The sequence below is a fragment of the Triturus cristatus genome, chromosome 2_2 (assembly GCF_964204655.1).
Source record: "Triturus cristatus chromosome 2_2, aTriCri1.1, whole genome shotgun sequence".
NCBI lineage: Eukaryota > Metazoa > Chordata > Amphibia > Caudata > Salamandridae > Triturus > Triturus cristatus.
In genome coordinates this window covers 819,940,323-820,012,411 of record NC_140582.1, presented here as the reverse complement: position 1 = coordinate 820,012,411, position 72,089 = coordinate 819,940,323, and positions in this window count along the sequence as shown.

Genomic DNA, 72,089 nt, shown 5'->3' with positions numbered 1-72,089 from the left:
GTACAATGCCCACTTGATCGTAGGTGCTGCAAGCACAATATTGACCAGACTGATTGGAAATCTTGCATTTAATGTGATACTTTAAACAAGTATAACTTGGAAAGTACTAATCAGATTTTTATCGTTTTGGTTTTGATTTACTGATAATACAAAAGCTATTTTTCATAAACCTGTGTGAAGTTTTTTTGTGGTGTATTTATTGTGTTACTGTGTGTATGTTGCACAAATACTTTACACATTGCCTCTTTAGATAAGCCTACCTGCTCTGAGCAAAGCTACCAGAGGGTGAGCACAGGTTATTTGATTTGTGTATATAGGTAATCCTGACTAAAGTCCTGTGTTCTGCCTGGCTTGGGTATATACCTTAGCCAAACAGAAATACCATTTCGAACATCCTCCTACAGGATGTGGACAGCAGGATTCGGAACAATATTTATTGGTGCAGTTGCTACAGGAAACCCCAAGGTCTTAGCCGATACAGCCAGTGACACAGGTGCGGAAACAGTCACAACAGAAGCAGTAACTCCTGGAGCTATAACCTTAGGGACTGCTTCCACAGGTGCAGTTGCAACAAAACTTACTGAAAGTGGTCTCTCAATCTGAATATATTAGGGTCAGCAGGAGCTGTAGCCACGGTAGCACTAGGGGTTGTAACACCCTCTGTACTTGTTGTGGGAGCCACATATAGAGGTGAACGTGAGGACAACAAAGCATTTAAAATGTCATCTCCCGGATCGCTATCAGTGCCAGTTTTTCTTGCAGACGTTTCATCATTATTTCCATGCTTCAGATTCCTTTCAAGTTTCTTTGCTGCTATTGCTGGATACATTCTAGCTCCCTCAACTACGCATTTACTCCACCTCTGATGTCCTTCATCCCATTGAGCTTCTGCGTAATTTTGCACTGCTCCCTTTGCTCTATTTTAACACCTTTCTTTCTTTTTGGCATGAGCTGCTCACTCCCAAGCAGTTAATGCTGTGTGAGTCTAGGTGGTGGCTTCATTCCATATAATGTTTCCCTTAATGTTCAGTAATTTTTAAATCAAAAGTAACATATTGTGGAAATCTGAATGGTTCTTAATTCTCAGTGATCGTGAGCTATTGACACAGTCAAAAACATGTATGGAGCCCTACATTCTTTGCCATATAATGATGTACTATACATTCTGGTTAAGCCTCTTCACCCTCCTGAATAGGGACTCACACATCACCTCTCATCAGATCTCTAAGAGCTTTAAAGCATTTCATGATTGCAAAAATTCAACAGCAAATGAGTAAATAGCAATTCAATAAAGTTCAATGTTTTTGTTCACTTTATAATTCCATGTACGTCAATATTTTCCTCCAATCCTTACACAGTCCTCTTTTTGAAAACTTATTGCAGTTTAATTCTTGATGACTCATCAAGCAATATCAGTGTGGAACTTCACTCTAATTGACCTATCTCAGCCTGGCACACTCTGACCTAATTCTCATTTACAATTTTCTCATACACAAATTTCTATAAATTTAAGCAAGCACAATAAACAAATAACTCTTGTCTGCTCCGCTAAAGAATTCAAAGACATTCATTCACACAAGAAACAAATTGGAAATAAACCTTTAATACCTTCAGACTTTCTCACGCACACTCACCCAGATGAAATCTCAACGGCCGGAAATCACCCTGACTGATATAGTTACCCCTTTGTGCAATAGATTCAACTAAAACCATGGCGGGGCCACCCGAGTTATGGCATGCTCCGCAGTGCTGTCTGCTAGTGCAGGCGGAGTACACTCTGGATCGGAGCAAGTGCTGCCATCGGCCCTGAAGACCTGGTGAGCCATTATGGTGGCCTGCCCACACTTGAGCACAACACTGGTGCTATAAGCAGTGGCCCTGCTGACTTGTGCTGCATTGGGGTGTACCCCAAAGCCCTCCTTTCGCCCAGCCTGTTTGAAGCCCCTTGTGCAGGTCCTTAAGATGAGATAATTACTGGGCCAGCACAGCACTGTACTGCATCGGAGTGCTCTTATTCCCTACATCAGTGGATGAGGCCGCCATATCACTAAGGGGGAGTGTGTCTGGCGGACTCTTGAGGGAGCAGGACTACTATTGCCTTCTGCACATGGCTTTTGAGGCCAAAAGACCTGGTCTTGTTGCTCACTCCGGGGTCCCTGTTAGTTCTAGAACCCTTGTTTTCAGCTGCACTGCAGATTGGATCATGTGGGACGGTTGGTGTACCGAGTGACGCCACTGGAGGACTTAGCTTGTGGACGACTCCCTTTCCATGAGATGGTGGCATACCCTCCCCCCCCCCATGTTTTAGAGGATTGACACTGTGAGTGAAGTGAGGGACACAGTTCGGGAGTCCCTTGGTGCTACATAGACTTCGGTGCCTGTGGCCTGGTTCTCCTAACCAGAGCCGGTGCGGAGTCTACTGGGACCAATGAAAAGGCTCTTGTTGAATTGGGTTTTGCTACTAGGGTACTGAAGTGGAAAAGTGGTTGTACAAGCTGGAGTACAGAGTTAAGGACGCTGAGGGGAGGGCCCATAGAAATAACATATGTCTGGAGGTACGGCTGGAAAGCATTGAGCAACATCCCAAAATAAAATGATGGACAGAGTGTTGAAACTTTTCAAACACTCCACTAATCCATTGTTATTTTTCTAGCCAAGTCACCCCAGTTTCGACTCAGCCATATGCAAATCAGTCTTGACCCTGCTCCCCATGGGAACAGCCAGTCAGAAATGCTAGGCCAGGGGTCCCCCATGGGCTGAAGCATATATTATGCAAACCCATGGGAGACCACTCAATTTGAACTACAGGCCTGCCATTGCAGAGGGTGTATGCTGGTGCTAACACCCCTTACGAAAGATATAGGTTTTCCTATATCTAAGGTCACTGCACTTAAACCCCATAAGTCACCCCTAGAGCAGGCCTTTCAATCCTAAAGGCAGAGTGCTCATTCTAAGTGTGAGGGTGCCCCTGCATAAGCAGGACACCTCTACAACCTACGGAGTCCATCCTTTCGGGTTGTGAGACAGCCAAATAACATATAGAAGGACACTGTGTCATTAGACGATGACCATCTCGAAACTCGCTGTAACGAATCCTATCATGTTTGGTACCAAACATGTTGGAATCATACCGCCACACTGTAAACAGTGTCGGAGGTATGATTCCGTGCACTGTGAAGCTTCTCCGGGAGGCCCTCAGTGCTCCTGGTACCAGTCTTCTAGACCTGGACAGCACAACAGGGCTGCTGCCGACCAGAGACACGATTCTGCCCTCCTGCTGCTGAGCCAATCTCGAGCAGGAGAAGGCAGAATGTTATGATCTCGTGCGTGCTCTTGTGTTCCATGTTGGAACAGATGCACGCTACGAATGTTGCGGGATTGAAAGAATGCGGGTGGTGGGGCGGCAGTTGGTTGGACGTACTGGGTGAGGCAACATCTTGGTCTGTTGGTGGTGCAATTGGAATAAAGCTACGATTCCAGATTCACTCTTGGGCCCCTGTGTCTTCTTAACACTGGCGACGATCGACGTCAGGAGCACCACCAACGTTACAAGAACCCACGGATTTTAATTTTGAAAGATTTGCCTGTTTTCGCAACTCCAATGGGTATGAGAACAGACTTTTGATTCAACATCCCATTGATGACTTCAAGCAGACCAAAAGACTATTGTGGGATGTGAATAGACTTGTGGCTTTACCTTCAAAGTTAGTCTTTACTCGTGACTTTGTGCATTGTGCAGACGGCGGAAAAAAAAAGAAGAAGAATTTGAGAGCTCGCATTGTATTACGGAGCAGTGGCTTGTCGGAGGTATTGCGCTGCAGCTTACAGTGATTTATTGTAACATACGATCACTCTTACCTTTGACTTCACGGCGCTCGAGCTGACTTTTTCCCTGCATGCGCAGCACTCGAATCTTCGGTGACTCGTCCTTCGCCTCTACGCATCACGCGTCACAAGGTCTCTGTGCGTGACGTGACGTGCTCCCGTTTCTGCTTGTTGTAACCTTGGTTACAGGGAAAGCTTATCACGGTGTGCAAAAAGGGTCACAAGTCTGGTTTGAAATGCCGTTTCTTCGTGTGGAATGGTGATCTTAACGTCTAACGTGGTTGCTTCTCACGGAGATTGTGTTTAAGGCATTTTTAGTCAGTTTATTTTTTCTCATTGTTTTCTTCCTGTGTCTACTCTAAGATGTCATCGACCTCAATGAGCCAGCCACCTGCATTTCTGTGTGAAAAAGGTGAGCCACTACTTCCTTGGAAGCGGTGGAAAAATCTTTTTGACTCTTATTTGGTGGCAATTGGGGGGGAAAGATTCTCGGCCATTCGGAAACAAGCAATCCTTCTACATAATTTGGGAGTGGAAGGGCGGAATATTTATGACAGCATTGATGAACTGCCAGTGGGGGATGGATCTGGTGAACCGTCTGATGTTTTTGAAATGTCAATGAAGATGCTCGAGAACTACTTTGGGCCACGCATTAATGTCGTTCTGGAACGTCATAAGTTTTTTATGAGAGTTCAAGAACCAAAGGAGAAGGTGGGGAACTATGTAGCATCCTTGAAAACTTTAGCCAGAACTTGTGATTTTGGGGATTTGACGGAATCACTGATCCGTGATCAATTAGTCAGGTGTACAAACAGTAACAGAGTCCAAGAAAAGCTCCTCTCAAAGAACCCATCTCTTTGTGAAGCTATTGCAATTGTGGAAGGCATGGAAAATACTTCGGGTTGGGTAAAAGAGATGAAAGAGCATAAGACCTCCACGGACTGTACTCCTACCCCCAGCAGCATTCATGAAGTTACAACCTTGGTTCAACAGCCGGTTGTTGGAGACAATGTTGGCAAAGTCTCCCAAGTTCCTAAAGCTAAATTTCAAATTGATCGTAACAAGATCAAATGTTATCGTTGTGGGAGTTCAAATCACTCTGCCAATTTTCAGAATTGTTATGCAAAATCTGCAACTTGCTTAAAATGTGGTATGAAAGGCCATTACGCCAGGGTTGGCAAGGTCAATTGTATTGAAAATGATGAACTTGTCGCATCCAGTCCTAGGATGGTTGTTTCTAACGTTAGGAGTGATGGTATTGTGGATGCTGATCCCATATTTATGCCTGAGTGTGATGTTGTGATTGGGGGGCAAAGTTTTGTTGTATTAGCTGATTCGGGATCTCCCTTCACAATGATTGGGGAGGAAATTTGGTACAAAACCTTTCCTGACATTACATTACTTGACCCCGATATCAATCCTGTTAGCTACGGGGGGGTCACGTATAAATGTTTTTGGTTACACAATTATGGGCATATTTTTCAAGGGTCGTGAGACTATTGGTAAAATCTATGTGGCACAGAGGGGGGATAATCTGTTGGGTTGGAGGCATCAGAGGGATTTGGGTATTATACTGAATCCTAATGCTCTTAAAGCAGCTGATCAGGTCATGCTTATTGACTGCATTCCTAATTCCAACAAGTTTTTTGAAGAATTTCCCCAAGTCTTTACAGATGAGTTGGGTCTTTTGAAAGGTTTTGAACATCGTATTATCCTGAAGCACAATGCAATACCATGTGTGCATAAGGTTCGGAAGTACCGAACATGATGATGGCTCCTCTAAAGAAAGAATTAGACAGGCTAGTGGGTTTGGAAGTTATTGAGGAAATTGAATCATCAGAATGGTTGGCCCCGGTAGTTTTGGCTCCCAAGGATTCTGGGAAGAGCATTCGTATGTGTGTGGACCTCAGAAGTCTGAACAAATGGATTTGGGAGGACCGCCAACCGTTACCCAACATTAACCAGTCCTTGTCTATGCTGAGTGGTGCAAAGGTTTTTTCTGTCCTTGACTTGTCATCGGCATATCATCAGGTACCTCTTCATGCTGATTCTAAGCATCTCACATCCTTTGTAACACCATTAGGTGCATTCAGATTCGTCAGGATGCCCTTTGGGTTGGCATCGGCTGCGGCCTGTTTTCAACGAATTAGGAAATTGGTTATTGGAGATATGTCAAATGTCATCTTTTTCCAGGATGACATACTGGTTTATGGAAAAGATGACTCACAACATGACACTATTTTAAGAGGGGTTTTATTGAAACTAGCGAGTAAGGGCCTCACAGTCAACAAACTGAAGTGTAGAATTGGAGTGTCTTCAGTCACATATTTGGGACATGTAATTTCAGGGGAGGGCATCCAACCTAAATTACAATTAGCTAGGAGCATTGTGGAGGCTCCAACTCCTGTGGATAAGGAGCAGGTTAGATCCTTTTTGGGTTTGGCAGAATTTTATGCTAAGTTTGTTAAAGGTTTTGCATCTGTTGTTGAGCCTATAAGGAATTTACTTAAGAAAGGCACTCAATTTGAGTGGAATGAAGCCTATGAAATTGCTTTTGGAATTGTTAAACGTTCCATCAGTCAGTTACCCAGTTTGGGTCACTTTGATACCAACAAAAGAACTATCCTTACCACTGATGCGAGTTTGGCTGGGTTGGGTGCAGTACTGTCCCAAGTGGAGAATGGTGTAGACAAAGTCGTTGCTTTTGCTTCTCGGGCCTTGAGAAAAGCTGAGCAGCAATACTCGTGCATTGAGAGGGAGGCGCTTGCAATAGTTTGGGCAATTAAGCATTTCAAATTTTACCTTTGGGGTATTCCTTTTATTGTAAGATCAGATCATCGTCCTCTTGTGCAAGTTTTCTCGTTCATGGAGAGTGACAGATTGACTCCTAGATTGAAGCGTTGGAGTGAGGGGTTGGAGGAATTCAATTTCCAAGTACAGTATCTACCTGGGTCTTCGAATGTGACTGCTGATTGTCTGTCGAGATTGCCAATTCAAGAACATGAAGATCATGTGGATGTGGAACAGGTGTGTATTTCTTGGGTTAGGGAATCTTCTATTTCTCAGGAAGAATGGAGCCAGGCTATTTCTGAAGATCCTTAGTTTCCTTGTATTAAGGATTTCATCATCAAAGGCTGGCCGGTTAATTGCAAGGATGTGGATTCTGAGCTTAGTCCTTTTTGGTCTGTTAAGGATGAGTTAACTGTTGCACATGGAGGGTTGTTGAGAGGTAGTAGGTTTATTCCTCCTTTATCCTTGAGACCAAAATTGATAAACTTAGCCCATGAGGGGCATCTTGGTAGGAGTCTCACTAAGGCACGGCTTAGGGAGAGATATTGGTGGCCACTAATGGATCATCAGGTGGAGATTGTGGTCAAAGATTGTCATTTATGTGCGTCAAATGATAAGTCTAAAGTAGTCAACAGTGCTCCTTTGTCTCCGGTGGAAGTTCCTAAGCAGCCGTGGACAAAGTTAGGTTTAGACTTAATGGGACCTTTTCATTTACTGGCGCCGTCTGAGAGATTTGTTATTCTTCTGGTTGATTATACTTCCAAATGGGTGTCTACAAGGTGTGTGAGTAACGTCAACACAAAAGTTATTGTGGAATTTCTCAAAGACGAATTTGCTGGGGAGGGTGTTCCGAAGTATCTAATCACAGACAATGGTGTGCAATTTGTCTCTTCTGAGATGGGGGAATTTTTGAATGATCTTGGTATTGTTCATCTGAAAACAGCTCTTTATTCTCCTCAGGCAAATGGTCTGGCTGAGCGCATGAATCGTGTTGTCAAGGGTTGTGTGCAAACAGCATTGGATATGAGGATTCCCCTTAAGGATGTGTTGCGTGATACATGGTGGGCTCATCGTACCACGGTGAACCAGGTTATATGTAACTCTCCTTTTTTTCTTCTGAGGGGCAGACATGCAAGGTCAAAGTTGAATCCGACTTGGTTTCCTTTGCAAGATCAAATTCCTTTGGATGGGAAGAAGGTGGAATCCAGGGTCCGTTCTTATCAAACGGTATATAAAAAAAGGTTTGATAATAAGAATGCTGTTAAGTCTAAGTTGTGGTGTGTGGGGGAGTGGGTTTTGGTCAAGAAACCCAGGTTTTCGAGAAAGGGTATTTCGGAGTTTATGGGTCCATTCATGATTTCTTCTATTCATAAGAATGTGGTCACAATGCAAGGTGGTTGTAAGTGGAATATGTCGAGGCTGGTGAAATACACGGGCCTGATCTTTCTTTGGAGTCTGGTTCCTGTGATGTTTCAGTTTCTGATCAAACCAGTTTCTCTGCTTCTTCAAGTGGGGATAACTCTCCCAGTACTTCAGTTGCTCCTGATCCTGGTCAGGTGCGTTCCAGGGACCTTTCTAGGAGATTGCGTCGCACTCCTGCAAAGTTCAATGATTTTTATTTGAATACCTGTTAATGGTTTTGTGTCTTATTTTGTTTATTTCATTTTGTCATCATTTGTTCTTTCTATTGTTATGTAAAGGGGATGTGTTATGATCTCGTGCGTGCTCTTGTGTTCCATGTTGGAACAGATGCACGCTACGAATGTTGCGGGATTGAAAGAATGCGGGTGGTGGGGCGGCAGTTGGTTGGACGTACTGGGTGAGGCAACATCTTGGTCTGTTGGTGGTGCAATTGGAATAAAGCTACGATTCCAGATTCACTCTTGGGCCCCTGTGCCTTCTTAACACAGAACAATAGGTATCCTGTCACAGGGAGGTGTGACCACCTCCCAGAAAGGGTTTAGTGTATTGGGGCCGGGTGGGAGCGCTTGCCAGCGCCACTCAATCTGCTTGAAGGGCACACTTGCTGCCCTCCTTGCATAGTCCAGTTCAAACCAGCTCAGGGAGCAGTTGGCTCCTGCTCTGGTGTGAAACTGGACAAAGGACATGGGAGTATCCTCCCCACTTATTGACCCCTCCCCTGGGAAGGAACCCTGAATTGTCCTAACTGTTTCCTTAGAGTACTTAAGGACTTACCTGAGAGTGGGTCTCTAGATTCGTCGTGGAACAGGATTAATGTCAGACACCACTTCTTCAACCATCTGGGCACTCTGGACTTCGCTCTGGGCATCAAGGCTGCAACTGGGAAGACTCCTACTGCTCCTGATTTCGTCGCCCTGCTCGTCTGCTGCAACGTCTGTGCCTGTACACCATACAGGAACCTTCCAAGGCCTGTGGGCATCCAAGACAGCTGAAGGAATCTCCCTGGAAGTGAAGGAGTCACTTCCCTGCATCTGCAGGCACCGCCACTAAGCTGACCGGTCTGCTGATACTGGGCTCCTAAGGACTCTAAAAGGCTCAGCAACACAAGTAGTATTTCTTCACGTCCCTTGAGGCCTGCCCTATCCTCTCACCGAGTTTGAGGCCAATATCCCTCGTGGGAACCACAGGAACCGAACCCCTGTGAACCACGTTGACTTGCAGTTGCAAAGGCTTGTTGGCTCCAAGACGCCCCAACCTCAAGCATCTCCAGTGACCAAGATCTTCGTCCTCACCGCATCACCTGTACTGTGGGCCTGCATCTCTGGTGAGCTGCTCGAGGACCTCTTACGACTCCAGTGCCTCCGGCCCGTGGGTCCTCTTGAGGGTCAGCTTTTAATTCAATAGGCTCCCCTCATTGCTCGGGCCTGTCCTGACTTACCTGCTTGCGGTGAGTCACCTGGACCTTGCTGGTCCCGACACTGCACCTTCTTCGTTTTCCACGTTGTTTGCATTTGCCAAGGCTTGTTGGTGCTCCCAACGGACACCGACCCCTCAACTATCGAAATCCGACGTGGGACAGCTAGTGAACGGCTCCTGCTCTTCCACAGCATCGCCTGATCCTCACAGTTGCAACTCCAAGGTCACCGTAATTTCTCCTGCAGCACTAAACATCGGTGGGCATTTGTCCTCCGTGCCTCCTGGTCACTCCTGAGTGGCATAGACTCTGTCCCCTCTATTTGCAGGTACTTCTCAACTTGAATCCACCTTTGAGTTCCACCGGACACTTACCTTGTCCAGCAGCGGCATCTTCCTGAAGTACTCAATTGAGTTTGACGGCAGTTTCCAACGTCACTTCACACCTATGCACCCGGCTTCCCTGGTGCAGGTATCCTGGTTCCTAAGGTATCCATAGGTGGAGTGACTCTCCAACCTTCTGTCTTCCACGGGGTTTCTTCAGGGTCCACTGGGAAGGGTCCTTATTCTTTAAAATTGCAACCGCGACTTACTCATTAACTTGCATTGGGGCACCTGGTTACTTACCTCGAGTCGTGGTTCGCATACCACTATTTTAGCATATGGTTTGGTCTCCCCATGCTGACCACTGTGTATTAAGTGCTACTTACCTGTTTCTATTGAAAAGTATTGTGCGCATGGTGTATATCTCTGGCTAGGAGATATCTGAATGTGGTAGTGAGTGTCTTATAATGAATACATATTTTTATAAATACACTATGTGGTTCTTTTTCACTTAATCTATACCTATGAGATTATGTTCTAGAGAAACAAGCTGATTTACACTCCTGGACTAAGCTTCAAGACTGCTCTCCACGGCTACCATGTAGAGAGTTTTCTCCGGTTGTATAAGATCACCATAAGGGTTGTCTGGATTGGTGCAGGGTGCCCACTTACATAAGTATGCATCATATACCAAGCCAGCTTCTCACCGGTGCTATTTCCAGACTTCTGCAGAAGCAACAAGCATCCTTCATAGAGGTTAAAAAGTGCCTTAGGCAGACGGAGGTCTAACATGTCATGCTGTTCCTGGGGAAACTCTGTCACCACTGCAGGTGCAAATTTCTTCACAGGACTGCAGGATTGGAATAATCTGCAGTCTCCAGATGCTGAGTTCTCGGCCCCCCCAATCGAGAACACGGCAATTGACTCAGAGGTGCATTCCCTCCAAGGCCCAGCGACAACGGAACCAACACCGCATGGTAGCAGCAGCTGCCACTATAGCCGGTTCTTGGGGCAAGCCTGGCCGATTGCACCCTCAGACCTAAGGTGTCCTGTATCTACAGACCCTGTGTCAGACTATGCGATGGAGTCAGAGCCGGAGCCGGAGCCAGATCAGGAACTTTCACAGGTTACTCCAAGGTCGGCTGATGACATTATTTAACACTAACTGACCATAATCGCCTGTGAGAAATCCCAGGTGAAGCACGAGGGGGAAGAGCAATTCCTAACTTTGTTAGGAATCCGAGAACGGGAAATAAGCAGCCGATGGGAGAAAGGAAGGAAGAACTTTCGTTGCTTCTCACAGGAAGAACGGGGCGTGGCAGCTCCCCAAACCAATCACCAAGCCCTAGAGAAGGAAAAAGGCTGGCCACCAATCCTGCTGAGGGAGAGGATCGGGGCGTGGACTGGAGAAAGAGGAAGACGTAGAAACCGAACCAGAGGACGCGGAGATGGGGAAAAGCCGGCACTGTGGCCGAGAGACGCCGGAGAAAAGCATCCCGAAGGCAAGGGACCCAGCGAAGACCCAGAAGCCTGGTTCGAGGAGTGGTGGATACCCTCGGAGAGCACAAATCCTCCCGCTGCAGCTCTGGTACGGAGTGTGTTTCCGTCTCCCTTTTCTTTCCTTCAGCGTAGCCTCCGAGCGGTCCCCCTCATAAGAAGAGCAGAAGACGAGCAGCATTCGCCTAAACAGAAGAGAATAAAGAAAAGTAAACAGCCCTGTTGAAGAGGGTAAAACTGAGAAACCTAACACTTGATCCTTTTGTTCAATAAATTTGTTCATCATTAAAAAAACTTGCACAGTCTCCTCGCTTCTGTTTCTACCCATCCCTCGCACATAGCCCTATGTGCCTCCACATGGGACTCTGGTTTCATATGGTTCCTACAAATCAAGAAGGACTGTGTGTCCAGACAACATAATCATCAGAATACGGGGATTAAGACCACATATCAGAGTATTTTGACCCAATTCCCAGCTAGCTCACAGCGTGCCATCTGAACCCTAATCTTCCAGGATACCAGATGGTATCCGCAATCTCGGAACATGACCCAAGGAAATCGTGGAAACAGATCTATCCTTTCATCCATACTCAGGCATGCTCAAGGAAGATACAAAAATGATACAAATTGGCTTTTCAAACGTTTATTGAAACAATTGTATTCTTGTGTAAAAAGTGTGAGCTGCAATTATTAGTAGGATTAAACAAAGCATTATAACCAGTACTACAAGAATGGTGAAAAAGATAAACAGTTCAACCATTATAACATTACAGTTTGATTATGATTATATTTATACTTATACTCCTACCTAATACTACCTACACTATTGAGTGCAAAGTGGGAGTACCATCTGCCAGATCTGTCAGAAGGCCCCAACCCCCCATAACTTATAGGATGCCGATTTGGTGTAGATCTGGCTACTGCCGTTTGCAGGACGGAGGTTACAGTCAGCCGGGCTGCACCTCAATCACAGGCTAATACACAGAAGTGCTTGTCTACAGAATTTGGCTCAGAGGAGGTTTATGTAATAAAAGCAATGTTCCAATCACACTGTGCCGGTGACTTTTTGGCTTGAGACTCAGAGCTGTCTCAGCCAGACAACCAAATGCAAGGGCATTACATTCAGTGTTCCTTAGCCTTGGACAGAGTATTTGAACAACAGGATAAAATGGTTATCAAGAAATGTGCTGCAAGCAAAATAATGTCGAAATATGTTATCATGCAAGTGCAAAGCATGTAAACAGTCACAGTTTAAGAAAAGATGTCAAGTTTAAACGTGTAGCTAAAATGGAGACTTGCACACGGTCCTTGTTGAACCTTACAACACCCACTCCTTGGCCAGAGGGAGACTCTTGCTTCAAACTAAAACCTAAAAGCCAATCGAAAAAAAGTCAAACTTAATATATGAGCCTAAGGATTATAAAATGAATATAAAATGTACTATTAATAATATAAAAAGTAAATTAAAGCCATAATACATTAAAAATGCCAATTACAAATATACAATTGTTAAAAACAAATAAAAATGAATTAAAACAAAAATAAGGAGCCAAATTAAACTTTAGTAGGCTCACAAAATGTTTTCCATTTTCAGAGAGTCAATAAGATGCATGAAGGAACCTGCAAACTCAGAAGGTGTTTCCACAGTGGCCCGCACTGCAAGTTCCAAAGAACAAACATGGTTCAATCCAGCCCAATCAGCAGCCGCTGATGGTGTGCCAGCTGGCAGTGCAACCACAGAAGGGGATCCAGGAACCAAGAATCCAGGAGCCAAAGCACCCAGGAATGGCTGATAATAAGCATCCTGGAGCAACGGTAGTCTCACAGGACAGCAATGAAGATGAGCCTTTACCAGATACACCTGCAGATCCATATCTGAAGATTGAACCAGTTGCATTGCAAGACACAAATCCAGTGCACATTCAAAGATGCACAATAGACAGGCTGTAGACAGTGTAACCAGTTAAGTCTAAAGGACAAAGACGAGTTGTCATTTAGTTCCTGAAGTAAAGACACTCCAAAGTACTGTATCATGCATTCATGACACAACAGGACGTGTGGTAATTCCTTCACCATTTGGCCTTGAGGTGGAACATCCATTGCGGAGCAACAAAAATAGGAAAAAAATTCCAACAATCAGGACAAACACTAATGGTATGCCTCCAAATACACTGTAAACCAAAACATTTATAAATGACAAAATCACTCCAAATACAGTCTGAAATGTGCTGACAAAGCCAGACCCAACCGCTTAAAAAAAGTGTACCACTCCCGCAGTATTTGAAGTATTAAATATGGGGTGCACAACTTCACCAAAATGTAGTGGCTGTGTGTGCAAGTGAATAAACACTTTAATACAAGAGGTCAGGACCATCACCACATATGGTTCTTCCGGTTTCAGCCCCCAACAACCTTGGTCGTTCAGAATCAAATAACTTTCATTTGAAAACATCTGAATACTGGCCAAACCAAGACACGGACACCTTAACATGTCAAATAAACCATGGACGCATTGCACAGACCATGAAGCGTTACCTCTTTACAGACTAATGAAGGGCCAAATGAAGTTTCACATTTGTTTCTGCTGAGAAAGATCTCAGTTTCTCTGTTTTTACACCAGTAATCGAAAAGCAAAACCCAGGATTTATGAACAAATCTCTTCCCTAACACCTCATATTTGCCTATTTGAAAGTGTTTCAAACAAGCTGTGAAATGAAACGTCAAAATTGGTAGTGAGATAAATCCATGAATCAGTCATACGGCTGATGGTGTCTCACCTACTGAAAAGAGCAATTTTCCTCAATGCTCTTTTCTTAACATTGTGTAAATTGTGTCTTTTTTGCCATTGTTTTTAGTATGCGTGTTAAATAATAAGGCAAAGTCAAATCAGTCGCATTAAGGTATTTCCATGCCATGCGATTTGATTTTAAAATCTGCAATGTCCAACTCAATTGCATAATCGATCTCAGCTGACTTTGATCATGCTAGAGAAGAGACGTCATTCTGTATATTGAATATAGATGATACAATATTATTTAGAGAATAAATATGAGTTGACAATGTGGTCATGTCATTATGCCCTGTCAATTTCTCTTAAAAGTACAGCAGCTTCCTGCTGCAAAACTTTCCAAATTCCATTATATATGACGTATAGAAAACGTTTAGAATGTGGCGATCTAAGACCCAACAAAACATCCTGTAAATCGATGACATTAGAAAGGAAAGATAAAATGATCTTTAGGTTGAATGATGTAACCATTACTGGCATAACTTCCCTACTGTGTAGTCAGTAACCACTCTTGAGTGTTGTGTCTGCACATAGCAGGGGTCGGGTCTGCTTGCTTTAAACCCTGTTGTGATGTTTAAAAAATGTGCACAACAACCATTAGTGCTTATTGACCACACTTACCACCCACCTGAATCTGAATGTGAAGAAATATATGTATCATTCTGTATCATGTTGTTAAGCGTTTCTTCTGTGACATTTGCACAATGTTGCCAATTTTCAAAATGTGCAAAATAGGGAAAGTTGGATGTGTTCATATCTTTAATTTTAGCCAAACCCAGGCAGGTGGTTTGCTGTACTGTCTTGTTTAGGAAAATCATTTGTCTAGGTATTAGACAAGCTCTAAACAAAGCCTTATTGCCCGAGTGGTGTTCCCCATAATGATTTTAACTCAGCGTTTTATTTCTAAAATTCACAGCCTTGTATGGACAGCTGGGAAATAAATGAGTCTGAATAGATTAATTTTGTTTGGGTCAGCATATTTGTTTTTGCAGGGGAAGGGGTAAGTTCATAATAGGAGAAACAAGTAGGTCTGAGGGGTTGATACCAGAAAAATATGCAAACTTCTGCATGTATGTTTTTGAACTATCCACTGGTGGTGTTGGGCAATGTTTCTAGGAAGTGTAATTGAAACCTGCATGTGGAGTACTGGTTCTGTGTGCATTATGATGATAACAAAGCAGTTCACCATCGTTATCAGAATTGGAATATAAATCCTCAGTAACGAATACTGTAGAACATTCTTGTTTAGAAAGCCTGCTTTTCCCATTGGTATCATCACAGACATCAGAAATACTACCAGGAGTGATAACATCATCTCAGGAGACTTTAATTACATAAGGAATTTGCAATGTTTCTGTAGGACCAAAAAGATCAAATGGGACCTTATCCCAAACAATTCCATCCGGGACAGGAAATACAGAAATGTTCACAAGGGACAGGTCTCTTTATGCTTAAAAAAAAAAATGTATTGACATTTCAAACAAACAATGCCATGACAATTCAACAAGCCAGTTTCATATTGAACAGTCGAGAATCAAATACGTATGAAGCCACTTCCATACATGATATGAATGATAGGTTGCATCATACCCACCTTTCCCAAACCGCTGACATAATATAACTTTAACATCTTAGTATTCTCACATTTTATCAGAAGTAATACAAAGAGAAAAGTGTCTTACACGGCGTTACCTGAGAGGGTCAATTCCAAATTTACACACCATTTGTTCGCCCAGCATGACGTCTCCTGCACTGTATATCAGGGAATAAATGTGAGGTGCTAATGTATCACAAATGCAATGGTGACTACGATGCAACTTCGTCCGTTACCTCAGCTGCTGTTTGTGAGATAGCTTTCCAAGTCAAGAATGGGTCCCAAATGTTTCGGGGTCTAGAGGCGAGTGGCATCAATTCCCAAAATGTACTCGGTTGGGTATGTCTGTATGTGATGTCTCTAACCCGCTCTTTGATGGAGGGCACCCGCCGCCTACCCCAGTAAACAGCGACCTGGTGCTTTGCAAACAGAAGGAGAAGGGCATGCAGCCTGCGCAACTTAGGCGGAGTGTCCTTTACATACCCCAACAGACCCAGCGCAGGAGACGGAGCCAACGCCACCCCCAGTATATCATTCACTGACTCAAAGATCTTCACCCATAAATCAGCTATCCTGGGGCACTGCCACGCCACATGGAGAAATGTAGCTGGAGCATGGCCACATCTCCAACAATCACTCTCTGCTCGAAGGCCCATACGGTGGAGGCTCACGGGAGTCCTATAATATCTACGCAAATATTTAGAGTGAATCAATCTTAACTTATAGTTCGGGGAAAGCTCCGAGAGCTGCTCACAACAATATTCCCATTGCTCTACGGTCAATTGCGTGTCTAGCTCATCATTCCAATGTTTAAAAGAATTTGGCATTACGATCGGGGCAGTGTCTTGCATGCGTGTGTATAGGCGGGTAACCAGTTTCTGCGAAGAGGGGAATTTCAGCAAATATTCCAATGCAGGCAGGGTTGGCGGCGCCCTCGGGAAGTCCTCCCATAAAGAACGACACGCCGTGCATATTCTATGATATAAAAAGATCTCGGTAAATGGAACTACCTGTCCCTCAAGCGTGGCTGGGGGAGGTCGAAATTCATCCCCGGGGTATAAATCCTCAAACGTCTGGAGGTTTCATTTTCTGAGCTAGTGTCTTACTCATGCTGTCCCGTATACAAGGCATCATTGGATTCTGTGATAGAGGAACGGATGGGGCATAAAGCAGCGAGATCCCTGCCCTCTTGCGCAGCTTGTCCCACGCCCAGCACAGAGTCCCAGCTGAGTCTATGTCGCCGCGAGGGCGGCTTGGTTTTTGATACAGCGCTACCTTATGGCGGGATGGGGGCCATTATGTCAGTTTCGACCGCTACGTCCGGCTGGAAGGGGGTCGGGTGCACCCAATAATGCCGAAACTGGGCTTGCGCACACAGTGCATAAAGCTGCATGTCAGGGGCCCCCAAGCCACCCTGCCTCAGTGGACGAGTTAGGAGATCCCAAGAAGCTCCGACTTGCTTGCCATCCCACACCAGCGTGAAGAGGTGGGATTTAAGTGTATTCAAAAAATGCCTGGTGAGTGGAATCAGTATATTGACAAATATAAATTTTTGGGATGGATGACCATTTTGGCTAGTGCTATCCTGCCAGCTAATGACAGCGGCAACCGAGCCCATATTTTTACTTTGTCCTCCAGCAACATCATCGTTCGGCCGTAGTTTAGTCGCCACACCTCCTGCGTATCTCGACTGATCCAGATTCCTAGATACTTAACCTCCACAGCCTCCCAGCGTAAGGGGAATTCTGAGGTTATTTGAGGGGTACTATCCTTCAACGGGAATATCACAGATTTGGCCCAATTAATAAAGACACCCGAAAGCCCGCCAAAGCGGATAAATTCCCTCAGCAACGGTTCCAGATTGTCTTCGAGGTTTATGATGTATAGTGTAACGTCGTCAGCATATAAGGATATGAGCAGATTACAGGAACTAAAACCAATACCTCTCGCAGTATGGTGTTGCCTGATACGAGCCGCTAGGGGCTCCATTGCAATTGCGAAAAGTAGAGGGGATAATGGACATCTCTGTCTAGTCCCACGCGAGATCGGAAAGGGGTCTGAGAGCAAACCATTCACCCGTACACGCGCCATGGGAGAGGTGTACAGTAGCCGGATGCAGTTTATAAAAAGCGGATTGAATCCCATGCGCCTTATATTGGAGAATAGGTAGGACCACTCAAGTGTATCAAAAGCTTTGGTGGCATCCAAAAACACCACCGCAGCCTTTTCGTCTGGGTGGAAGTAATGTAGCACTGAAAACATTGTTCGCAAATTGTGAGATGTCGATCTCCCCCGAATGAATCCCGACTGATCCGGAAGTGCTATCATTGGCAGGAGTGGCTGCAACCTGTTAGCAAGCAGTTTCGCGAAGATTTTGACATCCACATTTATCATAGAAAGCGGACGGTAGGAGTCCAGCTCCTTCTCCGATTTCCCAGGAGTGTAAGGATCGTCGCCTCTCTCATGGACTGAGGCAGTAGCCCCACTTCCAGTGCTTCCCCATAGACCTCCAGCAAGCGAGGCGCCAGCTCCTCGACATAGGTCTTATAGAAGGATGTGGTCAGGCCGGCAGGGCCTGGAGCCTTACCTAGGAGCAGGCGTTTAATAACCTGTGCTACATCTTCCACTGTGAAAGGGAGGTCCATATATTTCCTATGGGAATCGCTAAACCAGACCAGTGCCAGTGTGTCAAGGAACGCATTAAGCTCTTCTGTACATGTCCCCTGAGAATGTCGTATATAGCCGAGTATAGAATGCAGAGAATTCGCCAGACACCCCCATGTGACCTCTAACCATGTCTCCCTGCGAGTTTTGTATCTCATGAACAAACGTCGCTGTTTTAGATGGTCGAATCATGCCAGCCAGTGTGCGACCCGGCCTATCCCCTTCACCGTATCTGCGAGTTTCAGCATATTTGCTGTGCCTCTTCCGCATAATCCAATAGAAGAGCTTTTAAGTTCCGCGCCATGTGGGGGTCATTCGTTGAGTAAAAAACACCCTCTAGTGCCTTAATCTGGGCCTCCAGGGAGGCAATCGTGCTACGAATTGCCTTTAGCACCCCCACTTGTCTCACGATGCATTGGCCTCTAATCACCAGCTTAAAAGCCTCCCAGAGTGATGCTTCAGCATCTACCGACCCCTCATTGTAAGCAAAATAATCAGTTATATCTCCCAGTATCTCTTCCTTGAAGGCTTCATCTAGCATAGCATGTGGTGGGAGCCGCCAGGAAAACGCTTGGGGGAGTGTCCCCGGGAGTGTCATTTGTAGCAGGCTTGGGGCGTGGTCTGACAATGTGCGCGGCAAGTGCGATATGGCGACAGTCCAAGCTGCAGCACCTCTGGAGACTAGCCAGAAGTCCAGGCGGGACCACGCACAGTGATGATCTGATATACATGTACCCTCCCTCACCAGGGGGTGTCTACTGCGCCATATGTCTACTAGGTTCCTGTCCCTGACTATGGACCGCAGAGCGGCGCTCGCAGCCGGGTGTAAGGTGCGAGCCACACCCTTCCTATCTGTGGCATCATCTAAGATGGCATTGAAATCCCCACCCCACAGCACGGTGTCACATCCTGTCGCCTTCATTTTGGACCATATATCATGAAAAAAATCAGGAGAGTCAGCATTAGGACCATATATCGCTGCAATCACCAGGGGGAGCCCCCCCAACACTCCACATATGATAACAAACCTCCCCTAAGGATCCCTGTGTTCCTCCCTCTCGCACCAATCCACCCCCTGTCGAATCAGCACAGCTACTCCTCTGGCGTAATTAGAGTAAATGGACGTGTACGTGTGCCCCCGCCTGCGATGTCGCAACCTCTGAGACGGTGTGGCATTTAAGTGTGTTTCCTGCAGCAAACAAATGTCAATGTCATGCCTGGTTAAATAAGTGTGAACAAGCCTGGACTTACGACAATCATTCAGCCCTCTAATGTTCCACGTTAACAGGTTCAGTGGTTGTGCGTGTGAGTATCAAGACAGAGACCCACAGCGAGGATCAGGTATTCAGCAAGCTTAACCATCAAAGCATGAAGTGTGTACAGTGGCCCACATCTCGTAGTCATACTGGCATCAAACAAACAATCTCCACCCCCCACCCCAACCAGGTTGAAGAATAACCCCCCCTAACAAACGAACACATATCCATATCCGGAAACTGTAAGGGAATTTTCCCATGGGGGCATAGTGGCGTCAGCAATCACCCCTGAATGAACAGGGTGGCCGGGAGCTCTGCAGTGTACGCTACTAACCCTCCCCGACATCCTAAAACAAAGCTACTAAGAAAGAAGGAACATCATAATAACCCACAATTGCATCTAAAAGGATTACCACATAGTTCGGCGTCATGTTAAATAGTCACTTAGCCCAGCAAAGATTGTGCACCGGATCAGTCATTATCACTAAGGTGGCCAGACACGGACGCTGCCGGTCCACGGCGCTCTCTACCCTCCCTCCCTCCCTCCAATATGCTTGGCAAACTTGAGTGCAGATTTTGCATCAGTAAAGTAGTGCACAGTACCATCATATGAAACCTTTAATTTCGCTGGGTAGAGCAAGGAGTAAGGGATCTTCGCCTGAAGGAGTATATGCTTGGCCTGTAGGAATTCGTGTCTCAAATCCAGTTGGCCGCACACTGCTCATAACACCAGCATGTTGCCCCAAGGAACTCTGGTAGATGTAGTGGCGACGGCGAGTACGCCTATGCCACAGTGTTGAAAAAAAGTATGTGTCGCATTAGCCATCCCTGGACACGTGTTTCGAGGTAGTTGCCTCTCGTCAGCAGGGAGTAGGTAAGTGTAAAGGGGTGCCGCGTGGACTGCCAATAACGTAAAAACAGGTAGAGTACCTCTCATGGCGCGCAGGTGCTGGTCCAGAGCTCGTCAGCCCAAATGGCTCAAGGGAGCCTTTATATAACAAATCCAGTTGGCCGCACCCTGCTCGTCACACCAGCATGTTGCCCCAAGGAACTCTGGTAGATGTAGTGGTGACGGCGAGTACGCCTATGCCACAGTGTTGAAAGAAAGTATGTGTCGCATTAGCCATCCCTGGACACGTGTTTCGAGGTAGTTGCCTCTCGTCAGCAGGGAGTAGGTAAGTGTAAAGTAGTGCAGTGTGGACTGCCAATAACGTAAAAACAGGTAGAGTACCTCTCATGGCGCGCAGGTGCTGGTCCAGAGCTCGTCAGCCCAAATGGCTCAAGGGAGCCTTTATATAAATCCAGTGTCTCGCTGCCTGCACAGCCGGGGTAAAGTCCGGATAAAACTATATATTGTTACCTTGGTAGGATAGTTGGCCTTTTTCCCTCGCCATTCTCAATATATTATCCCGGTCCTGATAGTTCAGCAATTTGACCAGTATTGGTCTAGGCGGCGCGCCCACCGGGGGCTTTTGGCCCAGGGATCTGTGCGCCCTTTCCACCACGAAGACAGGGGACAGCTGAGGGTCAAACAGAGCATGCAGAAGGTCCGTCACATAGTTTTCCATCTTGGTAATTGCAGTGGTCTCCGGAATCCCGGTAATGCGTAGGTTATTTCTACGTGACCTCGCTTCTAAATCATCATTTTTGGCGCGAATAACTCCCAAAAGTTTATCCTTATTCAACAATTATTCTTTGGTTTCCACTTGGAATTCGTGGAATTCGTTTTGCAGGTTTTCCAAAGCATCTAGTCGAGTGTCATGGACATTAACCTGAGCTTTTACCGAGTCCAGCTGCGTGGTCAGGGTATCTAGTTTAGAATCAATGGTTCGCAGGCTAGAGCGCATTTCTAACATGAGGGTGCGCAGATCGTCTCCCCGATCTTCAGAGTGCATCTCCTGTTGTTCTTCTGTCTGCGTTACAGAGGGCGACTCAGTTTGGCGCGTGGACGTCTTATCAAAATTCAGCTTCGGTTGTTTGGCATCTTGTTTGCCCATCATGAGTCAAGCTGACAGCGTCCAGTAGTGACCAAAACAGATCTAGAGACCCAGGCCTCAAGTATGTCTTCAGGCTTCCCTGCCACCGATCCTCCCACTGCAGTCAGCCCAACACGAGGCACGCGGCGTAGTCCGCCCCAGTCCAGGCTCACACCAACTCCCCAATCGCGCATCGTGCCTGTACCCACTTGATCACCTGCGGTAGATTATGGCACCAGCGATGACCAGGTATGGCAGAATAGGCTGGACAGCAGGCCGCGGCACCGCCCCGCCCAGATCCCACCAGGGAGCAGAGTGAACATCCCAGATAGGTAATCCCAGCACAGGCAGCAGCGCTCAGAGTCAGCCCGGGGCTCCACGCAGGGGAGTGCAGATTCACCACAGCATCCACAGGGATCTCACCCACAGGGCTCTTCAATGTCTATATGCCTAGGCCCCTCGCTTACACCAGCAGCATCCAATCTTCTGCAGCACAATAAATGGGCAGTAGGGCAAACGCATATCCGCCGCCACCGGGACTACGGCACAACAGTACCACAAAGCAGTGTCCAGGGTCCGCATGTCGTAAGAGTGCACTTCCTGTCGTCCCACAGCTGCCGCAAAGCTTCTCCATGCAGCGGGCACTCCTCCTCGCAACAACGCAATCGGGTGCCACTTCAGAGCCACAGCTTCCGCAATATGTGCCTCGCCCCCATATAGCACTCCGCAGGATACCACAGCAAGCAGGGGGGGGGGGTCGAGTAGTTCTTCACCTACGCGCCTGCAGCTACTCCCTCTACGATCGCGGATTTCCAAGATGGCGCCAGCAGGCCCTCTCGTTAGCGCCAGAGCTCCCCCTCACCACAATCAGAGCTGTCCACCAGTAATAAGTAGGGCCAGATATCACAGGCTGTATGTGCTTCTCCGCCGCATATCTGCGTCTCAGCTATCGTCGGCAACCAGTTCCGTCTGTCCAAGGCCTCCACATCTCCACCGTCAAAGCAGGCCCGTATCTCCACCGCAGCCCCGGGCTCGATTTTCAAGACCGCCGACCTCCGCAGTCACATCGAGCAGGAGCCGTGCAGGCAGCAAGCAGCTCCCTCGTTCTGACGTTACAGAGCTCGCACGGAGCTCGGGCGCACACCCCAACAGTGCACAACGGGTCAGCAATTCAGGGATGCCGCTTTCAGGCTTGCCACAACACCATATTCCAGGATAATTAGAGGATTAGTGACCCAGCCGGCGTAGCGCACTCAAAGAGCGGCCATTCCGCTGCTCGGCAGACCACGCCCCCCAGGTCTCTTCATACTTTATGTGAAGAAGAATGAGGCTTCAGTACCTCAGCTACCAGTTCAACAGCAGAATGTTCTGGGAGAGAATGTCCATTTAGGAGCAAAAAGAAAACTGTGAAAAGCCCAATCCAAATGAATAGGAAAAACTGAATTGGCGATCCATACATACAACTAAGGGGGAATCAGGTAAGTCTGTTCCAGCCAACAGACAAATGAAAGTATCCCATGAAGTAAATTATGTGATGAAGCCGAGGGAAAGCCATCAATGTCAGAAAAGTAACCAGAGTCAGTCTGTGCAAAAACAAGGACCTCATGGGGTAAAGTAGAACTGGTTGGTACCACCAAAGGTGGTTGATAATTATGGCTCCTGGTATTATGGTGTTTCTTTTTTTGACATTTCAGTCTGTATTTATCTGTATTAATGTTTTGTTAATGTTTATCTGTATTTATTTTAGGTTTTCCGAAAAAATGAAGCTGAAACTATTATATTTCCACATTTATTTAACCAATAAATGTACCCTCTTATTGCATGTCAATTAATCAATCAGATTTCCTGTAAAGTGCGACTACTCACCCGTTAGGTTCTCAAGGTGCTGGGGGTGGGAGAAGGGAATCTGCCATTCAGCTGAAGAGCCAGGTCTTGGGGTCCTTCCTGAATTGTGGAAGTGACGATGATTGCCTGAGATGTAGAGGCAGAGAGTTCCAGGCCTTCACAGCGAAGTAGGAGAAGGTTCTTCGTTCAGCCAAGCTCTTGCAGATCTGTAGTTGACTAGGGCCAGTTGGGTGGAGCGGAGATGTCTGGTGGGTGTGTAGAAGGAGAGGCGGTGGTTGGGGTATGCAGGTCTGGAGTTGTGGAGGGATTTCTAGGTGTGCATGAGGAGCCTGAAGGTAATTCTTGATCGTAAGCCATTAAAGGTCTCTCAGGTGACCAGTGATTTGACTGAGGTGGGGGATGTTCAGGATGGTCTAGCAGAGGCGTGCTGGATGTCTTGCAGTTTCTTTAGGAATTTCTGGCTGGTGCCTCGTAGAGTGTGTTGCGGAAGTCGATTCTGCTTATGACGAGTGCATGGGTGACTATTTTCCTGGTCTCGGTGGGTATCCATGTCATAAATCTTCTGAGGCAGGTGAAGCTTGTGGAAGCAGTAGGATGAGATGCCATTGATTTTGCAGTTCATTGAGAGCGAGGAGTCCAGGATGATACAGAGGTTTTGCGTGTGGTCCGTGGGGGTTCCGATCGCTGCGGGCCACCAGGAGTCATCCCAGGCAGTGGGGGTGGAGCCCAGGATGAGGACTTTGGTCTTGTTTGAGTTGAACTTGAGGCAGCTGTCCTTCATCCTGGTGTGGAAGTTGCCCTTGGCAGCTGTGTGTTCATCGGTGAGGGATAGAATCGGGAGAGAATCAGCTGTATGTCGTGGGCGTAGGAGATGTTCAGTACATGACTTCTGACAATGGCTGCAAGCGGGCCATTTAGATGTTGATGAGAGTGGGGCCACTCCGCAGCTGATCTCTGTGGGTTTCGAGTAGAACGGTGAAAGTCTGACTCTCTGTTCGGTCAGTGAGGAAGGAGCGGATTCATTCTAGGGATTTGTCACGGATGCCAGCTTTGTGGAGTCTTATGCAGAGGGTGCGGTAGGAGATGGTATCAAAGGCAACTGAGAGGTCCAGGAGGATGAAGGCTGCCGTTTCACTTCTGTCGAGGAGGGTGCAGATGTCGTCTTTAACAGCGAAGGGTGTGGTCTCTGTGCTGTGGTTGCTTCTGAAGACCAATGGGGAGAATTCTTAGGATGTGGTTAGTTTCGATGAACTTGCAGAGTTGGGCATTGATGGCCTTCTCGATGGCTTTGACTGGGAAGCGGAGCAGAGAGATGGGTCTGTAGTTTTTTAGGTCCGTCAGGTCGGCAGAGGGTTTCTTCAGCAGGGGTTTTTTCTCTCCGTGTTTCCAGTCTTCAGGGAAAGTGGCAGACTTGATGGAGCAGTTGATGGTGCACCAGGGTTCGGTGGCGATGGAGGTGCCAGCTCTGTTGAAGATGTGGTGAGGTCAGGGATCTGTGGGGGCTCCGAAGTGGATGCTGTTCATGATTCTGAGGGTGGCGTCAGAGGTAAGGGTGGTCCAGTTGGGCAGGGGCTGCTGGGGTCTTGGGTAGTTAAGCTGTAGATCTCCTTGATGGTGGGTTGGAAGAAGGTGGCGGGGTTGTCGCAGAGGTCTTGGGAGGTGGGAATGTCTGCTGTCTCTGTGCTGGGTTTAGAAAATTCTTTGACCATAGTGAAGAGTTCTTTGCTATTGTGTGTGTTGGCCTTGATGCGTTGCTGTATGGCTGTTTTCTTTGTTGTTCTGATGAGGTGGTGGTGTGCTGTGAGAGCGGTTTTGAAGGCTACGTGGTCTACGTGGTTTTGAAGGTTGCTGCTCTGCCATCTTTTCTAGAGCCGTCTGCAGGTGCACCTGGCCTCTTGGAGAGCAGGAGAGAACCTGCTGGCTTTCTTGAAGGGCTCCTTTCCTGAGGGTTTCCTCAGGGGAGCCAGTGTGTTGACACAGTTGGAGATCCATAGGTGAGGTTGCGTGCTGAGGCGCTGGCATCAGAGGATGTGGGTGGTGAAGTTTTACTGAGGGAGTTGGTGAGCTGGTCTACGGTGACCTTGTTTCAGCTTCTGTGAGGCTAGAGGTTGGCGTGGTGGTATATGGTGGGTTTGGTGAAGGAGAATTGGTGGTCTGTCCAATGTAGCTCACGGGTATGGCTGATAGATATGTTGTTGCTTGCGGAGAAGATGGGGTTGAGCGTTTGTAGTGCTGAGTGGGTTGGAGAAGGAAAAAACCACTTACGAGAGGGGGACCCCTAAACATAAATCAAGGGCAGGTACAAGCGGGGTAAGAAACAATCCAAAAACGAAGAAAACAGTACCTGTCCAATAAACGGTATATAAAAAGGCCTAGAGGGTAGGTCCCTAATTTAACACAAAGCTACACTAGAACAGCGCGGAACAGAATAGATGACATGAAACACCAAACCATGGGATTAGATACAAAAATATATATATCTTCTTTTTATTTATGTTTTGTTTTTTTGATCATACAGCCATTTTCAATGTTTTCAATCTTTAAACTAACAAATACATTTACAAATCAATAAGAAAACACATATATGTATATAAATAAATACATTGTTCAATGTCCCACGCGAGAATATAATTCATACATACAAACAATCATTCCACACACTAATCAACACAAATATCAACACAACAATTCAGGTAAAGGTGGTAAAAACTATCCAGTGGTATTCGGATCGGTGGTAGAACTACTGTTTTATCAGGGTGTACATAGGTGATACTGTAGGGAACAGAGGGTCGGTGATTCAAGCGCCAACGCGCGTTTCGGTATAGGACCCGCAAAGGGACCCCACCTTCCTCAGGGCGTAGACCAAAAGGATAGTAGGGGACATGAGCAATACCTCAAATAAATTAGATAAATAAACGTAAACAACAGAACCAAAAAACATAATAACAACAACTATATAAGTACTCTGATGCATTTTTATATCAAAGAAGAATATATCTACATCTATCTGTCCGCGACAGTTCCAGTTAGCCAAATGTAGGGAAGGATAAACATTAACAAGGGTCCAAAACGGTACCAAGGTAGCTAGCACAGGAGAGCAACCCCGCGGTGAAAGTTCTAGCATGAAGTGAAAGTGCGTATCTCACACCATAGAGGGATCAAAGAGAAAAGAAGTGACTCTAGTGTTAGGCTTAATCAAAAACAAAGGCATAGCAGAAAGCATAGAACACCAATAATACCAGTCCCTGTGTACGTCATGCATTGAATGCCTAAATAGAAGAGGAGAAGGTAGATATCAGTGACAGTACATACTTAGAGTTAAAACAACATCCACACGATCAACATCAGGATAAACAGCGTCACAGTGTGGAGTTGAAAAGCAGACTAATCGCTAGGCTTCAGCAGTACATCCCGGCATTTTCGCGAGGGGATTCCCTGTCCGATCAAATCAGGGAGCCGCTATTCAAGAACAATATGACGACTGGCCTGTCTGAAGAAGAGAAATATACACGATTTATGACTACAACAGTGAACGAAAAACGACCAGCATGGGTTCACACTACATCAAAAAATGGGAATTGCATCAAAGACCATAATGCAACACGATTTTATAAAGAACCAATAACGTACTTGTCCTTCGCAGTAGTGCAGTGCCTAACGATGTGCCGAGGATTCAGGAGCGCCTATTGCTGATTAACATCACGGATGTCCAGGAAGATGATGAGTGCCCAGTCACAGAGGCGTGAACGCTCAAGAGGCGTTTCAACGACTATCTGAAAATACGGGGCAAGTAAGGACAGACTTTGATGAACCCGGAGGGTAGAAAAATTACAAAGAAGTTCATGACACACAACAATGCACAGTAGATATTCGTAATGTCGAGAGTGACCACACCCGAAATCATATGGGTTTGATACAGGTGTCCGCTACACTTCGGGGACATAAACCCAGGGAAAGATAAAGAAATAAATAAAGAAGCATCTAGGTAATTATTAGGAATAAATGGAGCGAGATATCTCAGAGGGACGACATAGCTATCCGGGAGGTTCAAGTTACGAACGCGCTCAGTCCTATCAAGCGGTACTTACTTGCTGGATCAAACACTCCAGTTCTCTCAGCTCGTCAATCCTGTGCCGACAATGGCACGCACAGGAGAGATTCCCGCGCAACGTCCCTTTAAGCACGTCACGGGCCTCCCACGCGCCAATAGGGTGCTCATTGAGTTAAGGAGGAGTGGACAGAGGACTACCCTCAGGAAGGTGAAAGGGATGTATGGGGAAAGATGTCGGCCATGATGGAACAAACGGGCATGCCCAGAGATATAAGCGAAATTACATCGACAGATCAAGATGTCAGAGATAAGTTCAATCTGTCCAAAATGTATAAGTATAACGGGGAGGCAATAATCTCTATCAGCTAAGGACGATGGATAGATAGGACAGGATGTCCAATCAAGTTGAGCACGGTGATAGAGAAAACCAACACCCATACTGACAGAGAGCAAAGATATATTTGTTTGAGAAAATCGAAAAAACAGGGGGTTAGATGATGGCATTCTCCCACTGGATCATCTCATTCAGTCCCCGCTGGACAGAGTCTAAATAAAAAATCCAAAATGTCTCTCTCTTTTTCCTGATAGAGCTTGGGTTCCTCCCTGGTGGAGTGTGTATTTTTTCCAGGATGGTCCAAGTAAGATCGGTATCTTTGTGGTTCATACTTAGCCAGTGGCTGACCAAAGGGGCAGAGGTTTTTTTTAAACAAATGTTTGATTTGTGTTCACAAATCCGGTTTCTCACCTCACGGCTAGTCTCCCCGATATAGATTAGATCACAGGGACACATAATGATGTAGACAACATTGGGAGTCCGACAGTTGGTCATGCCTTTAAGTATGATGGTCCGATTATTGGCGTGGATGGTATTGCCAACAATGGCCTGAGGGCATGCATGGCAGGTGCCACAACGATGGTTTCCTTCAACGGGTTTGGATCCAGGGATGACAGTCTGGATTAGAGTTTTTTTCTCAGTGATTTTCCCTCTGATCAGGCAGTTTTTCAGATTTTTATTCCGTTTAAAGGCAAACAGTGGTTTGGGAATGTTAATTCCATCATTGCCGACATTCAAAAGGTACCATAGGGAGTTGATAGTTTGTCTGACCCTGTGGTTAATGTTGGAGTGTTTGGTAACATACACCAATTTATCCACAGGGTCAGGCTTCCTCTGGGTGAACATAGATTCTCTATTGAAATATCGGGCTCGTTTGAAGGAGTCTTTAATCAATTTCTGTGGATATCCTTGGTCAAGAAATTTAGATTTGAGGATTTCAGCTTGTGCAAGAAAATCTTTCATATGGGAACAGTTCCTCCGCACACGGAGGAACTGGCTAAAGGGGATACTGTCCCTTTGGCACCTGGGGTGGAAGCTGCCGTATTGGAGGAGTGTATTTCTGGCCGTGGGTTTAATGTATAGAGATACACTCAGTTTCTTATGATGGTGTTCGATCCACACGTCCAAAAATTCAACCCTAGTGTTGCTGGAATGTACCGTAAATTTGAGGTTGATATCGGCTGCATTCAACCAAGCCACGTATTAGTTCAACGAGCTATGGTCTCCGGTCCAGATGAAGAAAATATCATCAATGAAACGTGACCATGCTCGGACGTTTTCGTAGAAGGGTGCCAGTTCGTTATAGATGTTAATTTGTTCAAATTTTCCCATATAGAGGCAGGCTATACGTGAAAGACACGGGCCATTTTATCTCTAAATATATAGCGACTCTATATCTCTAAAATCGAAGATATCCCTTTTGATCCAGACAGGGACCTTTTGGTGACTTTGGATCTGGAGTCGCTATATACGAATATCCCTCAGAAGGGAGCACTATCTGTGATACAAGAGATCTTGGCCACAGAAACTCAAATCACCAACTCCCCATTTATCATTCAATGTTTAAAGATTGTCTTGAATGACAACTACTTGGAATTTAATGGTGAGTTTTTTCAGCAGATACAGGGCATCAGTATGGGGGCGTCCTCTGCTCCGAGTATAGCCTGTCTCTATATGGGAAAATTTGAACAAATTAACATCTATAACGAACTGGCACCCTTCTACGAAAACGTCCGAGCATGGTCACGTTTCATTGATGATATTTTCTTCATCTGGACCGGAGACCATAGCTCGTTGAACGAATACGTGGCTTGGTTGAATGCAGCCGATATCAACCTCAAATTTACGGTACATTCCAGCAACACTAGGGTTGAATTTTTGGACGTGTGGATCGAACACCATCATAAGAAACTGAGTGTATCTCTATACATTAAACCCACGGCCAGAAATACACTCCTCCAATACGGCAGCTTCCACCCCAGGTGCCAAAGGGACAGTATCCCCTTTAGCCAGTTCCTCCGTGTGCGGAGGAACTGTTCCCATATGAAAGATTTTCTTGCACAAGCCGATATCCTCAAATCTAAATTTCTTGACCGAGGATATCCACAGAAATTGATTAAAGACTCCTTCAAACGAGCCCGATATTTCAATAGAGAATCCATGTTCACCCAGAGGAAGCCTGACCCTGTGGATAAATTAGTGTATGTTACCAAACACTCCAACATTAACCACAGGGTCAGACAAACTATCAACTCCCTACGGTACCTTTTGAATGTCGGCAATGATGGCATTAACATTCCCAAACCACTGTTTGCCTTTAAACGGAATAAAAATCTGAAAAACTGCCTGATCAGAGGGAAAATCACTGAGAAAAAAACTCTAATCCAGACTGTCATCCCTGGATCCAAACCCGTTGAAGGAAACCATCGTTGTGGCACCTGCCATGCATGCCCTCAGGCCATTGTTGGCAATACCATCCACGCCAATAATCGGACCATCATACTTAAAGGCATGACCAACTGTCGGACTCCCAATGTTGTCTACATCATTATGTGTCCCTGTGAGCTAATCTATATTGGGGAGACTAGCCGTGAGGTGAGAAACCGGATTTGAGAACACAAATCAAACATTCGTTTAAAAAAAACCTCTGCCCCTTTGGTCAGCCACTGGCTAAGTATGAACCACAAAGATACCGATCTTACTTGGACCATCCTGGAAAAAATACACACTCCACCAGGGAGGAACCCAAGCTCTATCAGGAAAAAGAGAGAGACATTTTGGATTTTTTATTTAGACTCTGTCCAGCGGGGACTGAATGAGATGATCCAGTGGGAGAATGCCATCATCTAACCCCCTGTTTTTTCGATTTTCTCAAACAAATATATCTTTGCTTTCTGTCAGTATGGGTGTTGGTTTTCTCTATCACCGTGTTCAACTTGATTGGACATCCTGTCCTATCTATCCATCGTCCTTATCTGATAGAGATTATTGCCTCCCCGTTATACTTATACATTTTGGACAGATTGAACTTATCTCTGACATCTTGATCTGTCGATGTAATTTCGCTTATATCTCTGGGCATGCCCGTTTGTTCCATCATGGCCGACATCTTTCCCCATACATCCCTTTCACCTTCCTGAGGGTAGTCCTCTGTCTATGTCCACTCCTCCTTATCTCAATGAGCACCCTATTGGAGCGTGGGAGGCCCGGGACGTGCTTAAAGGGACGTTGCGCGCGAATCTCTCCTGTGCGTGCCATTGTCGGCACAGGATTGACGAGCTGAGAGAACTGGAGTGTTTGATCCAGCAAGTAAGTACCGCTTGATAGGACTGAGCGCGTTCGTAACTTGAACCTCCCGGATAGCTATGTCGTCCCTCTGAGATATCTCGCTCCATTTATTCCTAATAATTACCTAGATGCTTCTTTATTTATTTCTTTATCTTTCCCTGGGTTTATGTCCCCGAAGTGTAGCGGACACCCGTATCAAACCCATGTGATTTCGGGTGTGGTCACTCTCGACATTACGAATATCTACTGTGCATTGTTGGGTGTCATGAACTTCTTTGTAATTTTTCTACCCTCCGGGTTCATCAAAGTCTGTCCTTACTTGCCCCGTATTTTCAGATAGTCGTTGAAACGCCTCTTGAGCGTTCACGCCTCTGTGACAGGGCACTCATCCTCTTCCTGGACATCCGTGATGTTAATCAGCAATAGGCGCTCCTGAATACTCGGCACATCGTTAGGCACTGCACCACTGCGAAGGACAAGTACGTTATTGGCTTTTATAAAATCGTGTTGCATTATGGTCTTTGATGCAATTCCCCTTTTTTGATGTAGTGTGAACCCATGCTGGTCGTTTTTCGTTCACTGTTGTAGTCATAAATCGTGTATATTTCTCTTCTTCAGACATGCCAGCCGTCATATTGCTCTTGAATAGCGGCTCCCTGATTTGATCGGACAGGGAATCCCCTCGCGAAAATGCCAGGATGTACTGCTGAAGCCTAGCGATTAGTCTGCTTTTCAACTCCACACTGACACTGTTTATCCTGATGTTGATCGTGTGGATGTTGTTTTAACTCTAAGTATGTACTGTCACTGATATCTACCTTCTCCTCTTCTATTTAGGCATTCAATGCACGACGTACACGGGGACTGGTATTATTGGTGTTCTATGCTTTCTGCTATGCCTTTGTTTCTGATTAAGCCTAACACTAGAGTCACTTCTTTTCTCTTTGATCCCTCTATGGTGTGAGATGCGCACTTTCACTTCATGCTAGAACTTTCACTGCGGGGTTGCTCCCCTGAGCTAGCTACCTTGGTACCGTTTTGGACCATTGTTAATGTTTATCCTTCCCTACCATTGGCTAACTGGAACTGTTGCGGTCAGATAGATGTAGATATATTCTTCTTTGATATAAAAATGCATCAGAGTACTTATATAGTTGTTGTTATTATGTTTTTTGGTTCTGTTGTTTACGTTTATTTATCTAATTTATTTTAGGTATTGCTCATGTCCCCTACTATCCTTTTGGTCTACGCCCTGATGAAGGTGGGGCCCCTTTGCGGGTCCTATACCGAAACGCGCGTTGGAGCTTGAATCACCGACCCTCTGTTCCCTACAGTATCACCTATGTACACCCTGATGATACAGTAGTTCTACCACCGATCCGAATACCACTGGATAGTTTTTACCACCTTTACCTGAATTGTTGTGTTGATATTTGTGTTGATTAGTGTGTGCAATGATTGTTTGTATGTATGAATTATATTCTCGCGTGGGACATTGAACAATGTATTTATTTATATACATATATGTGTTTTCTGATTGATTTGTAAATGGATTTGTTAGTTTAAAGATTGAAAACATTGAAAATGGCTGTATGTTCAAAAAAACAAAACTTAAATAAAAAGAAGATATATATATTTTTGTATCTAATCCCATGGTTTGGTGTTTCATGTCATCTATTCTGTTCCGCGCTGTTGTAGTGTAGCTTTGTGTTAAATTAGGGACCTACCCTCTAGGCCTTTTTATATACCGTTTATTGGACAGGTACTGTTTTCTTCGTTTTTGGGTTGGAGAAGGACCAGTTGTTTGAGTCTGATGGTGGTGAGGTGCTCCAATAGGGATGAGTTGTCGTGGTCGTCGAGGTTGTCCAGGTGGAAATTGAGGCTACAGAGGAGGATGTAGTCCGTTGAATTGAGAGCTTGGTGAGCGATGAAGTCAGCTATGGATTTGCTGAAGAGGGGAGCGGTCCGGGAGGTCTGTAGACGAGGGTGCCGCAGAGGGTGGTGTTCAGGTTGGTCTGGCTCTGAAACGTGGAGGGGTTCCATGTCAAGTGAGTTGTCGTCGGAGCTGTCGGGGATGACAGTTGCGATGTCCAGGGCTGAGGTGGGGTTCATCCAGGTTTCAGTGAAGAAGGTTATTTCGGGGGAGATGGAATCGAGCATGTCCCAAATTTCCAAGGTGTGTCATTTGAGTGAGCCGGAGTGGAGAAGGATGCAGCGGAGGTGGTCAGATCCTGTTCTTAAGGGTAGGTGAACGGCCCTTGGGTGTCCTTCGGTGATGCGAGGTGGCAGGAAGTGCAAAGTCCAAGATTGAGTACGCGGAGTGTGCTGGCATCGTAGCGGTGAAGAGCCATGGGGACTAGGGTCCGTGGCGCTGGGCGCAGACCAGTCATGGACGGATTTGCCTTTGGTGCGCGGCATGCCACATTAAGTTGCGTTGAGGAGGGGGGATGGCTGGTTAGCTGAGAGGTGGGAAACGGTGCTGGAAGGGAGAGGGGCTGCGAGGTACAAGCAGCAGCGAAAAAAAGTGAGCCAGAGTAAAATAAAAAGGAAAGAACAGAATTAAAACTGGACAGAAAAAAGAAGCAGAAAAAATGAATGGCAATGAAAGATAAAGAAAAAAAACAACAGCAGACAGATACAAGAGCTCACCACTGGGCCACCAGGGATGAGTCACAAGCAGGAGCCTGCGGGTGGCAGAGTGCCTCGAACTAAGGATCTAGGGCTCATGAGGCCAGACCACTACTGGTGGAGCTGCGCGGGGGTGGGAGCAACAAACTCTGACAAGGTCAGTGAAGTCCGACAGGATTCAGTGATATGAAATCCCACAGATGGTAAATCACGTTTTAGTATCAACCTCATTCATATCTACTGATGCTTAAGCCTCAATACTCAAAGCCTTTATTTTTTAACTGCCTATAGCTGTCAATCTGCACATCATGACTGACCATTTTTAGAATCACTCAAAAAGGAACCTAATTTCCGTTTTTAGCCAAATTTAAAAATAAATACAGACAGGAAATTAAATGGTTTTCTGTCTGTATTTATCTGTAAGAATAAGTAAAAACAGAAAACAGTGAGCCTTGATAATAAATAACTTTGGTGTTAGGAATGGCAATCGAAGACTGTCAATTCACATACAGTGTGTTTACGGTGTTAGCAGTAGTTACAGTAGTAGAACTTCAGTATCTGATGTCCCCGGCCAGGAAGTAGCAATTTCAGTATTATTTATTGCTTGTAGAGGTATTTCTTGTATGTTTGTGAGAGGAGACTACCCAGGAGCCCTCCTGGCCTATTGTGTAGGACTGGCCACATGGTGAGGTTTGTTTCTACAACCAGCAAATGGTGGCAAAATCATTGTTCTGGTACCTGCAATGCCAAGGACCGGCACTGGTGCTTTGTATGATGGACCAAACTCCTTTTCGGTAATCCTCTCTCGAACTAGACCCCCAATTTTAGGAATCCAAACAGGAGTTGTTGGTTGCTCTTTAACTTCTTCGGTGGCAGAATGTTTAGTAGTTTCGTTTGACCGCTCATCTTAGAAGTCTTACAGTTCCTGTAACACAGCAAAATGTTTATTGATGGAAAAAGGCCTATCTGCCACAATTGTGCTAGGATTATCAAGGTCTGAAACATACATCTGGATGCCAAACAGGACCTCTTAGGGGGTCCAGCCACCCAAGGATCTGATAGGAAGATTATCTCAAGCTATCTGGACTCCATACAAGTAATGGACCCAACTATGACCTGAACCTAACAATCTGGATATCAAAAACTGCTTTAGGTCATATTTTTTCCTTTCCTCTATCGAATTTCCCTCAGGATGATAGGGGTAAGAACAATGCACAGCCACACCGAGGGTTCCCATAGTATTCCTGTAAGCCCTAGAGATAAACGCTGGTTTGAGTGGACTGCAGGTAGTGCATATGTCCCAATAAAGACTTTCAGATCTTTTATAACAGTTGAGCGTCAACCAATCGCTCTGGCCACAACCATAGAAATCTAGATCATGAATTCACTGGCAATAGAATACATTTAAATGAACCATCCAAATGTAGACGTCCACAGTGGTCAAGATAGACAAGTCAATAGATTGATTGAGACTGGACCCTCTAATTTGTAGACAAATGTCACAGCTTAGGACATATTGTTTTGTGTTTGTAGATATCATACCACCAATAGCGTTTCTGTAGCAAGGAAACAATAGCTGCCACACCAGAATGGGCAGAAGCTCACCCCTCATGAGCAGCTATGATTAATTCAAGCCTGCAGTCTTGGTTTAGTATCACTCAATTCCCCACTCCGGGAATACGACCAAAATGTATGTGTTGAGCACTTAGTAGGTAGGAGTACTTTACTGGAAATTGTTTGGGTAATGGTGAGCAAGATCGTGAAGCATTGACAGTTACTATGATGTTACCATCCACTCTAGTGTGTAAACGAGTGACTGTAGCTACTACAGCAGTCTACACCACTGCTTTTGCAGCTTTATCAGCCACTGAAATCCCTGCAATTTGTATTCCAACACGTTGGTGACTGAATATATGAATTACCTGAGCCAGGGGCAAACATTCTTTAATATGAGCCACCTTTCCCCAAAGCGATTTATGCTCGATAGCATTCCCTTTTGAATCTCTAAATCCATTCAAGTGTAAATAATGTAAGTGATCATTAAAAGACTGGACACAATAATACGAATCACACACTATGAGTGTGGGAAATTGAGGATCAGTATTTTCTAGTGCCAGTATTAGAGCTTTGAGTTTAACTAGCTGGGAAGTACAATCCCCTAGAAATTGTGTAAAAGTTTTCTGAGGTTGGAATTTTCCATTCCTCATGACACCGTGCACTGTGGCACATGCTGCTGAGTATTGCTATTTAGTTCAGCAGGCTGGGATGAACCACCAGTATATACATCACCTGGGAAGCCAAAGCATTGTACTTCAGAACCCAACTAGACAATGCAAAGAATCATCCAACAAACGGGGGCGAACAATGTATGGAAAATTTGAACAAATTAACATCTATAACGAACTGGCACCCTTCTACGAAAACGTCCGAGCATGGTCACGTTTCATTGATGATATTTTCTTCATCTGGACCGGAGACCATAGCTCGTTGAACGAATACGGGGCTTGGTTGAATGCAGCCGATATCAACCTCAAATTTACGGTACATTCCAGCAACACTAGGGTTGAATTTTTGGACGTGTGGATCGAACACCATCATAAGAAACTGAGTGTATCTCTATACATTAAACCCACGGCCAGAAATACACTCCTCCAATACGGCAGCTTCCACCCCAGGTGCCAAAGGGACAGTATCCCCTTTAGCCAGTTCCTCCGTGTGCGGAGGAACTGTTCCCATATGAAAGATTTTCTTGCACAAGCTGATATCCTCAAATCTAAATTTCTTGACCGAGGATATCCACAGAAATTGATTAAAGGCTCCTTCAAACGAGCCCGATATTTCAATAGAGAATCCATGTTCACCCAGAGGAAGCCTGACCCTGTGGATAAATTGGTGTATGTTACCAAACACTCCAACATTAACCACAGGGTCAGACAAACTATCAACTCCCTATGGTACCTTTTGAATGTCGGCAATGAAGGCATTAACATTCCCAAACCACTGTTTGCCTTTAAACGGAATAAAAATCTGAAAAACTGCCTGATCAGAGGGAAAATCACTGAGAAAAAAACTCTAATCCAGACTGTCATCCCTGGATCCAAACCCGTTGAAGGAAACCATCGTTGTGGCACCTGCCATGCATGCCCTCAGGCCATTGTTGGCAATACCATCCACGCCAATAATCGGACCATCATACTTAAAGGCATGACCAACTGTCGGACTCCCAATGTTGTCTACATCATTATGTGTCCCTTTGAGCTAATCTATATCGGGGAGACTAGCCGTGAGGTGAGAAACCGGATTTGTGAACACAAATCAAACATTCGTTTAAAAAAAACCTCTGCCCCTTTGGTCAGCCACTGGATAAGTATGAACCACAAAGATACCGATCTTACTTGGACCATCCTGGAAAAAATACACACTCCACCAGGGAGGAACCCAAGCTCTATCAGGAAAAAGAGAGAGGCATTTTGGATTTTTTATTTAGACTCTGTCCAGCGGGGATTGAATGAGATGATCCAGTGGGAGAATGCCATCATCTAACCCCCTGTTTTTTCGATTTTCTCAAACAAATATATCTTTGCTCTCTGTCAGTATGGGTGTTGGTTTTCTCTATCACCGTGTTCAACTTGATTGGACATCCTGTCCTATCTATCCATCGTCCTTATCTGATAGAGATTATTGCCTCCCCGTTATACTTATACATTTTGGACAGATTGAACTTATCTCTGACATCTTGATCTGTCGATGTAATTTCGCTTATATCTCTGGGCATGCCCGTTTGTTCCATCATGGCCGACATCTTTCCCCATACATCCCTTTCACCTTCCTGAGGGTAGTCCTCTGTCTATGTCCACTCCTCCTTATCTCAATGAGCACCCTATTGGAGCGTGGGAGGCCCGTGACGTGCTTAAAGGGACGTTGGGCGCGAATCTCTCCTGTGCGTGCCATTGTCGGCACAGGATTGACGAGCTGAGAGAACTGGAGTGTTTGATCCAGCAAGTAAGTACCGCTTGATAGGACTGAGCGCGTTCGTAACTTGAACCTCCCGGATAGCTATGTCGTCCCTCTGAGATATCTCGCTCCATTTATTCCTAATAATTACCTAGATGCTTCTTTATTTATTTCTTTATCTTTCCCTGGGTTTATGTCCCCGAAGTGTAGCGGACACCCGTATCAAACCCATGTGATTTCGGGTGTGGTCACTCTCGACATTACGAATATCTACTGTGCATTGTTGGGTGTCATGAACTTCTTTGTAATTTTTCTACCCTCCGGGTTCATCAAAGTCTGTCCTTACTTGCCCCGTATTTTCAGATAGTCGTTGAAACGCCTCTTGAGCGTTCACGCCTCTGTGACAGGGCACTCATCCTCTTCCTGGACATCCGTGATGTTAATCAGCAATAGGCGCTCCTGAATACTCGGCACATCGTTAGGCACTGCACCACTGCGAAGGACAAGTACGTTATTGGCTTTTATAAAATCGTGTTGCATTATGGTCTTTGATGCAATTCCCCTTTTTTGATGTAGTGTGAACCCATGCTGGTCGTTTTTCGTTCACTGTTGTAGTCATAAATCGTGTATATTTCTCTTCTTCAGACATGCCAGCCGTCATATTGTTCTTGAATAGCGGCTCCCTGATTTGATCGGACAGGGAATCCCTCGCGAAAATGCCAGGATGTACTGCTGAAGCCTAGCGATTAGTCTGCTTTTCAACTCCACACTGACACTGTTTATCCTGATGTTGATCGTGTGGATGTTGTTTTAACTCTAAGTATGTACTGTCACTGATATCTACCTTCTCCTCTTCTATTTAGGCATTCAATGCATGACGTACACGGGGACTGGTATTATTGGTGTTCTATGCTTTCTGCTATGCCTTTGTTTCTGATTAAGCCTAACACTAGAGTCATTTCTTTTCTCTTTGATCCCTCTATGGTGTGAGATGCGCACTTTCACTTCATGCTAGAACTTTCACTGCGGGGTTGCTCCCCTGAGCTAGCTACCTTGGTACCGTTTTGGACCATTGTTAATGTTTATCCTTCCCTACCATTGGCTAACTGGAACTGTCGCGGTCAGATAGATGTAGATATATTCTTCTTTGATATAAAAATGCATCAGAGTACTTATATAGTTGTTGTTATTATGTTTTTTGGTTCTGTTGTTTACGTTTATTTTTCTAATTTATTTTAGGTATTGCTCATGTCCCCTACTATCCTTTTGGTCTACGCCCTGATGAAGGTGGGGCCCCTTTGCGGGTCCTATACCGAAACGCGCGTTGGCGCTTGAATCACCGACCCTCTGTTCCCTACAGTATCACCTATGTACACCCTGATGATACAGTAGTTCTACCACCGATCCGAATAACACTGGATAGTTTTTACCACCGTTACCTGAATTGTTGTGTTGATATTTGTGTTGATTAGTGTGTGGAATGATTGTTTGTATGTATGAATTATATTCTCGCGTGGGACATTGAACAATGTATTTATTTATATACATATATGTGTTTTCTGATTGATTTGTAAATGGATTTGTTAGTTTAAAGATTGAAAACATTGAAAATGGCTGTATGATCAAAAAAACAAAACTTAAATAAAAAGAAGATATATATATTTTTGTATCTAATCCCATGGTTTGGTGTTTCATGTAATTTCTAATTTCTAATTTAAAACATTTATAAAGCGCAGCGTGCACCGAACGGTTTCTTGGCGCTAGTAGAGGGTAATGGCTACAGAGACAAAAGCGAGAACCGGTGGTAGAGCCGGGAAGGGAAGATTACGCATGGAGAGCCTGTTTAAAAAGGAACGTTTTTAGATCCTTACGGAAGGATACAAAATGGGTAGCCGCACGGAGGTGGTCTGGGAGGGAGTTCCAAAAAGTGGGGGCCAAGGTGGAAAAGTTGGACCCACCCCACTTTTTGCATCTGAAGCGTGGGATTTGAAGGAGGGACTTGGTGGAGGAACGAAGTTCTCTGGGGGGAACATATTCTTTTAATAATGAGGAAATGAAGGCGGGGGCGGTGCCTTGACGGGCCTGGAATACCATGCAGGCGGTTTTAAACAGAGCGTTCCTTAACAGGGAGCCAGTGGAGCTCCCTGAGGAGGGGTGTGGAGTGATGATAGCGAGGGAGACCAAAGACCAGCCGGGCGGCTTGGTTTTGAACCAACTGTAGCCTCCTAAGACTGTATGCTGGTATGCCATTGTAGAGAGCGTTGGCATAATCCAGCCGTGATATCACTAAAGCGGCCATGATCATTTTGAGTGCCTGAGGGGAAAAGAAACGGGCGACAGTGCGAATAGTACGGAGGGTGAGGAAGCAGGAAGAAACTACAGAACTAATTTGAGAGTGAAGGGTGAGCTGATTATTCATTTTGACCCCCAGTGTTTTGACCGTGGTAGAAGGGGTGGGGGCGGGACCAAGGGTTGAGGGCCAGAAGAGAGAGTTCCAGGGACTGGAAGAGCCTCCGGTAAGAACCAACTCGGTTTTATCCGGGTTCAACTTGAGATGGTTATGGTTCATCCAGTCCCTGATGAATGTCATAGTGTGCTGGAAGCTGGAGACAGAGAGTGGAGAAGAGGATAGGTCAAAGATGAGCTGGAGGTCATCCGCGTAATTATACACGGTGACCTCCAGCTGCTGAAGAGCAAAGATGAGGGGGAAGATATAAAGATTAAATAGTAGGGGAGACAAGGAAGAACCCTGGGGGACACCACACGTGACAGGGAGTGGGGTGGTTGTGAAGTCTCCTAGTCGGACCGCCTGGGTGCGGTCCCTCAGGAAGGAGGAAAGCCACACCAGGGCTGATCCCTCAATTCCAGCCGCCTTGACACGGGACAATTAGATGGTATGGTCTACCGTGTCAAATGCGGCGGAGAGATCGAGGAGTACCAGCACCTGGTGTTTGTTGTTATCCATACCCTTCCTGAGGTTGTCTAGGACTGATACCACGACTGATTCAGTCGAGTGCCTAGGTCGAAAGCCAGCCTGGCGGGAAGCCAGTCCCCCATTGGCCTCTACGTGGGTGCTGAATACCGCGGTGACATAGCGCTCCAGCACCTTGCCCAGGTAGGGCAGCAGGGAAATGGGGCGGTAATTTGCTGAGATGGATGGGTCAGCGCCAGGCTTCTTTAGAGTGGGCACTATGGTGGCTGATTTGAGCGTAGGGGTCACTACTCCCTGCGCTAGGGAGCTATTAAGGAAGGTGATGGGAGGTTCAGGACAAGAGGAATAGATTTGTTGGAGGACTCGCGCCGGACAGATGTCAGCCGGAGAGCCTGATTTTACTTTGGGAAGTATCTCCAGGAATACCTCTTCAGTGAGGGGAGGGATGGAAGTAAGACGGTTTTGAATAGTGGGAGGAGAAGGGTCAACAAAAGCAGGGGAGGGGGGGGGATGTTGGCCTTAATGGTAACAATCTTATCAAGAAAGTAGGTGTTTAGTTGGTTACATAGAGGCTGGGATGGGGGGATTTGAGGTGAAGCCCTATCGGAGTAGGCTAGGTCCTGCACTATGCCGAAGATCTCCCTAGATTTATTTTCAGCAGACAAAATTCTTGTAGAAAAATGAGAAGTTTTGGCAGCAAGGATTGCGGTCTTGTAGTGGGCGAGTGATGTCAGGTAAAGGGTTTTAAGTGAGGGACAGTAATTTTTCCTCCAGTGCCTTTCTGCCTGACGAGCGGACAGTTTTAATTCTTTTAGGTGGTCATTGAACCACCTGTTAGACTCCTTGGGTCGCCGAGCGGAGATGCGACGCAGGGGAGCCACTGAGTCACAACCCATAGTCATCCAGGTGTTGATGGTGTTGACTTGAGAGTCGGACGGAAGACCAGAGAGGGATGGGATAGTATTCCGAAGGTGGGACGTCAGGGTAGGAAAGTCAACTCTGTTCCAATTTCGCGCCCAGGTATTTTTGGCATCTATTCTGTTCCGCGCTGTTGTAGTGTAGCTTTGTGTTAAATTAGGGACCTACCCTCTAGGCCTTTTTATATACCGTTTATTGGACAGGTACTGTTTTCTTCGTTTTTGGGTTGGAGAAGGACCAGTTGTTTGAGTCTGATGGTGGTGAGGTGCTCCAATAGGGATGAGTTGTCGTGGTCGTCGAGGTTGTCCAGGTGGAAATTGAGGCTGCAGAGGAGGATGTAGTCCGTTGAATTGAGAGCTTGGTGAGCGATGAAGTCAGCTATGGATTTGCTGAAGAGGGGAGCGGTCCGGGAGGTCTGTAGATGAGGGTGCCGCAGAGGGTGGTGTTCAGGTTGGTCTGGCTCTGAAACGTGGAGGAGTTCCATGTCGAGTGAGTTGTCGTCGGAGCTGTCGGGGATGACAGTTGCGATGTCCAGGGCTGAGGTGGGGTTCATCCAGGTTTCAGTGAAGAAGGTTATTTCGGGGGAGATGGAATCGAGCATGTCCCAAATTTCCAAGGTGTGTCATTTGAGTGAGCCGGAGTGGAGAAGGATGCAGCGGAGGTGGTCAGATCCTGTTCTTAAGGGTAGGTGAACGGCCCTTGGGTGTCCTTCGGTGATGCGAGGTGGCAGGAAGTGCAAAGTCCAAGATTGAGTACGCGGAGTGTGCTGGCATCGTAGCGGTGAAGAGCCATGGGGACTAGGGTCCGTGGCGCTGGGCGCAGACCAGTCATGGACGGATTTGCCTTTGGTGCGCGGCATGCCACATTAAGTTGCGTTGAGGAGGGGGGATGGCTGGTTAGCTGAGAGGTGGGAAACGGTGCTGGAAGGGAGAGGGGCTGCGAGGTACAAGCAGCAGCGAAAAAAAGTGAGCCAGAGTAAAATAAAAAGGAAAGAACAGAATTAAAACTGGACAGAAAAAAGAAGCAGAAAAAATGAATGGCAATGAAAGATAAAGAAAAAAAACAACAGCAGACAGATACAAGAGCTCACCACTGGGCCACCAGGGATGAGTCACAAGCAGGAGCCTGCGGGTGGCAGAGTGCCTCGAACTAAGGATCTAGGGCTCATGAGGCCAGACCACTACTGGTGGAGCTGCGCGGGGGTGGGAGCAACAAACTCTGACAAGGTCAGTGAAGTCCGACAGGATTCAGTGATATGAAATCCCACAGATGGTAAATCACGTTTTAGTATCAACCTCATTCATATCTACTGATGCTTAAGCCTCCATACTCAAAGCCTTTATTTTTTAACTGCCTATAGCTGTCAATCTGCACATCATGACTGACCATTTTTAGAATCACTCAAAAAGGAACCTAATTTCCGTTTTTAGCCAAATTTAAAAATAAATACAGACAGGAAATTAAATGGTTTTCTGTCTGTATTTATCTGTAAGAATAAGTAAAAACAGAAAACAGTGAGCCTTGATAATAAATAACTTTGGTGTTAGGAATGGCAATCGAAGACTGTCAATTCACATACAGTGTGTTTACGGTGTTAGCAGTAGTTACAGTAGTAGAACTTCAGTATCTGATGTCCCCGGCCAGGAAGTAGCAATTTCAGTATTATTTATTGCTTGTAGAGGTATTTCTTGTATGTTTGTGAGAGGAGACTACCCAGGAGCCCTCCTGGCCTATTGTGTAGGACTGGCCACATGGTGAGGTTTGTTTCTACAACCAGCAAATGGTGGCAAAATCATTGTTCTGGTACCTGCAATGCCAAGGACTGGCACTGGTGCTTTGTATGATGGACCAAACTCCTTTTCGGTAATCCTCTCTCGAACTAGACCCCCAATTTTAGGAATCCAAACAGGAGTTGTTGGTTGCTCTTTAACTTCTTCGGTGGCAGAATGTTTAGTAGTTTCGTTTGACCGCTCATCTTAGAAGTCTTACAGTTCCTGTAACACAGCAAAATGTTTATTGATGGAAAAAGGCCTATCTGCCACAATTGTGCTAGGATTATCAAGGTCTGAAACATACATCTGGATGCCAAACAGGACCTCTTAGGGGGTCCAGCCACCCAAGGATCTGATAGGAAGATTATCTCAAGCTATCTGGACTCCATACAAGTAATGGACCCAACTATGACCTGAACCTAACAATCTGGATATCAAAAACTGCTTTAGGTCATATTTTTTCCTTTCCTCTATCGAATTTCCCTCAGGATGATAGGGGTAAGAACAATGCACAGCCACACCGAGGGTTCCCATAGTATTCCTGTAAGCCCTAGACATAAACGCTGGTTTGAGTGGACTGCAGGTAGTGCATATGTCCCAATAAAGACTTTCAGATCTTTTATAACAGTTGAGCGTCAGCCAATCGCTCTGGCCACAACCATAGAAATCTAGATCATGAATTCACTGGCAATAGAATACATTTAAATGAACCATCCAAATGTAGACGTCCACAGTGGTCAAGATAGACAAGTCAATAGATTGATTGAGACTGGACCCTCTAATTTGTAGACAAATGTCACAGCTTAGGACATATTGTTTTGTGTTTGTAGATATCATACCACCAATAGCGTTTCTGTAGCAAGGAAACAATAGCTGCCACACCAGAATGGGCAGAAGCTCACCCCTCATGAGCAGCTATGATTATTTCAAGCCTGCAGTCTTGGTTTAGTATCACTCAATTCCCCACTCCGGGAATACGACCAAAATGTATGTGTTGAGCACTTAGTAGGTAGGAGTACTTTACTGGAAATTGTTTGGGTAATGGTGTGCAAGATCGTGAAGCATTGACAGTTACTATGATGTTACCATCCACTCTAGTGTGTAAACGAGTGACTGTAGCTACTACAGCAGTCTACACCACTGCTTTTGCAGCTTTATCAGCCACTGAAATCCCTGCAATTTGTATTCCAACACGTTGGTGACTGAATATATGAATTACCTGAGCCAGGGGCAAACATTCTTTAATATGAGCCACCTTTCCCCAAAGCGATTTATGCTCGATAGCATTCCCTTTTGAATCTCTAAATCCATTCAAGTGTAAATAATGTAAGTGATCATTAAAAGACTGGACACAATAATACGAATCACACACTATGAGTGTGGGAAATTGAGGATCGGTATTTTCTAGTGCCAGTATTAGAGCTTTGAGTTTAACTAGCTGGGAAGTACAATCCCCTAGAAATTGTGTAAAAGTTTTCTGAGGTTGGAATTTTCCATTCCTCATGACACCGTGCACTGTGGCACATGCTGCTGAGTATTTCTATTTAGTTCAGCAGGCTGGGATGAACCACCAGTATATACATCACCTGGGAAGCCAAAGCATTGTACTTCAGAACCCAACTAGACAATGCAAAGAATCATCCAACAAACGGGGGCGAACAATGTAACTAAGCTCAGTAATAACACAGTGAAAAAATGTGAGGCGTTCGCTTCATTTTTCAATGAAAAGATCTTGGAAATTTCAACTGACAGTCACAGTTCGCAAGGCAATAGAGTTAGTGATCGCTATTCCGCCGATGACCCTACATGCCAGGTGATGGAGCCATTGATGAGCCACCCTTCCAAGACCAAAAATCAAGCTACATGGAGCGAGATCAAAACACTAACAGAGGACGAGGACCACAAGGTCTTACTATCTATGAAACCAACTTCAAATTTCAATGACCCCATCCACAACACTAAAGGAACTAAGTCATATATTATTACCTATACTAACGGAGATTGTAAATTCATCGCTAAAACAAGACAGGATCCCAGAATGCCTAAAGACTGGTCAAGAGACACCACTCTTGAAAAAAGTGGGTGCTGACCCTACAATTCTAAGCAACTTACATCGGTGTCAAATATCCCCTTTCGAGCAAAATTGCTGGAAAAATGTGTGCACAACCAACTGAGCCAGCACATTGACCAATTCAACCCACACAACAAATTTCAATCAGGGTTTAGAACAGGACACAGCACTGAATCAGCCATTGTGCATATAATGGATGACACCCTTAAGATACTAGACAACAACGACTCGTGCCTATTCATCCTCCGAGACCTCTCATCAGCGTTTGACACGGTCAACCACAATGTCCTACTAAAATTACTAGAACACAGAATGGGTTTGTCTGGGAAAGTGCTTTCTTGGTTTGCTTCCTTCTAAATGAATCGCTCACAACGCATCAAACTTGGCAACTCATTCTCTGACTCCTCACCAGTGGGGTGTGGAGTGCCCAAAGGGTCGACCATCTCCCCCACACTCTTCAACCTATATATGGAACCACTAACTGAAATCCTCGACCAATCGAACATTGCATACTATATATACGCAGACGACACACAACTATACTTAAAGATATCCTCCCTAGACGACATCATTCAACTAAATACCACTTTATTCAAAATCCTGGCTCTCTCAAAACAACCACAAGCTGATCCTTCTTTTTTCCCCACAAAACAGCTCCTCACTCATCCAAGATTGGCTCAAGCACCTGGACGCACTAAATTGCAAACCTACCATCATTGACTCCACAAAATCTCTTGACATAACACTGCGCAAGAGTCTAAATATAAGAGCTCACATCAGTGCGACCACACGCAGTGCAACATTCCAACTCAGAATACTGAACTAATCGAAACCATTTCTACCACCTTCAGACTTCAAACAAGCAGTACAAGCACTTGTGGTCTCCATACTAGACTAAGGCTTGGCGACCTGGTCAGGGCTACCTAAAACGAGAACAGCTCCATTCAAAACGACTCTTAATGCGGCAGCGAGACTCGTAACAGGAACTAGACGCTTTGACCACATCACCTCATTGCTTAGGTATCTAAACTGGATTCCCCTTAAGGCAAGAACTCAACTGAAAATTACCTGCCTCACACACAAAGCCTTACATTTTAAAGAACCAAGTTACCTGGCAGAAAAAATTTGAATCCCCGATGGCATCCGCTACCTAAGAAGTGCTAACTCTCTCTGGCTTGAAATTCCTAGATTTCGAAAACAAAAAACATACACACGATCCTTCTCCGGGGCAGCGCCAAGGATCTGGAACTTCTTACCACCCAAGATACGCTCAAATCCATCGACCCACTTTTTCAAAAAAAGAGGTAAAAAAAGATCCTAATAAATAGATTTCTGGCATAGTCTTTCGGAGAAACACGGCACAAGGACCGTCTCAAGGTCAGCAACTTCTAGATTGGTCAGAGGCACATAGTTTACAGGAGAATCCTCAAACACTCTGCTCCTCTGGGTACCTGGATCTAATAGTTTCAGAGCAGCAATTTCCCACCACAAAGTTGCTAGAACAATGAAGACTAATGGAATATTAATTGACTGGTGTTTGTAGAAGTGTGGTATCTGTTGCAACAGCCGATTGCGGCTCTTTACTTTCGACGTATCGGTCTATACCTTTCATCTTGTTTCATTCAACCTCATGTACAGCGCTCCAATACCCCTGGGTCTTGTGCGCGCTTTATCAAACACTCTAAATAAATACAATGTAGTCATACTGATCAAGAGGCAAAATGTAACTGGGCACAGGGTTTTCTTGTTCATATTGGAGGAATTCTTGTGTTTGTAAAGTAGGGTCAAGGATATGGTCAACATCAGTAGCTGTTAATGAGGTTGCCCATTGTATCAATCTAGGATGTAATCCATTAGGAACGCTTGGCTTTGTGACTGCCTCTATGGCTGGAATGGGAGTAACCACAATTACTTTTCCCCATGGGCCAATGGTCTTTCCTTTATAACAGCTGTCTGAACTACAGTCAGTATTTTTTCTGTAGTTGCAAAACATATTTCAGCATTTGAATATAAATGTGATTTATATGCAAAAGGTCCAGTTTTACCTTCGTTGAAAGTGTCATATGTGCAGCCGGTGGCTCCCACAATTCTGCAGATCACCAAGTTTGTTGTGTTGAAACATGTGTACAAGTGTCTGGGTGCAAGCATGTCTGTTTGAAGTGTTCTCAGAATCTGCATATGTTTTGGTGTCCAATGTGTGCTTGAAAAGTCCAGACAAATTAATTCATAAAATTGTTTTACCCGTTGTGCATAGTTTGGTAGGTATGTTCTACCAAATTTGAGAAAGCCTAAAAGTGATTGCAGTTTTTTAATTGTATTTGGTGGTTGCATGAGTGTACAGTTCTCTAGGAAATGTGGTGCTAGGATTTTGTCTTCATTTGACAACTCGTGGGAGACTGACATTGGCAATTTTTGTTTTTTTAGCAGTTGAATCTGTACCATGTTCAGCTAATCCCAAAACTATGTGATCTACTATGGCTATATATGTGTTTAAGTCATCATCTGTAAAGTATATGTAATCGACATAGAACAACGCTTCTAAGTTAAATTTATGTAAAATTGATGGTACTCGAGCAGAGAACAAACCTGGACTGTTCTTATTCCCTTGAGGAAGTTGACAGAATTGCTCCTGGCTCCTTAAAGCTGTGAATGCAGTGAGATCAGGTGCTATATTTTGGCAGAAAAAGTCATTTGAAATGACCAAATTTGTTTTGTATTTTTTGTACACTATGTTGTTCATTAGTGCTGCACTGTGTGAATTTTGTACTGCAAATTTGTGTGTATGACTACTGAAATGTCTGTAGTCTAAGACTAGGTGGTATGAATGATCTGGTTTGGCTACTGGAAACAAACAATTGTTCATTGGAGAGATACAAGGTTCAATTAAGCACTGATATTTGAATTGTGTTAGAATTTCTCTAACCGAGCATTTAGGTTCGTGCTTAACGGGGATATTGTGGTTGCACTTGCGGGCTGGACCTTATAGGTATAACATAATAAGGTGAATCTTGATCCCAGTCTATATGGTTGCGGTATCATGCCAGAGTGTTAGACCTGGCCCTTTTTGCAGGGTCATCCCCAAACATTTTGCCTTCTTCCTCCCCTTATTTTTTTCAGACCTGTTTTTGTTGGCTGTAGGACACTGGGCACTTTACCACTGCTGATCAGTGCTAAAGTGCATAAGCTCTCTGTCTAAATTGTATTTGTGATTGGGTTATCCATGATTGGCATATTTGATTTACTAGTAATTCCATAGTAATGTGCAATGTGTGTGCCCAGGCCCAGGGCCTGTAAATCAAATGCTACTAGTGGGCCTGTAGACCTGATTGTGCCACCCACGGGTAGCTCTGCAACCATGTCTTAGGCCTGCCACTGCAGAGGCTGCAAAAACTGCCACGTGGATCTGTCAAGTGCACTCAGTTGCCCGGCCCAAACCTCCCTTTTAGTACATGTAAGGCATCCCAAAGTAAGGCTACAATTATCCACATGGGCAGGGTGCAGTGTATGTAAATGGTAGGACATGTACTGATGTGTTTTACATTTCCTGATTGTGAAATACTGCTAAAAATCAGTTTTTCACTATTGCAAGGACTATCTCTCCCATAGGTGTAGGAAAGTGCACCTTTTTGCATGGTTACCCCATAATGTTTTGCCTGATATCTGATACTAACTTGACTGAGTGTGTGCTGGGACCAAGCTCCAGCACCTGTGTCCTTTCCCAAACCTTTACCATTGCTCCCACAATTGGCACACATCTGGTCATATAAAAGTCCCTTGTAAAAGGTGCTAGTAGTACCAAGGGCCTTGTGACTAGAGAGGGTCCCTTAGGGTTGCAGCACGAATTGTGCCACCCTAAAGGGCCCCACACCAAACACATATACAATGCCTTTGCACGCTATATGTGGTTTTGTGGTGTGGCTAACCTTTAAAAGAGTCGACATGGCACTCATTCCTGGGTGTGAAGCACAATAGCAGAAAGAAAGAGGCTCAGAAGACCAACACACCGATCTCCAATACATATATAATACAAAAATTAGATGTGGCGGCTATATCTCAGAGACCTTAGGATAGAAAGAATACCAGGTCTGGATAAGTGAGTTCAATGTTTTATTGTAGACAGACCCGTGTAATGTTTTGTGGTCTCCTATTGAGTAAGGTCATTCAAAGAATTAGACAAGGTGTGCTGACTCACTTAATGTGACATGCCTCATCATAGGCCATCTCGTCCAACCCTGGTAGGATGATACCACCAGGACGGACTCAACCTCGGGTCGGACAATCCAGAGGTAGTTCTTAGATATTTTTCTACTCTGAATAACAGTGGTCCACTTACTAACTATAAATACCTCAAGGTATACCACCAAGTATCCTTTTATTCATGTGGTACCTTGGGTATGAATAAAAGTTGATTACCAAAAGGTAATGGAGGGGTATAGCTCCGGATTTATTGCAACCCCAAATTTTTCACCAACATGTTTCTGCCCTTCCTAATAGCTTAATCGTTCTTGGGCATTCATCAGGGTTATAGGTTTTTTCTCCTACCCTATCAATAAGCGAGGGTCAGAATAATGTTATTATGCTATAAATGGAAAGTCAAATAGAGAAGGCCTACCTTTATGAGATACAGAAATCCATACATTTGTAGCTACTCTCATCATGATCTGTTGAGTGGGGCACAACCTGTAGTCACACATTCGTCAAGGAACTGTGCCCTCTTTGATCCTAACTGGTCCCTTACCAACAGCCGTCTGGTCCGACCTGGTTCCTTCTATCCTAAGGTCTCTGAGATACAGCCACCACACATTCCTGATTGCCAGGCCTATACATCACTGCCTATGGCATAGGTAAGTCACCCCTCTGGCAGGCCTTACAGCCCGAAGGCAGGGTGCACTATACCACAGGAGAGGGAATAGCTGCATACGCAGTATGCCCCTTCAGTGTGTGAGTCCATTCTTGGGCACTGTAAGTGCAGTGAAGCCATTTTGAGTACATGGGCTGGGAGTTTGTCAACAAGAACTCAACAGCTTCATGATGGCTTTACTGAAGACTGAGAAGTTTGGTAGCAAACTTCTCAGCATAATAAACCCACACTGATGCCAGTGTGGAGTCTATTATAAATGCACTCGGAGGTCATCTTAGAGATGCCCTTTGAAAAAGGGCCAGTTTCTAGTGTATTGGCTGACTTGACTCTGCCAGCCAACTGACACCAGACAGGTTTCTGACCTCATGGGGTGAGAGCCTTTGTGCTCTTGGAGGTCAGAAACAAAGCCTGCTCTGGGTGGATGCGCTTCTCACCTCCCTTTTGCAGGAACAGCATCACTTGTCTCTCACCTTGTGTTATTCTGATTTGGGCAGCTCCAACTAGTGGAGATGTCCCCCCCATCCTGTCGTACCCCTAATTTTTGGCAGCAGGACAGGCTGGAAAATTAGTAAGCAGAGCACCTCAGCCAGGAGCTGAGGTGACATCCTCTCTTCAGAATTCTCCATCTTGGTTTGAGGATTAGGACCAATAGGAATAGGGTTGTGCCCCTTTCCCCAAAAGGAGGGTGTATCTAATGGGTGTAGTAACCCTAGTTGCCCTCCAACCATAGTAATGCACTTACATTTTGTATTTAAGGCTTCCCCTGAACCATGTTCCTCGGATTTGATGACCTACGAAGAAGAAGAACCAAAGAGCCGTGCAGCAGTAGAGAAGAAGACGACAACAACTGACTCAGCCCCAGCCCTACTGGCCTGTCTCCTCCTCAAGCAACCCTGCTCAAAGAAATCGGAGTATTCCGCGGCCAGCATCTCTCCAGCAACTCCAAAAACCTGAGCTGCCTTCAATAAAGACTCTGTCTCCCGTGGACACCAGATTTGTCCAGCAAAAGCAACCTCCAACAAGGGCTCCAGTTCCTCCTGGAACTGCAAGTGCTAACCACTCTGCACCCGTCGCCCTCCACCCAAGTCCAGTTGGGCCAACGTTCCAGTGACATCTACCCAGCGATTCTGCCCTGGGATCCAGAATTGGACAACCTCTCTTGAGCTTCCCTACGACGCCTACAGCCTCATCTTGAAGGGTACCCCTGACCACGACCGAATCCGGTGAAAGAAACCCGACGCAGAGAGACACTCATGTACCCACAGTCCCCAGGCCTTGGGGTGCCCGATTGGCGGTGTCCTGGTGTCCAGCAACTATCTAACTTACCTCTCCAGTCATTGGTTCCCTTCAGGCAGTCTTCTGGTCCAAGCCTGTAGCCTTTTACCTCAAACGAAGATCCTAATTGACCTCAATTGGGAGTCCGACGCCTGTTTGCACCCTGCACCTACCTGCCTGTGTACTGCTGAGTGTTAGCTTTTGGTGCCAACTTGTGGCTCCTGCTGTGTTTTTCTTTTAACCAAGGCCCCTTGCCCTGAAACCACAGGTCCCTACCTGCAACCAGTGCACTGCTGAACCCCCTCGTCTCCACAGACCCGCATTGGGCACCTGGCACCACCTTTGACTTCTGCATGCAGCCACACCTTAGCTGCTGAGGGTGCAGCTATGGTGTCGTTCTAATCCCTGCCCTTTGTTGATTCTACAACCCAGAGACTAAACCTGAAAGTTGTGTACTTAAAAGTTTAACTTTCAATTGGAGAGTTTCAGATTTCGAGTTTGGGTTGACTGGAATTCAGGATTTAAAAACACATCTTTCCGTGAAAGTGGTTTTTAAATTGTGTGGTTGAAAATGCCACTTTCAGAAAGTGTTATAGAAAGAGCACTCCTCTTGCGCTCCCACTGTCGCACAGCAAAAGCGTAGGAATTGTTCCTGCCAATATATTGCATTTATTCAATATTCCAGTGTAAATTCATTTTGAATGTTGCATAATCCAATTTAATCCGTATATTCTTATCTTTTCATCACAACGGAGACAGTGTAAGAGAATCTGTGGTCTTTATTAATGACTTCAAATACCAATTGTACGCCAATCCAGGCTTTTTACAGAGGTACGCCCACATCATTCACTTGTTGAAGTTTAACACGCTTTACAAAAACCCAATGCATTTCAAGCCTACATGGCTCTTCGTCAGGGGTTACTGAAAATACAATGAACAGTGTAAGTACATTTATAAACGATGTTTAGATGTAAAACACAGCGTCTAAATACTGTAAGTTAAACACATTTGTGACCTAAATAAACATAATCTGCATGCTTCTGATTATTACCCTGTGTTTCTACTGTCACCCACAACTGTGATTGCCCTTCATAAGCTAAAAATGTAAAAAACATTATGCCTCCCATTTCATCAGAAAAAAACCAAACTTTCACTTGTGAGTCCTCCCCTGCTCTACTCCCCTTTAACTCTCCTACTCAACACCTCTCCTTCTCCGTATTCCACTATTTACCTTTCAAAAACCAGTCACCGTCAGTACTCTGATCCCTTATTCTGTGCTCCGTTAACACACTGTCACTTCCTTCTCTTGCTGGTTAGTCCGAATTATCAGCTGTGTTCACTCTCCCTTTTATTAAGCTGACATCACGTGACTGAATTCTCCCGCTACTTCTGTCAATTGCCTCTAAGATTTTACCGAAGGACTCAACCTCCCATAATCCACCTTACTCATCGACCTCTAAAATGTTCTGCGCGAGTGTGCATCAAACTAAACCAAACTCATTTAAAATAGCAAAACCTCCCCTTTCCCATGGGTTGTGTTGCGAAACCATTGCTTGGTTCAAACTAATTACGTGAAGAGGATTTCAAAAATACCACAGAACTGATCCCTTATTCTGTGCTCCGTTAACACACTTACACTGGAATACTTGAATAAATGCAATATATTGGCAGGAACAATTCCTACTTTTTGCTGTGCGACAGTGGGAGCGCAAGAGGAGTGCTCTTTCTATAATACTTGTGTATTGACTGTGGTTTGGGCGATCCACGGACACTGGACGCACGCATTTACCTACAAGTTTTGAATTTTGTAGTATCTTAGGGAAGGAGTGCAAGCTCTACCTACATATTTCTTACTTTCAGAAAGTGGGCATTTTCTTGCTTTACCTATGCCTCTGCCTGCCTGTGGAATCCATGTCTGGTTTAGACTAACAGTTTGGCTGTGCATTCACTCTAGACAGTCACACAAAGGGAGCTGAGATGTGCCCTGTATATCCTGAATTGGCCATCACCAGGCTGATGGACTTCCTGACCTAGAGTGGCGGGAGGAGTGGCACTGACACCTGAATATGGCACTGCCTGTCCTCTCACAATGCTATCTTCACCCTCTTGAAGTGTGTCTGAACCAGGTTAGGGCAAGGCAGTATCTGTGCATTACAAAGACTATCCTTTGAAGTATGCCTACTACAAAGGCAGAAAGAGGTATACGTTTTGGACCTGTCTTGGAGAGGAAAAGGACAGGACTTTGCTTTGTATCCAGCTTGACAAGATTCTTCCTCTGTTTATGTGTGCTTGTCTCCTGTTAAAAAGTCTCAGGGCCATCAAACACTTCACCTGCAGCCCCTGTACTCCTCTGCTGGGAGTTCTGACCTGCCAAGGGGTGCCAATTCCAGTTCTGGGCCCTTAAAGGTAGCTTTGCTGCAAAAAGAAGAAGAAAATCCACAACGGCCACCCTCCGTGCCTGTTTTGCCCACTGCAAGCTTGCTGTGAGGTTGAAAAACCAATGCATTGCCGCGCTGCGGCCGAAGGATCAACACAGCGCCTCTTCACGGCTGGGAGAATCGACGCCTCACACCAGTTCACGTGGCTCCAAGTTTGCCGTACCCCGAGTCCTGAGCACTGTTTCTCCGACGTCCAAGACACCAGATCTGGTTCCGACGCAGGCTCGGCTGTGTGGCTGAGAAACTATCGCATTGCCACGCTACGGCAAAAGGATCACCGCAGAGGCTGTTCGCGGCTGGGAGCATCGCCTGAAGCGTATCCCGATTTTCTACGTATCGTACCAATGCGGCAAGTTGCCGGCACATTGCCCTGCAGAAAGGATCCCTGTTCGGACTTCGATGCATCGCTTCTCCTCGCAGTGAGGAATAAACGCAACACTTCTGCGTGCATCAGCACTGACGCCTCCATTCCCCTGGGACTCAAGAACCGATGCAGCGCTGTGTTTTCCGACGCAGCTGTTTTTCATCTTAGATATTGATGCATCAAAGGTACTTTGTGATAAAATCACTGTATCTATAGGGTGACAGAATTGCTTAACCCTTTAAAAAGTAATATCTTAGAGTTCTGTATGTTGGATTTTTGTCATTTTGGTCTTGTTTGGTTTAGATAAAGAGTGTCTAGTTTTCTAAACTGCTGTGGTGTCCTTTTGTATTGTTTTCATTGTGTTACTGTATGTGTTTTTTACAAATGCTTTACACAGTGCCTCTGAGATAAGCCTGACCGTTCTCGTGCCAAGCTACCAAGGGGTGAGCAGGGGTTATCTTGGGTGTAACTCCCTTACCCTGACTAGAAGAAAGTGTCCCTACTTGGACAGAGTACAAGCTACTGCCGACTAGAGACGCTCATCTGTAACATGGGGCATGGGCAAGGGCCCACTCCATGGTATATGCTTGTTTGACAACGTCAGGGACAAGGAAGACAGTATTGTTATATCTTCCCCTTGTGGGACTTTCCTGACAAACTCAGGTGTCTGATCAACTTCAGCCAAAAGAATGTCATAAGTATTTGTTAAGTTTTCCCCAAAAATTACTTTAATGGTACGTGGTATATCACCCTCAATTTGAATGTCCAAATCTGACAGTCTGTTGAGAGGGCTAACCTGCCGATCTTGTGTTTCAACTTGATTAAAATCATTAGTTGCTCAGGCAACTAGAAACTCTTGAAGAATCTGGCAAACTCTCATGACCACTGCCACACTGTCTAGCAGTGTCAGTTCCCACTCCTTGTTTTGAAGTAGTGTCTTCAATATGTGTGGCATATTTAGTAGAAATACCTGCCACTTTCTTTTTTTTTGAATTGGGGTTTTTATTGTGGACGTTTCTGTTCCTTTGTAATGACTATGTAGTACAAAGGTTGTGAGTCCTTTTTCGGTTTCACAAACTATTTTTGTCTACACTCTGATCGTCTTCCTCTCTAAGGGCATTTGACGTGATCTTGGTATACTGATACCCATTAGGCTGTTTAATTGTGTCACAGTTACGCATGTTATAATGCCTTTAGGAGGACTACAGTTATGGAGAGCCACACGCTGCCTTTTTATCTTTACTTTTTGGTTTATCACAACCAGACTTAGGTGCCTGTTTGGGATTATCCTTTTCGGAATTGCCTTAAACTGTCGCTTATTTGGTCTGGCTCCCTAATTATCTCGACTCATAGAGGTATAGGTTTCAGCAATAATGTTTGGTAGTTTGCGCTCCTGGTCCTAAACGAGAACTTGCGCAAGGCATTGGCGTACTGCCAATGCAGCTGCTTCCCTTATATGTTACTTAAATAACTGAGGCGACTGTGGCGTAATTGACAATTAGTTTCATCCCTAAATCCAGGGCAGAGGCAGCCCCGTATTCATTTTGAATCTGTTTTAGCTCTTCAGGCAATACAGCGATAGATGGTGTACCATGTGCTATGGTATATATTGCAGCAAACACTGTGGCCCATTCATCCACTGGGGGAACCATCTAACGAGACCCGTGTACAGAGTATGGAATTCTACTTCATTTAATGGTGCTAATGTTAGATATGGTGTATAGCCACTTAGGATTGGCCGGCTTGCTCCCTCATTGCTCCCTCATTGCTAAGGGGACCCAGCCTTATATTGTTCAGTACATGTGGTAGAGCTCCTTGGAACCAACTTGTATGCTTCTGAAATGTCAATGGTATTTGTCAATCTTCATTGGCTCTGTATTGTCCTGGTATTACAGCTTAAGTGGATGTGTGAAATGTTTGTGTACTGGCCTCAACTGCAAGAATGAATGAATTAATAGAATACCTCTGTTTTGCATGCTTTGTGGGCCTCAAACACAAACGCAACATCTCCGTCTGTAAGAGGGAGCTCTTGTTGTTGTGACATTGTTGTTACAGCTTGTCTGCAATTGATAGGAATAACTGCTACTTGTGCCATATCTAATGACTGGAATTAAAAAAGGGAAAAACGATAGTGGGGTGATCCTTTTAAAGGTTCAAGCTTGAACAACCTACAGACAAAAACTTGGGGTTTCCTATTTAGCTGAGGAGGATTAATCCCTAACACTAAAGAAGTCTTCATATAAGGTGATTATGGGCTTTTGGCACACGTGAGAATGATTCAGGAGACCCATTAAATAGTACCTGACCTAGAACATTGGTGGCACTATGCCATACGATGGCTATGAATCAAGTAGGACTGTGTATCCGGAAAACATAACTTTCAGAATATGGGGACTGAGTCCACACTTATCATCAGAGCATGTTGGCCTAATTCCTAGCTAGCTCACAGTGCGCCATCTGAACCCCTAGCCCTCCAGGGTACAAAAATGGCATTTGCAACCTCAGAAAATGACCACTTTAATTCCGCAAGGAAATCATGGAAACAGATCTACATTGTCCTCCTTATTCAGGCATGCCCAAGGGAGACACAGAATGATGCAAATTGCCTTTTCAAACATTTATGGAAACAATTGTATTCTTATGTAAAAAGCATGAGCTGCAATTATTAGTAGGATGAAACAAAGCATTTTAACCGGCATTACAAGAATGGTGAAAAAAATAAACAGGTTCAACCATTATGACATTACAGTGTGATTATGATTATATTTATACTTATACTCCTACGTAATACTACCTAAACTACTGAGAGCATAGTGAGAGTACCCGCCCTCTGACAGATCACTTTGGACAACCCAACCTCCCATACCTGTGTATAATGTATCAGGAAACAGATCTGGGTTAGAGCAGGCTACCCTCCTTTATAGAATGAAGATTAGAGTAAGCTGAGCTGCATCTCAGTCACAGGCACAGTGTTACAAGAAATTCCGCAGAAGTGCTCCTCTGCAGAATTTTGCTCACAGACGATTTTTATAATAAAAGGATTGTTTCAATCGCACTGTGCCGGTGCAGTGCTAATGGTATTATCTTCAGACACAGAGCTGTCGCCAACCAACCACCCAATTTAAGAGCATCACATTCAATGTTCTTTAGCCCTGGACAGAGTGCACAAACAATATGATAAAATGGTTACTAAGAAACATGCTGCAAACAAAATCATCTCTAAGTATGTTATCGACTAAGAGCAAGGCATGTAAAAAGTCACTGTTTAGAAAAAGATGTCAAGTTTATCATTATAACTAAAATGCAGACTTGTGCGCGAGCCCTGTTGAACCTTACAACACTGGGGGATGCTATGTTTTACCCTGTGGGGATTTCATCTGCTTTTGGGGGGTAGTGTGAGGTGGATGACCTCACCAGTGAACATTGTTTTTATAAGCCAGATAGTGAGTGTTAGGAACCGGGGGGGTACTTGTGAGTTCAGCTCACGCTACCCCACTGCTAGCTTCCATGGATGGGGGGATGTTGCCTTACTGTCCTGGGGGGTGATATTGGGTACTATGCTAAGTATGGCTTGTCTGGGGTGTGGTGGCTATATCTGTCTGGAAATGTGAGGGGTGGGATATATGTAGCTCTGGGTACTGACTCTGAGGTACATAGAGCAACCTTCCTATATGCTAATGGCAGGGGATCGCATGCTTATAAGTTCATATTCTGGAATGTTCAGGGCCTCAATAGTATAATAGAGTGGTACATCGTGCAGATTTATTTGAAGCAAAGGGGTGTGCATATAACTTTATTGCAGAAGATCCATCTGGCTGAGGCTGAGGGGTTGGCCTTTTATGGTGTGACATTGGGTCTCTTTCCTGGTTTTACACAAGTCAATTGACCCAGCAGGGCACTTTATACTCTTAACAGGGCATCTGGGAGTTAGGGACAACACCCTTGTCAATATATACACTACCAATTCTGACCAGGGGCACTTCCTAGATAGGCTCTCTCAAGTAATCGCATAACAAATACCATGTGCGCTGATTATTGGGGGATATTAATGGATTTGTCTATTTGCAGCTGGAGGGATCCCACCCTCCTCTGCCTGGTGCACCAGTAGGGCGCCTGGTGAAGAGGTTTGGAGATTGGTAAAGGTATTGAGGCCCGGTGGACACATGGAGGATGACCCACCCGCAATCCCATGACTACTCCTATTTTTCCATTATCACAAAATAGAGAGGCGGAGGATGTGCTCCTGTACGTCCCCCAAAACATATCTAGCACATCACAATAGGTTATGGGGTCTCACCATGCACAAGACCAAAACAAAGAGTTACAAGGAAAACAGTTTCCTAAATTTCAGGAAAGTGCTCAGCACTTGCACACAATTTAACATAACAGGATTTCTTTTAGACTGAGTGGGGAAACCATCTTTTATGGAAGAGGATGCCCCACACATAATAGTCAAGGGTTAGAATATCGCGCACACCTGTTTAATCTCTGAGTGTGGTATAATTTTGACAAGTAGTGGCGTGCTGCAAGAGGAGCGACCCCTAAACCAAGGTCGAAGAAATGATGAAAGTTGCACTATCCCATCCAGGGTGGTGTCCCTCTATGCGCACTGCATTATGGGGTAACGAAGTTACCAATTTTCGCACTGGTTAAATCAAAGTTCATTTATTCATGATTAGAAGTTCATTGTGCTGTGTAGCAAACTGTCAATTGTTGTATCAACAACGGTACTGGCGGATATCCTCTATGCATTTCGGGTAAAACCCACCATCAGGAGGAATCCTATAAACAAAAATAGGAGATAATGTAGCGTGTCCCCTCAAAGGATTCATTGTTCAAGCATTTAACGTTGACTAACAAATTAGTGCATTAACGAATAGATACCGCAGTATTTAGCCTAGAACCATGTGAAACTAAGTGTGTGGACATGTACCACACCAGGATGTTAAACATAAAAAATAAAATACACGAGAACATATACAGAAACGCTGTTAAAAAGTGTAGCGTTGCACCCAAGTTATCCGCTGTTTATAACCGCTGTTTAACTTTACCGCGTGTAAACCGTGCGCCGAAATAGATACGGTGATAACAGTATGTAAAATAAGATATAACCACGTGCCAAGATCAAGTAAGTTCATAGCGTGTGCAAAATGTACGAGAACCAATGCTGTGTTAACGGCATAAGCGGTGAGATAGAACCACGCACCAAGGTCGAGTAAAATCGTGAATGTTACCTCAGTTCACCCGTTCGAATGAGCATATCCAAAATGCTCTGGTCCGGAAGACCGTTACTGAGCGTGTGGCCGTGTTAAGTATATGAGTAGTGAAGAGAGAAAGAGGACTCTAGTTGTGGCGGCCATCTTAAAGCAGTAAACATGTGTAAAGTCATAAGGTAACGTAAATCGATAAACGGCAACTCAAGTCAACAACATGCAAACAATTTAGTACAATGTAATCAAAGGCTAAATACAGGTTAAGCTGATAAATTATAGGTTAAGCTGATAAATTATAGGAGAGGTTGGGAAAATTGTGTATTAAGAAAAACAATAAAGTTGTAAAAAATCAAAGGACAGGTCCAGAAACAGAAACATAAGTGGAAAAAACATGTAAACAAAAAGGTTAAAGAAGGGTAAAAACCAAATAGATAAGGTAAAAGAATATTTAGGCACAAAAGATGACATTATCCATTGGCTGTGAAAAGTATAAACTTTTAGACGTTCTTGCGGGCATCAATGCAAAGTCAAATGAAGCAACTCAGTTCGAGGCGGTCATTCAGTCCAAGGGGTACCATGGAGTTCATTTTGTAAATCCAAAAAGTTTCTCTTTGAATCAGAAATTTTCTATTGTCACAACCTTCTCTTAGCGGAACTGTTTCACACACTAGAAAGCGTAATAGGCTGACATTGTGTTTGTGTTCATTGAAGTGTACTGATACTGTCGATTTGAGATTGTTGTTGCGGATGTTGCTTTTGTGTTCATTTAGTCGGGTTTTCATTTTTCTTTCGGTTTTGCCAATATAAGGCAAGCCGCATGGGCACTTCAGCATGTAGACTACGTTTTTGGAATCACAAGTTGCAGAAACAAAAAGTTTTATGTTGTAGCCCTTAGTCGGATGTTGTAGGTTCGTGCCTGTAATGATGTTGTTACAGTTCCCACAATTGTGGCAAGGTATGGTGCCCTTATATTCAGAAAAAGGCTGTGAGGAGCTTGTTGATTTTAATACCTCCATGAAATTTCTGCTCCTTTCGTAGGCAAATAGTGGTTGCTGCGAAAAGATCTGGTTAAAGTCAGATTCCATTTGTAGTAGGGGCCAATGCCTAAGAATGGATTTTCTGATGTTAAAACTTTCTGTGGAGAATTTTGTAACCATGACCATTCTCGTAGATGTGTCTGAAGATGTTGATTGTTTTTCCAGCAATGTTCTCCTTTGTTTGTTTAGCGATTTGTCAATGGCTTTTGCCAGTATTTGTGATGGATAGCCTCGCTTTACGAAACGTCGTTCCATTTCCAAAGTTTGTTGGGTTAGTTGTTGAGGTTCAGAGATGATTCTCTTTATCCTGAGAAATTGGGAAAATGGTAAGTGTCGTTTTAGTGAAGGTTGGTGAAAACTCGAATAGTGTAACAAGTTGTTTCTGTCCGTGTCTTTCCTGAAAAGTGTAGTTTGAACATGTTGATCCACGATGTAAATGTGAACATCTAAGAAATTTATGTGTGTGTCACTGATGGTGAAAGTGAACTTGACTATCAAAATCAACAGGAGAGGAAGGGATCAACACGGCTAGTCCCCTCAGTAGAATATCAAAAAACAACAAAGCCAGTGTACAATAATATGGAACAGGGGCCACTCCAATCAATGCAATACATCAATCAAGCGAGCAACGAGCCTCAGATTTCCTGTGAACCGTTATGTTCATAGGAAGTAAGTTTGGCCACTATGGAACAGTACCCAGTGGGTATGAAAAAGCCCTCACTCGCCAACCTGGTTGGTGACATGCTTCATCATTGGGCTTCCACTGGGACGACCGAATGTCATCCCAGTGTGCTGCGACGCCAGGTTACTGCGGAGCTGGGTTGGTTGTGTGGGGAAAGTGAATTTAAAATATCCAATCAAGTCAAAAAGAAACTTTATTAATTTTGCTTAAATGGAAAGGAGTAAAAAGGAGTGAGGGTCAAAAAAATAAAAGACCTGGTTCACTCCGTGGCGGTCAACATGTTTCTGCCTCATGGATTGTTAATCGGGCATTCGTCCGGACCCGGCAGCAAGAGGCTGTTTAGGCATATCGCGGGTGTAGAGCAGCAAGGGCGGTGTGCCATTTTGCTCCCACCCCCCTACCGGGATCCATGAGGCTTCTAACGGACTGGCCTCTCTAGTAAACTCGTTCCTCTCCCCATAATTAATTACTTCACTTGGCGGAGTTCACACTATTCAGTGTTTTTTTGTTTTTTCACACATCAGCCCACGGTTGGGTGGACCTTAGCGAGTTCACACCACCGGGGCTGCGCACATCCCCCTCTGGTCCTGACGAATGCCCGATTAACACTCCATGAGGCAGAAACATGTTGACCGCCACGGAGTGAACCAGGTCTTTTATTTTTTTGACCCTCACTCCTTTTTACTCCTTTCCATTTAAGCAAAATTAATAAAGTTTCTTTTTGACTTGATTGGATATTTTAAATTCACTTTCCCCACACAACCAACCCAGCTCCGCAGTAACCTGGCGTCGCAGCACACTGGGATGACATTCGGTCGTCCCAGTGGAAGCCCAATGATGAAGCATGTCACCAACCAGGTTGGCGAGTGAGGGCTTTTTCATACCCACTGGGTACTGTTCCATAGTGGCCAAACTTACTTCCTATGAACATAACGGTTCACAGGAAATCTGAGGCTCGTTGCTCGCTTGATTGATGTATTGCATTGATTAGAGTGCCCCCTGTTCCATATTATTGTACACTGGCTTTGTTGTTTTTTGAAAGTGAACTTGAGCCTATCATTGATGGTATTAAGATTCATGATCGATTCAGTCAATATGGTTTTTGAACCTCTCCAAATTAGGAAAATATCATCAATGTAGCGCACAAACAGTAACAGGTGATTTGCCCATGGTACGGTGTGCAAAATGTGATCCAACTCAAATTTGTGCATGAACAGGTTGGCGTAGCAAGGTGCTGCGCAATTTCCCATGGATGTTCCATTCAATTGGAGAAAAAATTGATTGTTGTGAGAGAAATAACTGTGATAAAGCGTGAAGTGTAGTAGCTCCATTAGAAAAATCTGTAAATCATAAGGAGTCTGTGATTGTAGAAGAAAATGTTCCGTAGCTTCTAACCCCATGTCATGGGGAATTGAAGTGTAGAGGGAAGTAACGTCTATCGTACAGAGGTACATGTCAGTATCCCATGGGATGTTAAACTTGAGAAGAATGTTCAGAAAGTCTGTTGTATCTTTAACATAGGTAGACATGGACTGCACGAGAGGTTGAAGGTGTCTATCTAAGTATTTGCCAACTGGTTCGTGAAGCGAGCCTCTAGTTGAAACGATGGGCCGCATGGGAGGATCCTGTAGATTTTTATGGATCTTTGGTAACATCCGTAGGGATGGACTTCTGGGGAATTTGGAGATTAGAAATTTCTTTTCTGTCTCACCAATGGTGCCCGATAGGACTGCTTTATCCACAAGATTCTGTAAAGCTTGTAAGATGATTGTTGTGGGATTATAGTCAAGTTTTGAGTAGGTGTTGGAGTCTAACACATGTTCATCCAGTTTCCGAGTGTAGTGTGTGGTATCCATGACAACAAGTGCTCCTCCTTTGTCTGCATCAAGGAAGATAATGTTGGGGTTGTCAGCTAATTGCTTGAGCAAAGATTTATCCTTTGATGTAAAGTTCGCATGTTTAGGTTTGCGATGTTTAAAAACAGACTGAAGATCTTGCTTCACCAAGGTCTCAAAGGTATCGAGGATCTTGTGGCTCACTGGGGCTACGTAGGTGCTCTTAGACGTAAGACCTTTCAGTGTATTTTCTGGTTTTGTCAGAGGTTCAGTGAGAACATTATCAAAGAAGTGTCTCAGTCTGAGTTTTCGCATGAACTTGTAAAGACTTACTTCCGCTTCCATGGGGTTACTAGAATAAGTTGGAACAAATGACGACCCCTTTTGTAATAAGCGTAGTTGAGATTTGTTGAGTGTCGTTGAGGAAATCAACATCTTCAGACACATCTACGAGAATGGTCATGGTTACAAAATTCTCCACAGAAAGTTTTAACATCAGAAAATCCATTCTTAGGCATTGGCCCCTACTACAAATGGAATCTGACTTTAACCAGATCTTTTCGCAGCAACCACTATTTGCCTACGAAAGGAGCAGAAATTTCATGGAGGTATTAAAATCAACAAGCTCCTCACAGCCTTTTTCTGAATATAAGGGCACCATACCTTGCCACAATTGTGGGAACTGTAACAACATCATTACAGGCACGAACCTACAAAATCCGACTAAGGGCTACAACATAAAACTTTTTGTTTCTGCAACTTGTGATTCCAAAAACGTAGTCTACATGCTGAAGTGCCCATGCGGCTTGCCTTATATTGGCAAAACCGAAAGAAAAATGAAAACCCGACTAAATGAACACAAAAGCAACATCCGCAACAACAATCTCAAATCGACAGTATCAGTACACTTCAATGAACACAAACACAATGTCAGCCTATTACGCTTTCTAGTGTGTGAAACAGTTCCGCTAAGAGAAGGTTGTGACAATAGAAAATTTCTGATTCAAAGAGAAACTTTTTGGATTTACAAAATGAACTCCATGGTACCCCTTGGACTGAATGACCGCCTCGAACTGAGTTGCTTCATTTGACTTTGCATTGATGCCCGCAAGAACGTCTAAAAGTTTATACTTTTCACAGCCAATGGATAATGTCATCTTTTGTGCCTAAATATCCTTTTACCTTATCTATTTGGTTTTTACCCTTCTTTAACCTTTTTGTTTACATGTTTTTTCCACTTATGTTTCTGTTTCTGGACCTGTCCTTTGATTTTTTACAACTTTATTGTTTTTCTTAATACACAATTTTCCCAACCTCTCCTATAATTTATCAGCTTAACCTATAATTTATCAGCTTAACCTGTATTTAACCTTTGATTACATTGTACTAAATTGTTTGCATGTTGTTCACTTGAGTTGCCGTTTATCGATTTACGTTACCTTATGACTTTACACATGTTTACTGCTTTAAGATGGCCGCCACAACTAGAGTCCTCTTTCTCTGTTCACTACTCATATACTTAACACGGCCACACGCTCAGTAACGGTCTTCCGGACCAGAGCATTTTGGATATGCTCATTCGAACGGGTGAACTGAGGTAACATTCACGATTTTACTCGACCTTGGTGCGTGGTTCTATCTCACCGCTTATGCCGTTAACACAGCATTGGTTCTCGTACATTTTGCACACGCTATGAACTTACTTGATCTTGGCACGTGGTTATATCTTATTTTACATACTGTTATCACCGTATCTATTTCGGCGCACGGTTTACACGCGGTAAAGTTAAACAGCGGTTATAAACAGCGGATAACTTGGGTGCAACGCTACACTTTTTAACAGCGTTTCTGTATATGTTCTCGTGTATTTTATTTTTTATGTTTAACATCCTGGTGTGGTACATGTCCACACACTTAGTTTCACATGGTTCTAGGCTAAATACTGCGGTATCTATTCGTTAATGCACTAATTTGTTAGTCAACGTTAAATGCTTGAACAATGAATCCTTTGAGGGGACACGCTACATTATCTCCTATTTTTGTTTATAGGATTCCTCCTGATGAAGGGGTTTACCCGAAATGCATAGAGGATATCCGCCAGTACCGTTGTTGATACAACAATTGACAGTTTGCTACACAGCACAATGAACTTCTAATCATGAATAAATTAACTTTGATTTAACCAGTGCGAAAATTGGTAACTTCGTTACCCCATAATGCAGTGCGCATAGAGGGACACCACCCTGGATGGGATAGTGCAACTTTCACCACACATAATAGTGTCATGCTTCATTATCGGCATCCTCTCCCCACCCTGGTAAGATAGTAACACTAGGGCGAACTCAACCTTCTCGAAGACTTGGGGGTAGGAGGGAGTTCTTAAATAAAGCTGCTGGACAAAGCGGGATCCAGAAAATCTATAAAATACCTAGAGGTCCTTGGTTATCACCTTTATTAGTGAGGACTCTGGGTATATCTAAATCCAGGAGACGAGGCATCCAAGGAAGGCTCATATTACGGATTTTGCAAAAACGGCAATTGTGCAGGACGACCGTGCAGGTGGATACTTAAGGGACTCACCAGCAATTCCATATCCGTAGATTGGATCAATTGCATTCCAAGGCAAATATCCAGGGCACACTCAAAAGTGCACTGCAGACAGAGGAACACGGGCTCTACGCAATGCAACCATATAGGTCGAAGGGACAAACACCAGTTGTCGTTCAGCACCTGAAGTAAGGGTGCGCCAAAATACTCCATCATGCATTTACAACACAACGGCAGAGCTATTCTCATTGGGCCACATGCCGGAACATCCATTGTGGAGCGGCAAAAAAAAAGCCAAGATCCCAACAAACAGAAACAGGACAAGTGGTGTGCCTCCAAAAACGTTGGAAAGCAAGGAGTGTATGAAAGATGGAATCACTCCAAAGACAGTCTGGAAAGTGCTAACTTTCCCCCGATCCAAATGCTTTAAAAAAGTGTACTACACCCACAGTATTTGAGGCATAAAAAATGTTGTACAAGTTCTCCTAAATGTTTTGGGAGGTTAGTGCGTAGTAGCGACTATACCTTGCAACTTGAAGATCACACATCTCCTTTGCAGATGTTAAAGAAACTTTCCTCTGAAGCAATAAAGCTTGTACTCTGCTCAGATTATCAAAGTTCCCATCTAAAATAGAAATTGAAGGCCTGATTGTCATTTCACTAACTGTATGGGCTGTTGGAAAAAAACACATTTGTACAACAGATTACGACTCTAGAAACCATTGCCACATAGGTTACTCCCGGTCTCATCCCACATCAACCTTGGTCATTCAACATCAAATTACTCCCATTTGAAAGTAATCTGAATGCAAGACGAATTTTAGAAGCTGGGGAACCTTTCAGATAACAGGTTAAGTTTGCCTTAGATGCATTACATGCTCTGTGAAGTGCAACCTCCCTGCAAGCTAGAGAATGTCCTCAAGTGCTCTCGCAGTCTTTACCGCTAAGAAACACTTTTGTGTCCCCATTTCTACATCTGTACCCAAAAGGTAGGACCCATGTCTTGTGTACAACACTTCATGTCTGCCTACTTGATAGTGTTGCAAGTAGTTCGTAAAGTGGAATGTTAAAATTGGCAGAGAAATAAAGCCATGAATTATTCAATCGGCTGACGGTGTTACTTCAACAGTAACGGTAATTTCTCTAGAGGTTCGATGTTTAACATAGAGTACATTTTGTCCTTCTTTGCCATAATTTTCTGTTCTTGTGTTAAATTGTATGGCAGAAATAAATCAGTAGTGTCAAATGCTTCTAGGGCATGCAACCATTGTGCAACGTCTGTAATCTCCAGGCCAATATAATGATGGATCTAAGCTGACTTTGTCCATGTTGTAAAAACAACATGTCAATTTGTACAATATCAATAGCTGTTGACACAATATCTCTCAAAGAATACATTCTAGTGGATAATGTAGTCATACTATTGTAAACAACTGCTAGAGCCTTTTCTAAATTCACTGTCAATTTCACGCATCTGCTCACCAGCTTCCTGCTGCAAAACCTTTCACAATTTGTTGTATATAGCGTACAAATGTGCTTTTGACATGGTTTTCTAGGACCTAACAAAATATCTTGTGAATCCATGTCATCTGAAAGGAGAAACAAGTGTTCTTTCACCTCATCTAACGTGGAAAGTTTTAGCCATTCCAGGCAACATTTTCCCATGCTATATGTTGTAACTATTCCCGAGTGTTGTATTTTCATGTAAAATGGGTCAGGCCTATTTATCCTCAACTCCTCTGTGTTGTTTACAAAAGGTGCATGACAACCATTAGTATCTAATGGCCACACTAGCCATCCCTCTGGACTGGAATGTGAAGATTATATGTATCATTCCTGAACATGTTGAAACATATCCTCTGCGTAATTTTCAAATTGTTGCCAATTCTCCAAACGTTCAAATGTGGAAATGTTTGGTGTGTTCATATCCTTCACCTTGGTAAGGCCGAGGCAGGTGTTTGCTGCACAGTTTTGTTCAGAAAAATCATTTATCCTTTTCATTGCCCTGAACTAGTGTCCTTTTAGGAACAAAAACAATACTGTAACAAAATCAATCCAAAGGAAAAGCTAAAGCAACAAAATAGAAATCCAAATGTAAATCCACGGTGAAATAAAATATGACTTTTTAAAATCGGATGGAGCAGACCTGAATGGCACTGGGACTCGGTGTAGCCAAACGCAGTGTGGCCTAGTTGTGTGTGTGTGTGTGGGGCGGGGGGGTGCACGCACTACAGTTCAAAGATTGGAAGCGAGGCATTGACTGCTGCATGTTAGCAGAAAAGGTGATATATTAGAGCCGCTTCTGTCCATGGAAATGGATGAAAATTAGGGGAGCAAGGAATGACTATAGAGGGGCTCGTGCAACTCCCCTCTCATGAGCTGTTCTTGAGACATAGCTTTTTAGCTCTTTAACACTACAGGCTGCAAGTTTGACAGCGGAAGGGAAGGTGGATGGTGATGTGCCTACTGTGTAACACTGTTCGACTATTACGTTCTCTTCTTGTACCGATGTGTCATGATACATGTGATGCACTGTTTATTTGCATATTGCTTACTTTGTTGTTTGCAATAAAAAGATCTTATACAAAAATGTGTCTTTTTAAGCCAAATTAGAAATGCACGCATTCCATGCAGTGATGGGTCGGACTAATCCGAGGAAAAGTCATCAGAGTTCACAAAATAGCCACGGGCAGTTTGTGCAAACGTAGGGACCTCAAGTGGCTGTGTAGAACTAGTAGTTTATTCCAATGGTGAATCATAATGAACAACTTTGCTGTTGACATGTGGTGTTGAAACCTGTGAATTTGCATAATGTGTTTGTATGGAGTTTGTAGATGTAACTGGGAGTATCAAGACTTCAGTGTCAGATATCCCCTGCCGAGGAGCAGAAACTTCTGTGTTGGTTAAGCTTGTGACAGGATTTCCTGTATGGTAGTGAGAGGAGGCAGGTAACTACCCAGGAGCCCTTGTGGCCTACTGTGTGGGACTGGCCACATGGTGTGGTTTGATTAGGTTTATTGGCACAAATGTTTTATGTTCACAACGAGCAAGGAGCAGTAAACGTACAGTTCGAGTACCTTTAACAGCCAGGACTGGCACTGTCGCTCTATAGGATGGGCCATACTCCTTTTTGTCCACAATCTTTTCTCGAACGAGATCCCTGATCTTTGGAATCCAGCCAGGAATTGCTGTAACCTCACAACATGGGATGCTTTTAAGACGGAAATAAGGGGGCAGTGTATTGCAACGGTTGTGGGGATACACCACACACTGGTATCAAAGGTTAACACTAAGGAAGAAATCCCAAGAACTGTGGAGAGGGATAGACCTTGGTGCCCAGACTTGTAGGTAAAACAGCTTGAAGAGAGCGAGTGGAGCGCCTTCTATGCTTAGACTACAAAGAGTACATGGCAAAAACGCACGCTGAAAGGGGGAACTCGGGAGCATTGTTGGTGTTGTGGTCTATTCCCATCAGAGAGGGTTTGCAAATATTTGAAATAGACAATGTGGAGGGGACTTGGGTTTATTGGCAAGATGTAACAACAAGAGGAGGGACAATAGGGCTTTTTTCAGGTCCAGCATACGTGCCCAGGACAATGTGTATAAAGATGGGTATGCAGTTCCTAAGGGTGAGGAGACATATAAGGTCAGCGAGTACTAGGTTCGATATGTAGGTTCAATAAGTGAATCCTATTATTCAAAGTGAGAGGGGGAGACCCCTCTTCGGAACTGGAGCCCTCACACAACCAGCAAGCTAGGTATCATGCTTCATCATCTGGGCTTGCTCCTCCTCGGGCCGGCGCTGCAATGCCTGACGGGCTCCCATAAATGGGACCCTTTGTCGGAGATCTTTTGTCCCTGCCGTTTGGTGCAGTGGGGGTGAGGGGCCCAGTAGTGTAGATGCAGTGTAAGTGAGTTAAAACAGTTAAATTATTCCTTGAATTGTATTTTTTCTGGTAGGTAAATTGCCTGATTAAAAGTCAATAGAGTGGCGTAAAGCAAGGGGTTAAGTGCCTAGATGCCTACGCCCTACTCTCATTCGGTCGACATGTTTCTTGCCTCTGTTGTCAGTAAGATCATGGGCAATTCATCAGGACCAGGATATCAAATGCTATCTACACAAAATGAGAGGGGAAAACCTACCGCCCACATCGTAATACAGTGGGCAATGTCCCACTGATGTCACGGAACCTAGATCAGAAAAACGACAGATATTATAATAGCTGTACGTTTATTCAACATTAATAATGTGCCTTATACGCCTTAGTGACAATAGCACACAACATATTAGAAGGTGTGCATATACAAGTGATGTCTCACGCAGTTATAGTGTCTAGGTGCTGTATATAGTGGAAGGACCAAGCACTAAGTGTTTTAAAACCAATTACAACATAAAAACATGAGCAAAGCAGCAGTGGAGCATATTGTTGTGGAAATGCTCACCTATATTTTTGTTATTTTCTTTCAATAGGAAACTAACTGTTGGTGTCCCTTTTATTCCGCCGTAAATTGAAGAGGCCATCCTATTTAGGCCCTTGGGTGAGCATTTCCACAACAATATGCTCCACTGCTGCTTTGCTCATGTTTTTATGTTGTAATTGGTTTTAAAACACTTAGTGCTTGGTCCTTCCACCATATACAGCACCTAGACACTATAACTGCGTGAGACATCTCTTGTATATGCACACCTTCTAATATGTTGTGTGCTATTGTCACTAAGGCGTATAAGGCACATTATGAATGTTGAGTGAATGTACAGCTATTATAATATCTGTCCTTTTTCTGATCTAGGTTCCGTGACATCAATGGGACATTGCCCACTGTATTACGATGTGGGAGGTAGGTTTTCCCCTCTCATTTTGTGTAGATAGCATTTGATACCCTGGTCCTGATGAATTGCCCATGATCTTACTGACAACAGAGGCAAGAAACATGTCGACCGAATGAGAGTAGGACGTAGGCATCTAGGCACTTAACCCCTAGCATTACGTCACTCTATTGACTTTTAATCAGGCAATGTACCTACCAGAATAAATACAATTCAAGGAATAATGGACCTGTTTTAACTCACTTACACTACATCTACACTACTGGGCCCCTCACCCCCACTGCACCAAACGGCAGGGACAAAAGATCTCCGACAAAGAGCCCCATTTCCAGTCAGGCATTACAGCGCCGGCCCGACGAGGAGCAAGCCCAGATGATGAAGCATGACACCTAGCTTGCTGGGTGTGTGAGGGCTCCAGTTCCGAAGAGGGGTCTCCCCCTCTCACTTTGAATAATAGGATTCACTTATTGAACCTACATATCGAACCTAGTACTCGCTGACCTTATATGTCTCCTCACCCTTAGGAACTGCATACCCATCTTTATACACATTTATTGGCAAGATGCCATCAATTAGGTTTTTAGGCAATATCATGCCAGTGTGCCAATATATACCAGTCCTGCTCGTTAATGTGGGGTGAACGAGGGTGGACCAGGACATCACTGATGGCCCCCGATGGCTTGCTCAATTTTTCTTGGTGCCTCATCGGTTAACGGCATCGTCAAGAGACCTATGGGGGGGTGTAAATTCTGTTGGAACCACTGGTTGCAAAAACAGAGGAATGGAGCCCATATTTGACTGATATTCCTTTGCAATGGCTGTCCAACCTTCTCCCACTGCATCACAGAAGCAACCTAGCCACATGGGAGGAGAGATGTGGTGCGATTGGGCGACTTCCATTGGGCTGGAGTGTTACTGTCCTTTGCTGAGTTGCAGGCCAATTTTGGTATCCCGCTGGGTCATTTTCTATTGTATGGCGCACTAATGGTGGCACTGAGTCGACATAGGTAGTGTAATTTGGTTGAAGCTACGACTCATCTGGGTTACCGTTTTGTGAGTAATTATTTGGCGGAGAAAACATTTGTCTCTGGCCCCTACCCAGACCTTGAAAACCGACATGGAGGCTCTTCTGGCTGCCCTGAAGGACGCTTGGAAGACCGATGTGGGGGAACCATTGCAGAAGAGCCTTGGGTAAAAATCCTGGTGCATATGCAGAAAGTATCCAGGAACGTGAGATTCCAATTGCTCAGCTTTTATATTTTACATAGGGAGTACCTCACACAGGAGCGCATTAATAGATTCATCCCAACTTCCCAGGCTGTGTGTCCCAGGTGTAGCATTTAGGCAAGTTGCCATATATGCTATGGGACTGCCGAATCTTAATGGAGTGCAGTAACTGACATTCTTAACAATGTCCAGACCGTAGCGTTCCCCTATCCCCACTGGTGTGTCCCCTAGGGCTCTTCCTGCTCTCTGAACTTAGGCCTTATCCTAGTCAAACAGCAGACTACCCTCAATTGGAAGTCAGCGTTGTGTCCCACTGGTGCTAGGTAGACAGGGAACTGACTTGGTGGGGGGAAATATAAGAGCATTGCCCTCCTATGGAAGGCTAAAGGGGGCCAGAGTTCCATGGAAGTGGTTGGAGCATGGTAAAGTCTACAGGAGGA